Consider the following 72,089-nt stretch of genomic DNA (forward strand, 5'->3'; position numbering starts at 1 on the left):
ATAAAAGTACCCTTGCCATGCCCTTTGAAAGTGGGGATATCAAAACATTGTAGCGGGTCCCTGAGTGTCATGGCCAGCGAAAGATCAAAATTATTCATCAAATCATTACATAATTCCCCCTCCTTGGTATGTTCCATATGGAGACCACCCATGCGTTCACAATATAATTCTGATAAGCATTTCTTCAGCGGATCTCCACAAGGGTGCACATTAAAATCCCCCATAATCATGAGGTTATGGCCCAAGTCTTTCAGAAAGCTTGAGACAAAAGAATTTAATATTAAAATTTGATTCATGCCTACACTATCATGGTTAGCATTATAAAAATTCACCATGCCAACCCGGCAGTTACCTCCGGATAAAACTAAACCCATCACACCTGTATGCTGTGATTCAATTCTTCGAACTTCACATGATATTAAAATAGACACAAAGATTACAAGTCCCCCCTTAGGCCTGCCCCTTATTGATGGTAATGCTGGCACATAGAAGGCCTTGTACCCTTCCAAAAAAATATCACACCCCACCACCCATGTTTCTTGTAGGCAGATGATCATAAATTGTTTTATTTAGGTCACCCAGTTTTCATCAGACATTTTAGCAGCTAGTCCTGCAATGTTCCAAGAGACAATATGGCATCCAGACGCTATAACCTGAGGGTTTTCTATGTTTACAGATTCACCTGTAGCCACAGTGCCCTGAACCACAGGTGCCTCCCGTCAATCACACAGTTCAAGACCGGATAACACTTCGTACCTGTTTTGTGTGTTAACGTTAGACCCATGTTGATAGCGACCAGCACTATTAGTCCTATTATAGGTTTCGTTCAAACCACCAACACCATGGGGGTTTGTGATGTTGTATATAAATTGCAAGTCCTGGTCTGGTGTATGTGGTTCAAACACCCGCCTGATTAGACTTTGTTGGGGTGTGGGTTTGCACAAATGTGCGTAGAAATATCCCAATGGGCGCACGCATACACTATTCTCATTATAAACTAATGAGGAAGCTCTCAAAAGGACAGTTGCCACATGCTGGGGATGTTTAAAGTTTATAACTATGCAATCCCCAGTGCCTATCTTTTTGGAGGGACCCACCCAATTTACACGCCTTACTGCCATTATCTGTTCTGAGTATGAAGTGGGAAAGCCACAGTTTTTGTTAAGCCACGCCACTACCTTATTTTTCAATGAGGCGTGGGATTCATCATAAGGAGAGGTGGGATGGGTACCACAAGATGGGACATTGGTCAATACTGCCACAAACGGAGCACAATCCGGTGGTAAATTTAGGTACCGATTATACCTGGGGGATCTAAGGGCTCTGCTACTTTGAGGGGCTAAATTAGGTTGTGTCCGCGGAACAGTTGCCGCAAGGGCAGCCGATGGATTAGATGTTTCAGTCCCAGTGGCAGCGGTTGCAACAATATTCCCCTTCCCCTTGTTCAGCTGATCATTAGCTTTCCCAACTTCCTTCCCTTTTCCACCGGATTGTACATTACCATTAATTGGTGCAATCTGATGTGTAGATAACAAACCACCCAACCTCGCCACTTCCATTACCAGAGTTTCAATCTTAACGGATAATGGTTTAATTAGCTCCTCTATCTTCGCTGTTAGTGTTGCTTCTAGATTTTTAATGAGAGAAGCAAACTGATCCGAGTTCAGATTAGAACCATTGCCATTATTTCCTGTAAATACAAAAGGGGTTATGGCAGGGCTATGTGGTACCTTACCATCCTTTTTTTTAGCTTTAGTATTATTGTGCTTCCCCCCCCTCCTTTTGGAGGGCTGTCCTACAGGTTCTCATCGGCCTACTTTCAGGCTGGGCCTCATGTGGCACACCAGTGTCTTCACTTAACAGGGCGTGTTGAACTGAGTGGACCTCAACATTCACTGTATTGGGCAATGGTGCTTCTACTATAGTAGCACCACTCGTGTTTGCCTCAGTGTCTAGGGTCATGCTAGTGGGAAATAATTCTGGTAGGTCCACTATGACAGTCCCCCTCCCTAAAGAGGCACGTCTTTCATTATTTATCTGGTTTACTTTCTTAACCAAATAGTTATCCAAGGAAGCGGAACCCACTGCAACTTTATCCGTTCTGGATTTTGACATTTTAAACAGTATTGGCACACAGGTTACACACTAATAACCACTACTCACTCATAAGAAATATCAGAAATATATGAAATAAAGTCTCACGTGCTTGCAGCACAATGAAAGTCCGATTAAAATAGTGTAGAGTCCCTGGCCCAGTCCAGTCTCTTTAGGCCTCTGAGGGCCACAGAGGGCCCGCCCTTTGCTCGGGCTTCGCCCGGGCGCTCCCACGCGCGACTCGCGGGGCAAGAGGCGCTCCTCTCTTTTGTGGCGCCTCCGGGCGCAGAGGTGGCGTCAGGGACGTGATTCCGCCACTGGGGCACCTGGAAGGTGTAGTTCCTGGGGCCCCCGGTGGCTGTAGTCAGGGTTCCAGCGTGGGCGCACCGGCCGTTCCCCTCACGGTGTTGCCCTCGCGCTGGTAGAGCGACGGGAAGAAGCAGCCGTTCCCCTCACGGCAGGTAAGTAAAGTTAACAGCGTCCTACAGAGCGCTCGGCGCTCCTCTCTTTTGTGGTGCCTCCGGGCGCAGAGGTGGCGTCAGGGACGTGATTCCGCCGCTGGGGCACCTGGAAGGTGTAGTTCCTGGGGCCCCCGGTGGCTGTAGTCAGGGTTGCAGTGTGGGCGCACCGGCCGTTCCCCTCACGGCGTTGCCCTCGCGCTGGTAGAGCGACGGGAAGAAGCAGCCGTTCCCCTCACGGCAGGTAAGTAAAGTTAACAGCGTCCCACAGAGCGCTCGGCGCTCCTCTTTTTTATGGCACCTCCGGGCGCAGAGGTGGCGTCAGGGACGTCATTCCGCCGCTGGGGCACCTGGGAGGTGTAGTTCCTGGGGCCCCCGGTGGCTGTAGTCAGGGTTGCAGCGTGGGCGCACCGGCCGTTCCCCTCACGGCGCTGCCCTCCCGCTGGTAGAGCGACGGGAAGAAGCAGCCGTTCCCCTCACGGCAGGTAAGTAAAGTTAACAGCGTTAACAGTAAATCAATTTCTCACACACAGCTTGTGGATGAGAACTATGAACACATCCTTTATTGCTGGTGCACTCATTTGTTGGTTAATGGGGAACCTCTTGGGTATACTTGCAGATGAGCCTAGTGAGCCTAGAGTCACATGAGAAAGCATCACATGACCTCACCACCAGTCTTTCCAAAACCTCCTCCCAGGTTGTCTTAGCCTGGGTGTTGGAGCTAAGGCAACTTGCCTGCTTGGGTTTTGAAGGGCCAGAAATACCACCCTTTTTCTAGCTACAGATCTTCACCAAGGCCCATCCACAAACATGACCATATATACTTAGAAAGAACACGCACCTATCACCCAGAACAAATCAAATTCATGCAACACCACTCCCCACGAACCTCTATAAAACACTCCAACATACCATTCTATCCCTACATCCACACAAGAACCCCTTCACTCCTACACAAAACACAATGTTTCTAAATTACATTAAAAAACACATAGCACTAATACACCACTAACTCACGAAGCGGATATCAATAATCCCGGAAAACACCCTCTCCTTTTTTATTTAAAATACTTCCATTACACTTTGATTAATTCAAACACTGCCCATGCCAGCCCCTTCAATCCTTATTCAGTCCTCTATCAGACCATCACACTACACCAACCCCCCACTTCTTTTCAATCAATCAATCAATCAATCAATCAAAGACATTTGTAGAGCGCACTTCTTACCCGGAGGGTCTCAAGGCGCTTGGGGGGGGGGTGGGCGCTGCTACTGCTCGAACAGCCAGGTCTTGAGCTTCTTCCTGAAGGAGAGGTGGTCTTGGGTCAGGCGCAGGTCGGTCGGGAGGGAGTTCCAGGTCTTGGCGGCCAGGTAGGAGAAGGACCTTCCTCCAGTTGTCGCTCTTCGGATGCGGGGGACAGCGGCGAGGGTGTGGTTGGTCGATCGGAGGTGGCGTTTGGGGGCGTAGAAGTTGAGGCGGTTGTTGAGGTAGCTCGGGCCTTGGTCGTGTAGGGCTTTGTGTGCGTGGGTGAGGAGACGGAAGGTGATTCTCTTGTTGACGGGGAGCCAGTGCAGGTCTCTTAGATGTCCTGAGATGTGGCTGCGTCGGGGGATGTCGAGGATCAGTCTGGCTGAGGCGTTCTGGATCCGCTGGAGTCTCTTCTGGAGCTTGGCGGTGGTTCCGGCGTAGAGGGCGCTGCCGTAGTCCAGTCGGCTGGTGACGAGGGCCTGGGTGACCGTCTTCCTGGTCTCGGTGGGGATCCACCGGAAGATCTTCCGTAGCATGCGCAGGATGTTAAAGCAGGATGCGGAGACGGCGTTGACTTGTCTGGTCATGGAGAGGGAGGAGTCCAGGATGAAGCCCAGGTTGCGTGCGTGGTCTGTCGGTTTGGGTGCGGTGCCCAGGGCGGGTGGCCACCAGGAGTCGTCCCAGGCGGAGGGCGAGGAGCCCAGGATGAGGACTTCCGTCTTGTCTGAGTTGAGTTTTAGGCGGCTGGTCGTCATCCACTCGGCTACTTCTTTCATCCCTTCGTGCAGGTTGGCTCTGGCGGCGGCGGGGTCGTTGGTCAGGGAGAGGATCAGCTGGGTGTCGTCGGCGTAGGAGATGATGTTGAGGTTGTGTTGGCGTGCGATGGCCGTGAGGGGGCTCATGTAGACGTTGAAGAGGGTGGGGCTCAGCGAGGATCCTTGAGGGACGCCGCAGATGACTTCGGTGGCCTCTGACTTGTACGGTGGTAGACAGACTCTCTTTGTTCTTCCGTCGAGGAAGGAGATGATCCATTCCAGTGCCTTCTCCTGGATTCCGACGTTGCTGAGGCGCTGCACTAGGGTGCGGTGGCAGACGGTGTCGAATGCCGCGGAGAGGTCTAGGAGGATGAGGGCCGCTGTTTCTCCGTTGTCCATCAGGGTTCGGATGTCATCGGTGGCGGCGATGAGGGCGGTCTCGGTGCTGTGGTTGGCACGGAAGCCAGACTGTGAGGGGTCGAGGGATCCATTCGTCTCGAGGAAGGCGGCCAGCTGTTTGTTGACGGTCTTCTCGATGACTTTGGCTGGAAACGGGAGGAGCGAGATGGGGCGGTAATTCTTGAGTTCGGTGGGGTCCGCTGTAGGTTTCTTGAGTAGGGCGCTGAGTTCGGCGTGCTTCCAGCTCTCCGGGAAGGTGGCGGTGTCGAAGGATGTGTTGATGATGTCCCGCAGGTGGGGTGCGATGACAGCGTCGGCCTTGTTGAAGACGTGGTGAGGGCAGGGGTCGGATGGGGATCCGGAGTGGATGGAGTTCATCATGCGCACGGTGTCTTCGGTGCAGATCGGAGTACAGGCGCGGAGGGTGGTGGTGGGGGGCGGTGGTTCGGTCGTGGCGTGCGTCGGTTGAGTGCTGAAGCTGTTGTGTATGTCCGCGATCTTGTTGTGAAAGTAGGAGGCGAGGGAGTTGCAGAGGTCTTGCGACGGGGTGATGTTGTTGTTTCCGGCGTTGGGGCTGGAGAGCTCTTTCACGATGTTGAAGAGTTCCTTGCAGTTGTGTGCGTTGATGTCCAGCCGGTCCTTGAATGCAGTTTTCTTGGTGGCGCGGATCAGTTGGTGGTGCTTCCGGGTGGCAAGCTTGAGGGTGGTCATGTTGTCCGGTGTTGGTCCCCTTCTCCAGGCTTTCTCGAGGGCTCTGCAGTTCTTCTTGGAGCTCTTGAGTTCGTCGGTGAACCATGGGGCCTTCTTGCTGCCGGGTCTGCTGGGCGGGGTCCTCAGTGGGGCGAGTTCGTCCGCGCAGTTGGTGATCCACTTCGTGAGGTTGTCGGCGGCCTGGCTGGGGTTCGCTGAGCTGGCGGGAGGGTGCTGGCTCAGGGAAGCGGCAAGCTGGTCGGCTGTGATCTTGTTCCAGCTTCTTCGCGCAACCTGTTGCTGGTGGTGGTGGATCGTCGTTCTTTTGAAGGTGAAGTTGACGCAGCTGTGGTCCGTCCAGTGGAGTCCGGTGGCGTGGTTGAAGGTGATGTCTTTGCTGGATGAGAAGACGGCGTCGAGTGTGTGTCCGGCGAGGTGGGTGGGGGTGGACACCAGCTGCTTGAGACCGAGGTTGGCGAGGTTGTCCAGCAGGGTGATGGTGTTGCGGTCTTTGTTGTTCTCCAGGTGGAAGTTGATGTCCCCCAGGAGGATGTAGTCAGCGGAGGGGAGGGCATGCGGGCTGATGAAGTCGGCGATGTCCTCGCTGAATTGTGTGCGTGGTCCCGGGGGTCGGTAGATGAGGGTGCCTCTGAGGGTGGTCTTGGGGTCCGTGTGGATCTGGAAGTGCAGGTGTTCGGCCGTTGTCAGGGTGTCGTCGGTGTCGGTCTTGATGCGGATGGTGTCCCTGTAGATGATGGCGATGCCTCCTCCTGTGTTGTTGATGCGGTCCCTTCGGATGCTTTTGTAGCCCTCTGGGATGGCGATGGCGATGTCGGGCGCTGAGGAGTCGTTCATCCAGGTTTCCGTGAGGAAGGCGACGTCAGGGGCTATGGTGTCGAGGAGGTTCCAGAGTTCGATGGCGTGTCTGTGGACGGAGCGGGTGTTGAGGAGGATGCACTTCAGGTGGTTGCTGCTGGTGTTAGGCTTGGCGGGTGTTGGTGCGGGGTTGGTCCGGATGCAGGTGAACTTGCAGGCGTGGCAGCTGAAGGGTCCGTGGGTTCGTCTCGGGGTGGCTCGGTAGCAGCCCGGGATTCGGCCGGTGTTGAGTGCGTTGAGTTCGGTGGCGTTGTAGGTCCGTCGGGTCGGCTTCCGTCGGTGGGGGCCAGGGATCCTGGCACTGGGCGCGGTCCAGGCGCGGACGGGCTTACCTTTGGCGCACCTTCGGCGCTCATTCGGTGCTCCCGCTGCGCGCGTCCGCTGCGCGGTCGCTCGGGGGGTGACATAAATCTGTAGCCGGGAGGGCGGGTCAGCTGGGAGGCGGGAGCGGGGCGGCCAATGGGATGGAGGTGGGCGGGGCCGCAGGGAGGCAGCGGCGGGAATCGGCGATCGGCGATCATGGGCGGCTCAGCGGCGGCTGGGTCGCTCTGGCGGCAGGCAGGCAGACAGAAAGGCGAGTGGCAGCAGGGGGGGTGACCAGGCCTCGTGGAAGGCACTGTGGTCACTCAATCAATCAATCAAAACACAGAACAAGATATGTTCTGCACTTCCCTCGACCACCAAGGCCACCTTTTCCCCCTACTCAATCTATAAGCAACCATCCCCTTTTTATCCCCTCTTATGCTCCACAGAGACTTCTCTAACACACATTATCACCCCCTCTCCTTCAGTATCTACATCTCTCTAGTTCTTTACAGTCAAAACCTACACATGGAGTCATTGCACCAATATCAGATACCATCATCAAGTCAATATCAGATATCATCATCAAGTCATCTGTATTCAGAGTTACAAGAACTTCAATTTGCATAGTAATAAAATTACGTTCAACTCATACTCACAATACATTTTATTTGCTATACCAGCCACTAAAATATATAAAACTACATGAAACCTCTGTGTCCACTGCGAGGGGGCAGTGTTTGCTGCTTTATGTTCAAAAGCTTCTCGCAAGAGCATACGTGTATAATGGAATTTGCATTTTCACTGAACATATCCTATTGTAATAGATATCATTTATATGGACCAGATGTTCGCTACCCCTTTTTTTGGTACAATCATGCAAAATTCTCGAAAGATAGTAAAATTACTTTAGAGGACGAATTTACATTTCCTTTCATTACAATACTTGACTCTTACAATCCCCACAACTAGACTATATGGATAGTCTGGCCTCACCACTGACACCTTGCATGAAGGTAACCAGTGTGCAGAGTAGTGTGTAAAGAGACACAGCCTGTACAATCACACCTCTCCCCAGGCTCAGTACTAGGCATAGTAGGGAGGGTATTGTACTCACTCACATGTAAGATGTCACTATTCCATTGTAAGTATAACAAGTACTATCCTCCCACTGAGCACTCTCCCCAGGGAAATAGCCATATATATTAGCATGAGGGAATAGATTTCCCTGTCCACTCACAGCTCTCCCCACCATGACAGACATGTACGTTAGTGAGTAGGGAAACATTGTTCTCTCCATTGACACGTCTCCAGGACAACATGAATGACCAGAACAATGTGGGCAAGCAGTGACCTCTCTGCAGACACCTCTCTCTAGAGCAACAGGGATATGCAGTGGTGTCTGGGAAGGGAGTGACCCATGTGCTAATACATTTTACCGGGGTGGGAGGTGTCTGTAATAGGCTTGCATAAAAATGTATCTCTCTGCTCATACCTCTTCCTATGCTGACATGTAAACATAGTAGGCTGTGGGGAGGAACTGTCCTTTTCCTGACACTTTTGTCTTGCATGATAAGGTATTCAGACAAAATATTGAGTTGAAAATATCGATGCACAAGAATATCGGGTCTAAATTACCATAACATGGAAATATCAATGTCAAGAATAACAATGTCAAGAATATCGATTTTAAGGTAAGTAATACCTATTTTTTTAAATATAGAAATCATTAATATTGTTCGCAAAATATAGTTGTTCAAAAAATCTTTTTTTAATTTACTGTTGTGTATTTTAGTTTATTTCCCTAGACCATGTTGGAACCTATCTGCCCGACTCGGTCAGAATCAATTCCGACCTATAATTACAATGTTTGTAGTAAGAAAGGAAACCGTTCGGTCAATCCGAATCGGTTCCAACAGACATTCGGAGAATCCGAGTCGGTTGGAGCCGAATCATAGAGTTCTATGGACAGCGTTTCCCAGCGACAGATTAGGATGTCAGATTCGGACAGCCTTTTTGACTCGGTTTGTCCAACACGGAATGGCTGTTGGAAACTGTCTTTGGAGGCCCCTTTCATCCTGAGGCCTCCGGTTGGGGGCCGTGGGAGTACCCAAGGAACCCTCCCTTAAAAACCATCCACAATGTGGCTGTCACCATGGGGCGCAAACAACAGGGTGCAAGGTTTTCCGCAACCACCCGTTTTCCCAAAAGGAGCCTGTGTTGTTCGTCCTTACAAGGGCTTCCATTGAAGTCAATAGGAGACCTTCCGAACGGTGTTCGGAAGCACCGTAATGGGTCATGAGGAACCACTGACCACGAGTCGGTCGTAATCGATTCCGAGAAAGAGTCCGGTGGACGACATTGTACTTGGCCCCTAAGTGTTGTTTAGATCTGTAGTGGGTTGTTGGTTTTATAGCAGTAAAGGGTGGGAAGTAATTTAATTATATCAATTTTATGATCATTTTTTATTTAAAATTATTGTGGGGTATAAGGGTAAAGGGTGAGAAGTAATTTATTTTTAATTAATTCATAATTTGTAATTAAAATTAATTCATTAATTGATAATGATGTTTATTTGTTTTAGGTGTGGGTTGTGGGATTTATTGGGGTAACGGGTGGGGAGTAAATTCATTTTGAATAATTAATGATTAATCCTTAAATACAATAAATTATTTAATTGACAATTAATTGTTTTAATTATGTAATTCATTTTTTTGTTTGATTTCAGGTGTGGGTTATGGGGTTTATAGGGGTAAATGGTGGGAAGTTATTAAATTGTAATGAATTTATATTCAGTTTTTATAATGAAATATTATTTGATTGAGTGATAATTTATTATGTTAATGGTGTTACTCAATTATTTGTTTTCGATTGTATATGTCGGTTGTGGGTTTTGTAGAGGTATGGGGTGGGAAGTAAATTAAATTAAAGTAATTAATCATTTTCACTATTATTAATGAATAATTTGATGAGTAATTATGTTAGTTGTGTAAATTATCTTAGATACATTTTTCAAGTGTTTTATACATTTTGTGGGGGTACATTGTGGGCAGTACATTAATTATAAATATTAATGAATATTTAAATAATGATGATTGGTTTGTTGTTAAAATATTTGTATGAATATTGTAAATATATATTTTTTAAAGTACAAGCTGTTGCAGGTTGATAGTTTTGTGAGGTTATATGGTGGTAAGTAGATAAATTAAATGTATGCAATAATTCTTTTTTTGTTAAATAATCATTTCTAAATAAAAAAGTTTCTTTGTATGAAAATTATTTTTGAATTTTATTTAGAATATTATTTGCAGGAATTTGTGTTATGTATTTAACACTAATTTGTTTTTATTTTTATTATTTTTTAAATTGGATTTTTTTTGAGGTAATTATATTTTGTTTAAGATATTTTGTTGCTTTTTGTTGTTGTACTAATTGGAGTGGGAATAGTATGTGTCACCCCTCCGCAATCGAACACTTTCCCTTTTAGTGAACTTGCTGGAGTGCGAACAGTACATTTTACCCCTCCACTATACAACACTTTCCCTACTATTGTACTGATGCAGTGGGATTAGTAAATTTTACGCCTTCACTATCCAACACTTTCCCTACCGTTGCACTTACTGGAGTGGGAATAGTAAATGTTACCCCTCTGCTATCCAACACTTTCCCTACCACTGTACTGGCTGGAGTGGAAATAGTAAATTTAACCCCTCCATAATCCAACACATTCCCTACTGTTGACGTGGGTGGAGAGGAAATAGTAAATTTTACCCCTCTGCTATCCAGCACTATCCCTAATATAGTCCTTAGTGGAGTGTGAATCATAAATTTTACTGTTCCGCAATCCAACACTTTCCCTACTGTTGCTTTGATTGGAGTGGGAGTAGTAAATGTTACCCTTCAGTTCTACAACAGTGGTTATAGTAAATAAAACCAATCAGTAATTAAATATTTTTACTACTATTGTATTTATTGGAGGGAGATTTGTACGCTTTTTGATATTTGCATTGCTTGAAGTGGGAATTGTACGTTTTTTAGTATATTTATTATAATATTTTAGGTAGTTTTAAATAAATTGTTGTAGGAATAGTATATGTATTGAATGTTATATTTTATTTTTTATTTGATATTGATATAATTCATATATTTCTATTTAAAATTATATTTTTAATTATTGATGTCTTTCTATGTGGGAATATTTTTACCCTGTTTTAAGAATTTGAAGTTGTTTAGCATTTTAATTTAATTAGAATGGCTTGCTTAAAAAACATTTTGCATTACTATATGTGTGTGTGTATATATATATATATTCACTGAAAAAACCATAGGTTTCAGGCCTTATATAGTTAGGAATTAGCATTTAAAAAACCTTTAAAATTCACTCAAAAAACTATAAGTTTTAGGGGTGTTATAGTTAGCTGGACATTTCACTCATACAAAACCATTGAAATTGCTCCTATATAGTTAGTTGTACTAACTATATTTCACGCACCCGCAATCCACTGCTGATGATGTCACATATTACATCATTCATGACATGGTCAGTGACATCACTGATGACATCTCAAATGACATCACTGATGACATCACTGATGACATAATCCAGTGAATGTGGTTTGCTTCGTTATTTAAATATGCATTATATATATAGCAATTTGCATTGAAGAATGAGTGGATATATAAAAATAAATATTTGGATGGAGGATTTAGTATCAGTGTAATTGACTGTTTACTTGACCAATTTATAGTGTCTCACTAAATATAGTGGATAGTGACTAAACTGTTTGAATATCTGTATCACTTTGTCAGTTGTTGTGTAAACTGGTTCTCCAGTTGGTTACTAGCTATGTGAAAGTCTATATTAGTTATTAATTAGTTAACTGATTATTTGTATGGGACAGTGAATGTGTGTGTGGTTCGGTGGGGGGTGTGTGACTGCCCAAAGATGTGTGAATAGTTGATTCACTAGATATATGAAGTTAAAACTACATGTTCTAACAGTTGTTTGGGTGAGTGAATATCTTTATGGGTGTGGTGATGAGCAAATATATTTCTCAATGGTACATGTCCAATAAACTAGAAAAATAAAAGGCAGTGTATGTGTCAGTTGTTGTATATAAATAAGTATACATAAGACTCAATGATTGTGTGAGTGACTGTATGGATAACTTTATACTTGTAATAATGATTTTATAATTCACTAAGTATGACTTACTATCTAAATGAATAGATGAAGTTGTGTTTGTATAAGTGTCTAGCTAAGTAAATATGTAAGTATGATCCATTGTTTGCATAAGTGAGTAGGATGACTTCATATGTGAATAGGATGTGTGCTGGTGTGTAATGTCGATTTAGGTGTATAAGTATTTTTGATAGTGTTCTATTGTTCATTGACAGCATGTATGAGTGAATCTACAGGTAAGTGATATGATGTGTGTATACATCTATGAATCACAGAGTGGGTTTTTAGATACTTGTATTGCTGTAACAATGGATTCAAATATGATACTCTGTATTTTACTAAGAGTGATGAAAGATTTTACTAGTGTATGAAAAGGTGTATGTGATTGTCACGTGGATGATGTCATCAGTGATGTCATTTGAGATGTCATCAGTGATGTCACTGACCATGTCATGAATGATGTAATATGTGACATCATCAGCAGTGGATTGCTGGTGCGCGAAATATAGTTAGTACAACTAACTATATAGGAGCAATTTCAATGGTTTTGTATGAGTGAAATGTCCAGCTAACTATAACACCCCTAAAACCTAGAGTTTTTTGAGTGAATTTTAAAGGTTTTTTAAATGCTAATTCCTAACTATATAAGGCCTGAAACCTATGGTTTTTTCAGTGAATTGCAAAGGTTTTTTAAATGCTAATTCCTAACTATATAAGGCCTGAAACCTATGGTTTTTTCAGTGAATTGCAAAGGTTTTTTAAATGCTAGTTCCTAACTATATAAGGCCTGAAACCTATGGCTTTTTCAGTGAATTTGCAAGATTCTTTTAATGCTAATTCCTAACTATATAAGACCTGAAAGTTCACCAGGAATCTCCAGTATGCGCCAGGGGACTGCATTGCAGAGAGGTGTAATGAAGCCACGCCTCTTTTTACACCTCTCTGCAACGCAGCCCAGGTGCATGTTTGAAGAGGGGGAACTAATTCCCCTTGCATACTGGGGGCCCCTGGGGGCCAACAAGCCCACCTGGAACCTCCAGTATGCGCCAAGGGGCTGCATTGCAGAGGTGTAATGAGGCTATGCCCCTTTTTACACCTCTCTGCAACGCAGGCCACTGGCGCGTTTGCATAGGGGGGACTAATTCCCCTTGCATACTGGGGGTCCCTGGGTCACATCTGCCCAAACGCCGATATTCCGAATGATTGAAAATGACTTTTCTTGAGAAACATTTGGATTTGGATTATTACGTCCTATTCTTTGGAAGTTTTGAAAGACTGACTTTGAGGATGCTATAAATTACTCTAGTCTGCCCGAATTGTGTGGGTAAAATTGAAACCTAGTCACTTTGAATAAGAATGTACTTACGTCTTGTCTAACATTTGGAAGAAATATCTAGTTATATGACAACAGGATACCGACATAACTTGAAGGAAATAAGAACGCCCTGAAGAAGTTCTGTTGTACAGAACGAAACGTGTCGGCTGGCTGTGGTACATAAACTTAAGGAAAATAAAAGCATTTAAATATACACCAAGATTCAGCGCTTCAATAAGGACTCTAAGTGATATGATTTGATTGGACTTATTGTGCAAGTGGTGCTGCGCCAAACTTTGGAATATTCTCCACTACTCTCTACTATTTACTCTCTCCTACTCCACTACTCTCTAATACTCACTCTCTACAACTCATTCACTACTACTCTACTACTCTCTACTACTCTCTCTCTACTACTCACTCCCTACTACTCACTATCTACTACTCTCTACTACTCACTCTCTACTACTCTCTACTCTCTACTACTCACTCTCTACTACCCTCTCTCTACTACTCACTCTTTACTACTCTCTACTACTCACTCTCTACTTCTCACTCTCTACTACTCTCTACTACTCACTCTCTACTACTCTCTCTCTACTACTCTCTACTACTCACTCTACTACTCACTCTACTACTCACTCTCTACTACTCTCTACTACTCACTATCTACTACTCTCTCTCTACTAGTCTCTACTACTCACTCTACTACTCACTCTCTACTACTCTCTACTATTTTCTCTCTCTGCTACTCACTCTCTACTATTCTCTACTACTCACTCTCTACTACTCACTCTCTACTACTCTCTACTACTCACTCTTTACTACTCTCTACTACTCACTCTCTACTGCTCTCTACTACTCACTCTACTACTTACTCTCTACTACTCTCTACTACTCACTCTCTACTACTCACTCTCTACTACTCCCAGCTACTCACTCTACTATTCACTCGACTACTCTCTAGTACTCACTCTCTGCTACTCTCTCTACTGCTCTCTACTACTCTCTACTACTCACTCTCTACTACTCACTCTCTACTCTCTACCTCTCTACCTCTCTCTACTTCTCTCTCTACTAGTCTCTACCTCTCTACCTCTACCTCTCTACCTCTACCTCTCTACCTCTACAACTCTACCTCTCTACCTCTCTCTACACGCACACATATACACATATATATATGCATATATATGCATATGCATTTATATATATGTATGTGTATATATATATATATATATATATATATATACATACATATTTAAACATATATAATCTGTATATCTATATATATACAAATATAAATGCATGCATACATATATGCATACATATGCATGTTATTTACATGAAAGTTTAAAAAACACTAATAAAAGCAAAGCTAAAAAGCCACCTCATTACAAACAGAATGGCTTTAACTTAAACGAGGGCGAAATCTATTGCATTTTAAATGCTTGTTTACTTTGGTTCCATCAAGAAGGCATTCAGATGTGTCACACATTTGCCATAAATTCTGAATGTTAGTACTCTAGTTGCTCATTAGATCACTGTAGTAAAGCTACTGCTCACCAGGGAAGTCTGCTGCTGGTATTCAAAGTGCATGTTTCAGTCTGCATGTCAGAATTTTTTTAATGAAATTGAAGAGGATTTGAGAAGTCACTCAAAATGTGCCCTAATTTTTCTTTCTGAAGCACTAATCATACTTTCTATGGCAAATTAACCCCCTCATTTTGTTCCTTTTTAAATTAAATGTTTTCAGACTTACCACTTCATTCCAATCAAGATGGCTTCTGGTGTGCCATACTTTTGTCATAAGTAGGACTGTTAGTGCTCCAGTTGTTGTTTAGAACACTCTGGGACATTCTGTCATTGGGCTATACTTGGGCTACATCTGGGTGATATTTGGGCTACATTTGGGCTCTTTTGTCTCTGGTGGCCATCTTGGGAGACTGCATGTCAGAATTTTTAAATGAAATAGAAGAGGATTTGAGAAGTCACTCAAAATGTGCCCTAATTTTTCTTTCTGCAGCACTAATCATACTTTCTATGGCAAAATATACCCCCTCAGTTTGCTCCTTTTTAAATTAAATGTTTTAAGAGTTACCACTTTATTTCAATCAAGATGGCTTCAGGTGTGCCATACCTTTGTAATAAGTAGGACTGTTAGTGCTCTAGTTGTTCTTTAGAACACTCTAGGAGGCTGCAGTAGAACACAAAGGAATCAACTGACAGTCTCTGTCCTTGTTGGATGTACATGTTTTACTGAGAATGTCAGACTTCATTCTCACATGACTGAGAAAGATAATGTGAATTTACAGAAAATGTGCTTTCAGTTTAGCTTATAGATCCCCTTCCAAACCACTGTGGGAAAAGCATGAGATAATAGTTTTCTTTCAAACATGATTCATGATATCCCAGCAGAAGACTTTTTCACATGGTAAAATCACCTTAGAACACACCACAATTCCTAAAATGAGTATGGTACCATCAACAAATGATTTATAATGTAACTAAAGTCCTAAAACCCTCTATTACATGGATTTATTTCAATAAATGTGGCCTCTTTGTGGAACTCGTTGCCCCTACAACTGCGCTCGGAAGCTAGCCTTCTTCGGTTTCGAAAACTTTTAAAAACTTTTTTGTTTTCGGTTTAATCCCTTCATTTTCTAGTAGTGTTATGTTCTGGTAAGCGCTGGGATGCCTATAGGTAACCAGGCGCTATACAAAACTCAGAATAATAATAATAATATTAACTACAATGCTTTTTAATGAGGTGCTATCATGTATATTGGTCCCAAAATGGCTGCCAACACTTCTTGGATGAAGTGCTGACAGCCAATCAGATCAGATGTATGGTTAGGCTCCGCCCAGATATATATGTGTTTTTGAAGTTAATTTTCATAAAAACCACTGGAGCAATTTTCACCAAATATAGCAAAGGCACTTCTGCGTACCAGTCCCTACACTTTTGCCAAGTTTGGTGTAATTTCGTTCAGCGGTTCGGGCTGTAGACTTGTCAGAACGTCCTATGGAAATTAACATAGGGAAAACATGTTTTGGGACCCCCTTTTTTCTCAGCCCCCACTACACGAATCCCCCCAAAACTTTCAGGGAAGGAGCGCAGCGGAGCTGGCCAAAATTTTGGAAAATTACACGTAAATTCCTCAACCGGCGCCAAAGTTATTCCCAATAGAATGTTGCGGATTTCCTATGGTAGCCAATCCTAACTATATATACCTACTGGCTATTGCCAGTAGGTAATATATATATATATATATATATATTCACTGGAAAAAACATAGATTTCAGGCATGTTATAGTTAAGAATTAGCATTTCAAAAACCTTAGAAATTCACTGAAAAAACCATAGGTTTTAGGGGCGTTATTGTCAGCTGGATACACTTAACCACTCAGTTATACAATCAATTTTACAAAAAAAAATCATCCATTTAGACACTTATATACCCATTTAGTCTTCCATCGACCTTGAGATATACAAATATAAAACATAGTTAATTTTCAGAAAAACACACATCTACTGGATGATGTAATCAGTGATGTCATTTTAGATGTCATCAGTGATGTCATGAATGATGTCACTGACCATGTCATGAGCGATGTAATATGTGACGTCATCAGCAGTGCATTGCGGGTGCGCATGTAATAGTTAGCTGAACTACTTATAATGGGGGAATTTCACTGGTTTTGTACGAGTGAAATGTCCAGCTAACTATAACGCCCCTGAAACCTATGGTTTTTTCAGTGAATTTCGCAGGTCTTTTAAATGCTAATTTCTAACTAGAAGGTGCCTGAAACCTATGGTTTTTTTCAGTGAATTTCAAAGGTTTTTCAAATGCTAATTTGTAACTATAACGTGCCTGAAAGCTATGTTTTTTTCTGTGAATCTCTAAGGTTTTTTAAATGCTAGCCTACAGAGGTACGACATGTGAAGAAAGAAGAGAAAACACACAGAAAGAAACTAAAGAAATGCAGAAAGAAGCGACAGAAGTCCTCAAAGACGAAGAAAAGTGCAGGAAGAAGGAAGACGTGCAGAAAGAACAAACAGAGGAGCAGAAAGAGGCCTTGTTGCAAAATCATCCTGTACCCTCCCTCAACTTTTTCAGATGGGTACTGGTGGTAACTGACTCTGACTAACCAGTCCTATAGCTAGTGCTATGCTAAAAGAAACCTAGAATACCATTAAAACACCTACGTACACTAGGGAACACTATGCATTGGGGTACCCCTGTAATTAACTGTCCTCCTCTGTAAGCCCCTAGTACATAATAGGGCAGAGGGATTAAAACTACCTCTTAAAGCGTGCCACAGGGCGCCTTTGAAGACTGGTGAAGGAAGGGGGGAAGAGAGATGACATGTGTGCAAACACACCTTGTGGCCGTGGTAATTTGGAGGATAAAGTCCCCTTGAATCCTGAGTGCCCCTCGGGTACAAATAGCCAACCAGGTATCTTCAGGTAGCGCCACAGAGCTGCGTTGCACTGAGGTGTAAAAGGGGGCACGGCCTGGACCACCTCTCTGCAACACAGCGCAGCGCAGTGGCGATTACTGGAAGCACCTGGTAGGCTAGTTAGCCCCTAGGGGCCCTCAGAATTGAAGGGGAATTATTTCCCCAACTCAAAACGCGCCACAGGGCGTGTTTGCACACGTCACCTCAGGCCCAACCCCCTCCCTTCCCCACTGTGTAAAAATGGTCTGTGGCTATTTTAAGTTGGGAGATTAAGTCCTCTTGAATCCTGATGGTCCCTAGGGTCAAACTAGCCCACTAGGTACCTCCAGTAAGCGCCATTGAAGAGAGGTGTAAAAAGGGGCACGGCCTGCACCACCTCTCTTCAACGGAGCACAGTGGCACTTACTGGAAGCACCTGGTGGGCTAGTTGGCCCCTTGGGTCCCTCAGGTTTGAAGGGGAATTATTTTCCCAACTTAAAACGTGTCACAGGGCGTGTTTGCACATGTCACCTCAGGCCCGTCCCCTCCCTTCACCACTGTGTAAACGCACCCTGTGGCCAGTCTAAGTTGAGAGATTAAGTCCCCTTGAATCCTAAGGGTCCCTACGGTCAAACTAGGTACCTCCAGTAAGCGCCATAGAGCTGTGTTGCAGAGAGGTGTAAAAAGGGGCATGGCCTCTGAACATCTGTGTGCAATGCAGCTCCCTGGCGCATACTGGAGATACCTATTGGTTTAGTTGGCCCTCAGGGACCCTCAGTATTGAAAGCAAATTAATTCCCCAACTTAAAACTCGCCACGGGGTGTGTTTGCACAATGGTAAACCAAGGGGGGTGTGGCCTGAGGTGACATGTGTGCAAACACCCCTATTGGTTCATTTTAAGTTGGAGAATGTATTCCTCCTCAATCCTGAGGGTCCCTGGGGGCCAACTAGCCCACCAGGTGCCTCCTGTATACACCAGAGAGCTGCGTTCCAGAGAAGTGCTCTGAGGCCAAGCCCCTTTTTACAACATTCTGCAACGCAGCCCAGTGGCGCTTACTGGAGGTACCACCCACCGCATTAAGATGCGACTGAACACTGTTTGGTTGGATTCCCATTGTTTCCTATAGAAGCTCATGTTATGCCCTTCAACCTGTCGTAGCACAGGCTCCTATGGCGAAATGGGGTGTGTTTGGAAAATCTTGCACCCTGTCGTTGGCACCCCACTGGGCCTGCCACATAGTGTAGGGTTTTACAGGATGCAGGGGGCCCTGCTGGTGTCCCCAAAGTCACATTTCCAACAGCCTTTTCGTGTCGGACAGGCCACGCAGAAAGGCTGTTGGAAATCAACTTAGTAGTACCGAGGATGGAAACGCTGTCCATAGGGATATACAATGCGGTTCCAATCGATAAGAATAGTCCGCAAGTCACTCTGAACCGATTTGAAATGACCATGCGGTTTACATTCCGACCGTAAACATCAGAATTGGGCGGTCGGAATCTAAACCGACCAAGTTGGTTGGAAGGGTTCCGACGCGGTTGAGTGGATTCTGACTGCCTGGAGGAGGCTTTCAGTCCAACAACGGAATGGGCCCCATAGTGTAGAATAAGTATACCAATAGTTGTACACTTACTGACACTTCACAACAAAGTTAACAAAATTATTATTAAATGCCTGAGCTTGGAGTTCTTTCTTAAATTCAGATAAACAAGCCAGGCTCTTTCAGCTCCACATAAATTCCCTTCTGCAGATCACAACTCAAACAGACTCCCTTCTCCTCCAAAGCAACAAGGACAAACTGAGCTACCTCTGGTTGTCCTTCCAATCACATCGTAGCATTTCTTCAACCAAGTAATAAAAATGGTAACTATTGGCTGAGCCATGGCTTTTTTTGGGATAGAGCCTGCAAAAGCATGCGCTAGCGCATGCGTCTCGCTTGCGAGACACTGTTGTTAACAAAGAAGGGCTAGGAGCCCGCTGGTTGCTAACTAATTGTTGGCTTGTGCGGCACTCTTCTTTAAAGCCTCTTAATTCATCACTGTAGGCCTAACACTTCCATTCCTCTTCGTGGAGCAGGGACCAGTCACTGATTGATTCAACTTGATCAGTGCCAGTCCGCTGATCCCGATGTGATTGAGGTACTATTTTGCTCTGTTTAACTTGTAATGCTCTGCAAACAGAAGACATATGACTGGTAAACACGTGTCCAGCAGGACAAACAAAATTGCTAAAATTTATTTTCTATAATAAACTATCTTTTATTTTGTCAAGACTTCTTTTCTCACTCATGTTGTTTTTTGTTTTTGTGACAATGTTTCTTTCTGATGTGTCATTTCTGAAATGATGCCTTAGAAGCTAACCGTGCAGTACACCCCAATCCATCGCACTCTAATCTACCCCACCTCACCCAACACCAATCTTCCCCACTCAATCCAATCCATCCCACCCCACCCCACTCCAATCCAAACCACTCACCACAATCCAATCCACTTAATCCACCACACTCCAATCCTCTCAACCCACCCCAATCCAATCTTCTCCACTCCAATCCATAACTATATGCCCCACTCCAATATTCTGCACTTCAATCCAAAACAATCTACCCCACTCCAATCTAAAACAATCTGCCCCACTCCAATCCAAAACAATCTACTCCACTCCAATCTAAAATGATCGACCCCACAGCAATCGAAAACAATCTTCTCCACATCAGTCTGCCTCACTCCAATCTGCCCCACTCCAATCTAAAACAATCTGCCCCACTCCAAACTACCCGACTTCAATCCAAAACAATCTACCCCACGCAATCCAAAACAATCTACCCCACTCTAATCCAAAACAATCTGTCCCACTCCAATTCAAAACAATCTACCCCGCTACCATCTGCCCCACTCCAATCTGTCTTTCTCCCCATTTGAATTCACAAGATTCCATCAGGATCGTAAAGTACATTGTGGAAGGCCTAGTAATTTTCCATAGGAATCATGTGAGAGGAGCACGGGATCGCAAACACCTTGTGGCAGGCTTTCCTATCTTGTAGGATGCTCATGAGATCTTATGAACACCATAAAAAATAACCTTCTACGCATCACAGTACTTATCTCTTACACACTTTCTTTCAAAAACAAGCACCACAATATTAATTTCTACTATTGGAGTGTATTGAAAACTCATCTAATCCTTTTTAATATTCACGATCCCACGAGAGTGCCACAAGATTGTAAAAATTAGTTAAAAACAATATACATTTCTTTTGTTCACAGTAGTTCACAGTAGTTATCCCTTAGACACCTCCTTTCTAAACATAGGGGGACAGCATGAATCACTGACAGAATATCGACATCGAAAATATCGATGAGAAAAATATCGGAGGTGGAATATCGACGTCAAAAATATCGAAGACCTATCGACATTAAGGTAAGTGCAAAAATATCATAAAAAAATATCTTTGTAAAAATATTGTTTTTTTAATGTTTAAAAATTATATAAAATTAAATAAATAATTCATATAATTAAAATAAACATGCTTAATAATATATTTAGCATTATAAGTAATACATATAATATAAAAAATAAAGAAACATATATATAATATAATATATATACTTAATAATATTTACAATTAATTACTCTAATAACTTATACATACATACATACACATCCACAATAATATAAATAAAAATATCAAAACTATATATAACAAAGTTTACAAAATAATTTTTAATAAATTATACACTACATTAACCAAAACAATAAATATTGTATATCGTATGGGTATAAATTACTATTCCAACTCCAGAGGGTGCAACAGTAGGGAAAGTGTTGGATAGCCTAGGGTTTAAAATTACTATTACAACTCCAGAGGATGCAACAGTAGGGAAAGTATTGGATAGCGTAGGGTTTAAAATTACTATTCCAACTCCAGAGGGTGAAAAAGTAGGGAAAGTGTTTGATAGCGTAGGGGTAAAAATTACTATTGCAACTCCAGAGGGTGCAACAGTAGGGAAAGTGTTGGATGGCATAGGGGCAAAAATTACTATTCCAACTCCAGAGGGTGCAACAGTAGGGAAATTATTGGATAGCTTAGGGGTAAAAATTACTATTCCAACTCTAGAGGGTGCAACAGTAGGGAAAGTGTTGGATAGCGTAGGGGTTAAAATTACTATTCCAATTTCAAAGGGTGCAACAGTAGGGAAAGTGTTGGATAGCATAGGGGTCAAAACAACTTACTAATAATTAAAATAATATTTTTTTGTAAGAAATAACAATTTAATTATTAATTTACAACAAATTAATTAACAATTCCAAGAAATAATAAAAAAAATCCAGTTAATAATTCATTAACAATTAAAATACATAACATTCAATAATAATTATTAAAAAATTATAAAAAATAGCAAAAAACAATAATTATTAAAAAAATTAGCAATTAATAATTAATTAACAATAATTTATTGAATAACACAAATACATTTAAAAAAATCAAATGTAATTACCAATTGATAATTAATAACCAATTCATTAAAACAATTGAATAATTATTAAACATTTATTACCAAATAATAATTGATTAACAATCATTTAATTATCAATACTCAACACTGAAACTGCGGTTTACGACTCTGCTTAAAGAGTACAAAGCAGCGGTCTTACAAGCTAAGACCTCTTATTTTTCAAAAAAGATTGTTGACTCCGCCACCAAAACCAAAGATATCTTTTCCATTGTGGAGAAGCTGTCAAACCCAGACAGGGTTACTATTAAACCTCTCCCTTCCCGCGCACTTTGTGACTCCTTAAATCAGTTCTTTGTGGAAAAAATTGCCAATATTAAAAACAGTATCTTGTCCTCTGCCCCGCTCCATCCCCCTGGGTCTGACTCCTCCCCGCCCTCCCCCAACCCTCAGCGGCTGACTCAGATTCCTCCAATTTCGGAGATGGAGTTTCTAGCTCTTTTAAATAAGGTTGCCTCTGGATCCCCTACCGATTGTTGCCCTCCATTGATCCTCCGTGAGGCTTTCACAGCCTGCCCTACCCCCCTTCTGGCGCTACTGAACAATTCTTTTTCCTCTGGCCTAGTTCCTAGCTCATTCAAAATCGCCGAGGTTGTGACCATCCTTAAAAAACCTACGGCAGATCCCACGGTCATGAGTAATTTCTGTCCCATTTCCCTCCTCCCCTACCTCAGTAAAGTTCTTGAGTCTCACGTTACTGACATCTTGAGCACTTTTATCGAAAACTCCCATTTTCTCGACTCCCAACAGGCCGGCTTCAGACCCGCTCATTCCACGGAGTCTGTTATACTCTCAGTTATGGAGGAACTGCGGAGAGGGGCGGACTCTAACATCAGTCAGGTTCTGGTGCTCCTGGATTTGTCGGCCGCCTTCGACGCGGTCGACCATGATATCTTGGTCGACCGTGTCAAGGAGGCTGGTATCCGGGGCACCGTCCTTGACTGGGTTCGCTCCTTTCTGAGCAACCGCCGCCAGGCGGTCCGGCTCTCTCAGTTTTCTGCTGACGGGGTCAGGCTGACTTGCGGCGTCCCGCAGGGCTCCTCCCTATCTCCTCTTCTTTTTAATTTATACCTGACCTCCCTTATTAGATCCTTACGAGGTAGCAGTGTCACCGCGTTCTATTACGCGGATGACATCCAGCTGGTCTTCGATATTAACTCCTCGGACCAGTCCATCGACAACTTTCAGTCTACCCTCTGCCACATCAGCGACTGGATGGGGGTGAATCACCTGAAACTCAACCCCCGACAAGACAGAGCTGGTGCTTGTCGGGGGGGGCTGCCAATCCATGGAAATCCACCTTTTGGTCCGCGAGGTTGGGTCCTCCCCCCAGTCCTGTCAATTCAGTAAAAAGCTTTGGGGTTATCATCAGTAATGACCTTACGATGAAGCCCCAGATCAATGCGGTAGTTTCCTCCAGTTTTTTTCAGTTAAGGAAAATCCGAAAGATTGCTTGCTTCCTGACCACTGAGGCCCTTACCCTGGTCTTGTTGGCTTTAGTCATCTATAGGATAGACTACGCCAACTCCCTTTATGTTGGTATACCGGCATACCAACTGAAGAGGCTGCAACTTGTCCAGAATCAGGCCGCACGTCTCATTTATCATCAGCCCAAACACCAACACGTCCGTCCTTTGTTAAAATCCCTCCACTGGCTCCCTGTCTCTGAGCGCTGCAAATTCAAATTAGGTTACATTATTTTTAAGTCCCTGGCTAGTATGGGCCCTTCTTTTATTTCTTCACTATTGCACCCATATGTTCCCTCCCGCAATCTCCGTTCCTCCCATCTGGCCTTACTCAAGGTTCCGACCTTTAAACGCAAGAAACAGGGAGAACTGAGGTTCTCATTCCTTGCCCCGCTTCTTTGGAATGCACTCCCTTTAGGTTTAAGACTTGCCTCTCCTTATACCCTTTTTAGGTCCCTTCTTAAAACCCACTTGTTCTGTAATGCCTACAATTAACGCTCTTCGCCCTGCGGAATGTCTGTCTCCTTATGCTTGAGCGCCAAGAAACCGCTGGGTGTTAGTTGCGCTTTATAAATTTCTTTTACATTACATTACATTACATTACATTACTAACTTTTTTTTAAATTTAATTACAATTAAATTACTTCCCACCCTATTACCCTTTAACCTCACAACACACTTCATTAATAAATAATACCCTTAATATAATTACCAATTAATCAATTAATAAAAATGAATTACCAATTAATACAAATGAATTACCAATTAATAAAAATTAATTACCAATTAATAAAAATTAATTACAATTTATAATTAATTACCCTAAAAATATTTATCAATACCAATAAATAAAAATTACATATTTAATTAATTACAATTAAAATACTTCCCACCCTATTCCCCTATAAACCCACAACCCTCTGCAGAGCTAAAACGCAAAATGTAATTTAAAATATGTATTAATTATTAACAAATATTTAATTAATTTACTGTAATTAAATTACTTCCCACCCTATTCCCCTACAAACCCACAACTCGCTACAGAACTAAAACACAAAATGTAATTAAAAATATTTAATAAGTCCTAAAAAATAAATAATTAATTTACTATAATTAAATTGCTTCCCACTCTATTTCCCTATAAAACCACAACCCACTACGGTACTAAACCACATAATTTACTCAAATAAATTGTTACTAACTTCTAAAAATATAATACATATATTTTGAAATTGGTACAATATTTAACATAAATTATAAAAACAAACATATAAAATAAAATACAGAACACTAATATTAATGTTGATATTAGTAACATCGATATTTTTGCTATCGATATTACTAACTTTGATATTAACAAAAACGATATTTCTTACCTTCAGGTCGATATTCTGGTTGTCGATATTCTTGGTGTCGATATTCTGTACCTCCGAGATTATTGACTCAATATTTTTGCTTGTCGATATAAACAAATCAATATTTAGACTGTTTACCGGACAGCATGCCTTTCTACTACCCACTTATATAGCTTTTTCATTTTATTTCCTCTACTCCTGCCTATTTTCAAAGAAAAACAGTAATGGCGGCCATTTCATTACTAACATTCCAACAGCCAGCCAATTGAGCCCAATCCAATCTACCCACCCCATTCCACTCCAATCCGATACACCCAACTCCACTGAGAGATCGAGCAGGGCGAGGGCAGTGGTTTCCCCCTAGTCAGTACACTGCGGATCTCGTCTGTGGCAGGATAGGAGCAGTGGCGTCTCCCCAGTCCAGTATGGTGAGTTTCTTGCCTGAGTGCTGTTTCTATGCTGTGGTTGCTTCGCAAAACCTGACTGGGTGTTTTGTGTTTTTTTATATGCTAATATATTTATATTGCAGTATGTTAATATGATTATAAGGTGGGCATGGATAAATGTTTAACATTTTATTTAGGTTAAAAAAATATTTATCAACAGCACACATTGGAATGTCTGAGCATGCAAGTATTACTACATGTATTTACTTATGGAATGTGTGCCTTGTAGATAAAAATGCATAATTATAATGTGTTGTGTGTATTTATGTATACATGTTGCTATATATTTACCTATGTTTTTGGGTCTCTCTATATTTACACATTAGTCTTTACTTACTGGGCTAAAAGATAAAAAAAGAAATTCTCCTTCAACCTCTGCCCATACTTCCACTTTCTGAACCAACCCTGCTCAAAAAGCAAAAGATGGTAAACAAAAAGTGAATCCTTCCCTAGTTGCAAAGGTACAGAGCCAATGGCCAATAAAATTATAACCTAGCAATGGTATTAGAGGGCGGTATGTGCTTTCTTTCTTGCTCAGACGAGCTCTGCCAGATAGGCAAATCTGTCTATAGGTAAACCTAAAAAGTTACGCCTAAAAATGCATCCTGGGGTCCATGTAAAAAATCCCAACCATGGAATACAGGAACCAAATTAAACCAAGAAGAATGTAACCAAGCAAGCCCATTGTTAAAGTCCATATAAAATGCCACCTGTTAGATGTCAATGCCTGTGCAGGCTGTAGGAATGGTGAACACACCTTTAGTTATCTTCTGACAGGATATACCACTTAGGTAGGATATTTTACTTTTGTTTTGTTGCCGCTGGTTAGGGTGGGACCGTCAACAACCATCGAGGCCTGCCGTGGTTTGTGCACAAACATTGGTTCAGTGTAGTGTTGTCTCTTTAAGAGAACACAGGACCAGTTTGAAAAACACTTTTTTTTCATAAGTCATAATTAAGGATTTCCTAGTTACGAAATAATATTGAGTAGTGCGAAGATTTATGGAAAGGAGAGTTGATCATGTGTTATGCATATGCAGGTCTAATCAGGCTAGCCAGTGACTGCCATCCTGTGCAGGAGCATAACAAGGCCTCCTTCGAATTCTAGTCCAACATCTAGGGCCATATTTATTTAGAGCTTGCGTTGCTCTTGCATCACAGAAGCCCTTAATTGGGATTTACTACATCACAAAAACCCATCTTGCTTGGCTCTGCATGGTTTAGTAAATCAAAAGTAATGCAAGGCAGCACATTTTGCTGCCTTGCATTACCTTGCAGGAGAGAGGTGGTCGATGGGTGGAGTGTGAGCCTTCCCACACATCCACCAATTGATGTTTGTACATTCCCAGATTTACGAAGAATTGTAAACTTGGAAATTCGTCTAAACTGTGCACTTCCCAGACCCAGGTGCAATAAGGAGAAATATGTATTTCTCCTTGTATTACTTCCCTTTTCTATGTGTGATGCATTTTTCCTCACACATAGGGCCTCATAAGGATGGCGGCAGAAAACGGGACCGCCCGCGTTAAGGGCGGGGGTCCCGGGGGTGCCATTAGGATGTGCCCGCCACAGTGGAGGGCACATCCTGCATTCTCAGCATTGTGGCGGGCTGTGCTCTCTGCACCGCCCGCCACAATGCTGACAATACATCACAGCATTTTCATTTCCAAAGCGGCAGGCACCGCGCGGTGCCTGCCGCTTTGGAAATGAAAATGAAGGGGGGTACCACAGGTACCCCCCCGTGTGCACCCCCCACTCACATTCACTCTGGGGGCCCGCAGGGGGCCCCCAGAGTGAAGACCGCCTTCCTTTCCATGGCGGCATTGCCGCCACGGAAAGGCATTGCACTTTTGCCATTGTAATATGGCTGGCGGTGTCTCATAGACACCCCCACCATATTCAACATTTTCCGTCCCCGGCCGCAAGGCGACCGGGGCGGAAAAGTGGCGGGCGGTGTTTTCTTCCGCCGTGGTCCCACCCGCCATACTAATATGGAGGGGGGAGGGGATTCAGGGAAGGATGTCGGGCGGATTGCCTCTGCCAGGCTAGCGGACACACCGCCAGCCTGGCGAGGCAATCCGCCCGACATCCTAATGACCCCCCTAGTTAGGGGAAAATGCCTTCAAGGATTGTGTTTGCTCAGGAAGGTGTCCCTTTCTTCCCAAAAACAGTCCTGCTTGTAACGTGCTAGCATCACACAGTGCGCCAGCAGAGGCAGCAGTAATGTGTCATATCTTTGTAAATATGAAGCATTTCTGATCATGTCTCCCTCTCATGCAACGCAGATCAGCAAGTTGCCTTGCAACACTGCGTTGTGTGAAAGGCTAGTAAATTTGGCCCCTAGTCTAGTTTTCTAGTCAGACATTGCACTCTCTGGGTACCCGGTCAACATCAGGAAAGTGTCAGAGCCCAGCTCGGGCTTTGGAGGCTCTTACCGCCCATCGGGGGCGTGAGACAGGCAAGTGGCTCAAATCCCTGCTCGAAATTGCCGTATCCCTGGCAACAGGTGCACCCAGAGGCCATGTACTGTATCGGCCACACTCTGCTTCCTGTGACGTCGGTAGCTCCGTGTGTGGTGTGAAACATACGTACCATGGTCTGTTGCCGATGTCTGAAATTCCTGGACGAATAATTTGATCTCGAAGAGGCACAAGATTGGGAGGGGGAGAGGACCTGCGTGTATCCAGCATCCACTGAGGAGGTGCCCGAATGATTATGTCCTTAATCTGACTGGATATCTGGAAATCGTGGCTCGCGCGGGGAAACAGCGATATGAAGGGGATTCAATGTGACTTTGAAATGACACATGCTTGTAAGAGGGCGGGCTTTCTAAAATTATACCTTCGGCAAGGCATGTCCTTGGGAATCTGTCAGTGTAAAATAACAGACAGGGCCAAGAAACCTTATGAGGAAACCTTATATCACCCGGCTCGCGGGAATCAAAGACATTGTTTTATGTGTGGCCGCTGTGCGGGGACAAGCGGGGCTTACACAGAAATAATTGCTCATTTGCTCTTCATTTTCACGCCCTCTGTGTTGTAACTATCGTTGAGATAGGCTGGCTATGTGCCTTCAGCGGTACTTGTGCAAAGTAAACAATAGAGACTTTATGATGCTCATAAACTGGCGTCAGTGGAGAGAGAAATTCCTGTAAAAAACAATCACCTAGTCATAATTGACAATAGTTATTCTATATACATAAATATATTCCACTTCCAAACTTGAACTGTATCTTCTCATCATTTTACTCTTCTTGGTTACACAGATTAATGTGCAATTACTGTGCCAGTAGTTCTCGAAAATTCTGTTTCCAGCACCAGTAAATCACACCATGAAAATCCCTGTCACTGGAAACTTCAACAGCATGAAGCGAAGAGATGGATTCCAAAAATATAGCCTACCTGTTTTTTGTGAATCGCTAGTTGGTTGGTATAGGATGAACAGGAGGGCGGTGCGGCTGAGGGCATTAGGAAGGGGTGGTGGACAGCAGCATTTTACATCCAACAAGTATAGTACCATTTAATGACTGGCACCTGTATCAGAATAATGTCAAGGGCTGGACACTGAGGTCTGTTAAGGGTTTTCTTGATTGCTGGCAAGGGAGTACCCAGAGAAATGAAACACCCCCCACTTAGAACAATATATTGAGCTAAATATTTGAGCAAAGTGAGCGATCCCAACCCTTACGATGAAGTGCCATAGGAACTGTACCCCTGGAGAACAAATGCAGAAAAGTCTGCACAATTATGGATATTATTGCTGGATTTTAAAGGGCTTTAGCCTCAAACTACACATCTACCAATATGGAAGTATTTATCTAATGTATTCCTTCCTATAATGCTTCCTTCTTTCTTTCCATCATCTTTCTTTTCTTTTTGTCTTCCATGCTTTCTTTCATTCGGTCAATTCTTCTCTACTCCATCTGTCCATTTTTTAGCTTTCTATTATTCTTATTCCTTTATTCCCATCGTGCTCCTGACCTTGTTTCACCCCTTCTTTCCATCTTTCCCTTTTGCATCCTTTCATTCATTTCTTTCTTTCTCTTCTTTCCTTCCATAGCCCTTCCTTTCAGCTCACATTTCTTTTTTCTGTTATTTCATTATATTTTCTGCCTTCCTGGCTTCTTTCTCTTCTTCCATTTACGTTTTTCTACTTATTTTCTTTCCACCCTTCATGCTTTTTCTTCATTCTTCCTTTACATTTTTTTGCTTATTTCCTATTTTTTGCACTCGCTTTCTTCATGCTTCTTTTTGTTTCATTCCTTCATTACTTGCATTCAACTTTGTTCCCTTTGCATTTAACCTATTTTTTCTTTGCCATTTTAATAATTTTTCTTTCTTTCTGTCACTGTGTGAGGCTTTTTTGCATCTTTTGGTTCCCACCTCAAAACTGTGTTATTGAAGTCTACTAATGCACATTTATTAGTTTTTGACTTGAGATGGCTTCTGAGCCAGAAATGAAAGTTATGAAGGGCTGTAAAACAATTTGGTTTGCCACAACAGAAGCCCTGCTTACGCTGGAACGCAGGTGCTTCACTATGCCCTTGATTGCTGGGGTAAGGGCAACTCTTCCTGTAGCTAAGGAGCTACCCAAAATATGTGAAAGGTGCAAAGTGTCTCTGTAAGAGGGTCCCAGTTAGGAGGAAAAAACCCAATTATTTAAAAAAAAAACTTGCCAATAATATAGCTCGTGATTGAAGATGAACAATAATGCAGAAGTAGATATGCTAAGCTCCAGGCTCTCCCTGTCCTCAGGAAAGAGGAGAGGGCTAAACTAGGAATCCAGTAGAAATTCCAAAGAGTAATCCAGCTGCAAAGGAGGAAAAATATGGACAAAATAGTGGCTAGTGGACAGTGAATATGATAAAAAGCAGGCGGAAGTATACATTGCAACACATCCATCACTTGTTAATGCCTCTTTTATTTATATATTACTCAAACACGAACTGACATCACAGGAAAAGATTCCATTTTCAGTCATGGAGAATCCCTCTAAGTAACTGCACATGGAGAAGGGCCACCATGGTCCAGGCCAAGCCGAAGCCTAGCCACCGGCTGAGTAACACATCCTCTACATGCCAGCTGACTGCACTAAGTGCAAAGTCTTCTTCTGCGCCCTCATAACCTTTCGTAAACTCTTATGGTGAATGTGACAGGCAGTGCGATATTTTTATTTGAGTTGTATTGGTGGTAGAAAATCCCTAGAAGATGAGCAGGACGGATTTAAGGGGTGGAGTGGAGAGGGCACTAGTGCAATTGTGAGTAAGCGAGTTTTAATTTTGATACAGAAAGATAGGTCAGGCTTACGTCTGATAGTTTCAGAAACCTTATTTCTTATTTTGTAGGATACGCAAGAGAATGCCTGTTTCAAAGTCTTGCTTTTCTTTTTTCTTTTTTCTTTTGGCTTTTCTTTTGTTTCTTTTAAAATCACCAGAAAGTGGTGTTATTTCTCTCTTTTCAACCTCTCCTCCAGCAGAGTGCAGCTTGTCATTGAGGTATGAAAGAACACCTGAGCATTATGTCTAATGCAAGGTATTTTGAAGGTGATACATGCTTCCAATGGTAGTTGGTGGAGATGTTTTGGGACAGTATGTGATAAGACATTTTTAGCATTGAAAAGTAGGTAGGATGGCCTTAAGGGCAAGACTGAGGTTTTGGGGTTTATTTCTATTGTGATAGGAAAGCATACAGTTTTGGGCTGCTGTCTTTATGTCCACGGGAAGGATTTTGCACTTAATGTTCCTTAGAATATGTAGTTAGCCGGAGGAAACGTTTGCTTGTCTCTTGGTATGTTCACTTAGATTGTAGTTTGAGACGATGAATAATAGAGATTTGATGTTAAAGTGCTAAAGATAGTGTGATGCCAAGTGGAGTGAGGGCATTTTGAAATGTGTGTACTGTTGGGGGAGAAGTAAGAATTCACTATAGGTAGGGCTCAGTTTTACATTTCTGGGAAGATTTTCAGAGTTATGACACTTGTTGGGTTGGAGACTTTGAAACACATATGAGAGTCATGAGCATTCTGATATAGAGAAATGTCTTTGTTTCGTAACTTCACACAAAGAGGTTCCAAGTAAAAGTTAAATAGGTGAAGTGAGTTAATTGAACTGTGAAAATGTCCACATTTTATAGGGTAATTGGATAGTTTGAATAAGTCAGGTTTCCCAAAATGCTTTATTTTTTTGCATAGAAAAATTAAAACTGGTTCACAACTTTACCCTCTTATCCTATTGCGGAAGATAGGATGCTGAGAAGGGAGTGTAATGAATGATGTTGAATGCTGCTGCATGTCAGATAACACTAAAATGCAAGTTTGTCCTTGATCCATAATTCTTATGATGTCATCCAGCATGATGTGTGGCTGTCTCAGTGCTGTGTTTTAACATTTATTTTTATTTATTTACTTATGTTGTAGCCATTTTATTGTTCAAACTAGACCCAAGGGGTACATAGTGAGTAAGACAATAGGTTGCAGGAGTTACAGTAATGAGGGCAGAGATAGTGAAGTAGAAGTCGAAAAGTGTTCTTAATGGTAGTAACTCAAACAATGGGTAGTTTATATGCCAAAATCTACACATAAGCGTTTCAGTCTATGAAGTTTCTCTTAATTAGTAGGTTAGGGAAATCGAGGTAGCATATTTCAAAATAGGATTTAACATGACCTCATTGAGGTCAGAGTTCAGGTTTCTTTTCATGAATGAGGCCTGACTTATGGAATCCTCTCGTGGCGAGCAAGGGACAATTCTGGGGCTAAGATAAATCAAGGCAGAGATGGTGATTGAATAGTGGAGTAGCCTAATTTTGGCTCCACCCGTTTATGTTTGATTGGGCCACATATATATTTATGTATGACCTAATATATTTGTGTGACTTAATATTATTAATGCAATGTATTGCACTTAAAGTGATACATAATTTGCATTTACTGTGTAATCTTGACATTTATATGAGAGTGCATATTAAAGTTTTATCGAACACTAACAACGAATTGTACCTCTCACATATATCTGCATTTGTGTGGTTTGAATGATATTATTAATTCTTATATATTCACATGCTCACCTGAATAATACTTTGCATTTTTTATAACTGAAAATGTATTCATTTGAATAGTATCCTACAATCACATTGTAACTGTATGTGTATCTGTAATCATGCATTTAAAACGTGATTTGAAATGCTTACCACACTAACTTGACCAAAAGCTTCAAGCATTTGGATTTCACAATGTTTAACTTTCAATGTGAACGTTTGCTTTGGATGCAATATATTCAATCCTCTGCAGGTGCAGTAGTGTGATCTAATGAATAGAGAAGGTACATTGTGTGATAGATATAATGGGTGTCAGGAGGAGTGCCTTTGGCAAGGGTCAGCAGCATTAACAAACTAAGGGAAACTGGGGAGATGGGAGGAATCCAAAGTTGTTCTGATGTTTGGACCAAAGGAAAGAAGTCTTGAGTATAGTTGCCTACGTTTATTGCTTAAAGGTGGAAATAATGAGACGCAATACGGAATTCTCTAAAGTTATTTTGTGGGTATAATTGATAATCACACTCAGCTCTATTCAGATTCCTTTTAGACTTTGAGAGGTACTGACCTCTTTGCGACATCTCTGTTGTGTGGCTTCATGCTATACAATATTATTTCTCTTTTGAGAACTTCTCCAGAGGTTCTGCCATGCTGACACCTTTCTTACTTGCCTCATTTAAATTTTGTTTACCTGAACCTTGTTTCGAATGGAGCTTAATAGATTTTCTTAGACAACCTTATATATAGGTGTTGGACTTGGCCCTTTTTGCAGGGTCATCCCAGAACTTTTTGTCTTCCTCCTGTATTTTTTCTGACCTATTGTTGGTGGTTTTAGGACTCTGGGCACTTTATCGCTGCTGAAAAGTTCTAAAGTGCATGCGCTCTCTATGGTAAACTTGGTAAGATTGGTCTACACCTGTTTTACATATTTAATTTACCTTATTAGTCCCTTGTACAGTGGTATCCGATATACCCAGGGCCAGTAAATTAAATGCTACTGGTGGGCTTGCAGCGCTGCTTGCTCCACCCACCAAAGTAGCCTTTCAAACCTGTCTCAGACCTCTGCCACTGCAGGGCCTGCACACACAGTTTATTGCCGCTGTGATGTGGTACATAAAGTGGATGCCACATCTGTGATTCAGCTTTTACTACATATCAGTCACCCCTAAGGTAGGCCCTAGCTAGCTCTATGGGCAGGGTGCAATGTAGGTAAAAGGTAGGACATGTGCCTTAACTGTGTGGGGCATGCCCTGGTAGTGACAAACTGTCTATTTAGTTTCTCACTGCTGTGAGGTTGCCCTCTCATAGGGATGCATTGGGGATTCCCGATACATGCTTCAGTGGTAATTCCTGACATGAGAGCTGCATCGTGATCAAGTTTGGTATGTTTGGAATAGTGGTAATAAAGGCTGCGTATTGGTGTTTCATGGATTTATTACTACTATTTTAGAAATGCCACTTTGAGAAGTAGGCATTTCTGTGTGCTATGTGTCTTTGTGCCTGCCTGTTGTGTATTGACTGTCTGGCCTTGGTGTGACAAGGGGCTGGGGAGGTGCAGTGGCTTCAGAGAGTCTGGATGAGTCAGCACTAGGCTGAATAGGCCTGGTCTGAATTCGGAGTGGTGGGAGGAGTAGCACCTGCACCTGAATAGGGCTGTCCCTGCCTTCAACAATGATAGCTCCACCCACTGTGGTGTGTCTGGTGCCAGGGCTTACACTTACAATATGGAGTGTTGTGTTCTTTTTAAATGCCCTCAAAACTGGTTTAAACTCGGTCAAGGGCCCTGTACCAGAGCAGAACAAAGACTTTGTGCACTATAAATATTGGGGCTGTGACCCCATGACTTTACAGCTGGTTTGGGGAAAAGGACACTGCGTGGACTACTGTATGCCAGGATCAACTGTGATCTGCTGCCTGCTGGGCAGCGGAAGAGACTGCTGCTCTCCTGAGGGACCCTGTGTGCTGGACTGCCTGTGCCCAGTTCTGCTCTTGGCAATCCCTGGAAGAGAGTGCTGCCTGTCCCCTGTTTGTTTCAGGTGGGAGATAGGCTGAGCGCTTTATTTTCTTTTTATGCTCCCTCTAAAAGACCATTGTGTGGTGAGCGCTCTAGTACAGGTGGGCCCTGGAACCCCTGTGGGGGCGCACTGTGCCATGTGTATTTGAGCCCCTGGTGTGGTATAGTGCCGCCGAGAGGCTCCTGGTGAAGCGCTGCCCCCGCAAAACATGCAAAGAATGTTTAGTTCATTTGAATTCTTGGCCGTGCCCCCCACCTGCAGCTGTCTGGGCCATATGCGTGAGGGGATAAATGACCCCATACTGCTGCACCCGACGAAAACGCTGCTGAGAGGACTGCCCGGAGACTGGAAGCTAGGCAGAGGTTGAGCCTGGGCCTGGTAGTGGGTGGGGCCCACTGCCGGGGGAAGTCGAGCAGGAGGAAGCCGAGCCTCGTGGCATCCTATTAGCTGGGGGCCAACAGAGGTCCCTAGAGAGCATAGTCGATAGAGGCTCCGCTCCGTGTGGTGCTGGCCATCGTTCCCCCTTTCTGACCTACTGCGGCAGCCGAGTTTTGGCACCAGCCACGGGAGGGCTGTGTGTCGCAGTGAGGAGGCGACTGCAGGGCTGGTTCAGGTACGGGCCGGTTGCCCTGGCACGCTGATGAGCATGAGCGCACCGGAACAGTTTAGGCAGGCTTGTCCGACTGGGGTGAACATTTTCTTTTGGCAGCACCAAATCCCCACATGGGCTTGAGGGGAACACCGCTTTTGGTTCAGCAGCATGTGTTGCACGTCGCAGGTGGTTGCCTTTTGAGGCATACTTGTGTGGGATAACTGTGAGGCAGAACCTCAATGGAGGCCCCTGATCCCTGGATGACAGGGAGGGCCTGGGAACTACAGAATTCCCTTGTGTAGGCGGGCAGGTGGCCCAGGAACCTACCGGGGAGAAGCAAGGTTGCCATGTACTGTGTAATAAGAGCGCAGGTGAACTCAGGGTGTGGTAAAGTGTTCCTTCCCCACTCTAATTGCCTCACTTTGTGTCCTGATATTAGGATGTGTTGCTGCTGCTCATACCTTGTAATTACCAGGAAGGCGCCCCCATGGGTGCAGTGATAATGATATATTCCCTGCTACAAATGTAGCCGACAGCAAAGTAGGTGAAACTTCTTGGTGTAGTGGAGCTGCATTGGTGATAGAGCAGTTAATTTTAAATCTGTGACTGAGATTCTCAAGGAATGGTAGAAACCATAGAAGAACCATCTAATTTTGTTCATTCCCTCTTTGAGGATTCTCAGGAGCAAGAAGGGATTTACCCACCAGTAAAAGCTCCAGGAAAGAGAGCAGGCATGAGTCCACTTTCTCTAGAATTATTTTCAGTGTTCTGTTTTTGGTTCTACATCTTGCTCTAATGACATACTGTAGATCATCTAAAAATTGACTCATTCACAATGCGCTTTAAGTCTGAACCTTTCACCTCTTTCTGTAGGACCTGAGCTGTTAGAAATTTGAACCAACCTTCTGCCGTAAAGGATAGTGGGACACTGTAGCTCTGCAAGTGGAATTTTATAACCACTTAATAAGATTTGTCTAAATGTTTGGTGCTTTAATGCAAGCTGTGATATTCTTGACCGAAGTCCTTAAGAAATAGCTTATTTTAATGAATTTTGATTCTTTATTACAAATTAATCTAAATCTGTCAGAGCATACTGCTGATTCTTCCATTTATACTGTGCTGCTGTACTGATGTTTAAAATGTGTTTCTAGGGAGAATCAACAAGCTCTATCAGAACATCAGGTTTTACTTCTTTTACTGTGTGTTGTTATTGCAGAGTTTTTGGTTTGCATACTCCTCACACAACTTAACTTCTTTAGAAGTTTGGGTCTCCCAGTTGCTATTCAATCAAATCAATCAAAACCAACTTTATTCGGTTTTTCATAATTATAGAAATACCATAGAAATTCATAAAATACACAATTTTCTCAATTATTAAAACAATTAAAAAGATTTTAAAATTTAGTTACTACTATACAGTGAGAACCAAGTTGTACAAAAGTCACAGTTCAGGAAGTTATTACCTTTACATGCAATTTTTACAGTCTTTAGAAGGTTGGGTCTCCTAGTTGCTATTCTTTATTTCTACAGTATGGTCTTAAAAGTGGTGTATCTAAATCTGATTTCAAATTATTTGTGAGTTGCCAGTCAATTAACCACATTAGTGCTAAGGCAATTCCCTCTCTGTGCTGCAACCCCTTGATTACCATTGTTCATGACAAGGTCAGCTCGTCATCAGCACAGGAGCAGTGTACTGCATGACGAGCTGAGCTCGTCATGAGCATGGAAGGGGTTAATCATCCTCATTGCACAGCTAACATGAAGTTTGGTCACCCTAATTTCCACCCCTCCTATCGGCAGAGATCGATTTATCAGAGGATCATTGCATCTGTGGTAATCTGGGTAATCTTGAAAATGGTAGGACGCTAATACCCACCCCGGATCTTGGGGAAGCAAGCACAGCAAAAGAGTCCAACTTCTTTTAGGAAATTGCTATTTGTCCCTTTTAACAGTTCCAAGAATAGGGCTAAATGGTTTCGTATACAGCACAATTTCCACAAGAATTTAAAAATAAATTCAGATTTTCTAAAGGGGCTCTAATGAAACTTTCCAGTGATGCCATGGTGTGCCCTAATAAGTGTGAAACTGGTCCTGGGTTGCTTGTGTTCTGGTTCAGGCAGGATCTAGCCTGGCAGTTCGAGCTGGACTGTTCCATTTTGAGTTTGGTCAAGACTGATTTGCCTATGGCTGGGTCCAAACTGAGGAGGCATGATGTGTAAAATAACCATGGACAGGGATGCGGCCCAAGAAATTACCAGTGGCTCTTCATTACATTTTTACATTTACATTGTTTTGAATACTTCACTATGGTGTTCGAGACACAAGTAACTATCCCCTTGGGTGTATGTGGGGAGCGAAATAATATAGTTTTCTGTATAATTTCCAGAGCATTTGCTGGAATGCTATTATCAATACTAGCAGTTCCAAAATGCCCAAATGCAATTTGACAAAGCCTATAATTTTTCAAAAGCCATATACAGTTTTTTCACTTCTACATTACATATCAATTTTCCATTCATTTCACCTCCGAGCAGATTCCTATTATGAAATGAATGAGTATCTATTTGGAGTGGGCAGCGAGGAAAAATCAGAAGTTCTACAAATGCCATTATTATACATCATAGAGAACAGAACTTGATAAACATCGTATTCTTACACAGCAGTGCTAACATTCAGTTTACTGACCTTGCAGGATCATACAGCCGACAGATTACTAATCTTAGAATTTCAGGCCACACATTGAATTTGGTATCAGAATCTTCTACAGTGATAAGCTTTATCATAGAAGATTAAATGAAAGCATAGCAGTTATGACATCAAAGTGTCCTTTGGTATGAAGGGAAAAGATCAACAGAAAGCCTCTCAAACTCAGTAAGAATTATCTCTCCATATCTTTTTTGAAATAGCAATTGGACATGAAATACATTTGTTTCTAACTACAACTTGAACATTTCTGAAGATACAAAGATTTAGTTAGTATAAATGTTTCTACTTTTATACATAACCTAAATTAAACATTTTAAAATTTCTGAGGAAACCCAATTTTTCTCCCAAATACAAACATTTTAGTTTTAATAAATACATGCTTGGTCCCCTGACATCAGCTGTATCAATAGCTCACATATACTATTGCCACGCATAGACAGATTCAGCCTTCTATCCTCATGCACCAGGGCACAATGCAGTGATTTTCACCACTATAGTAATGGTTAGTTTTATTTTAAATTAGAAGCTAAGCTCGTGGGTAGAGTTTAGAACTGTGATTGTTCTAGGTATATATATATGAGGTAATGGAACCTTGGTAGCAGACTGTAGTATTGTAGCAGATATGTAATATTTTGTATTATTATTGTTTGTATTATGTTACTTATATTGTAAAATGTATTGTAGTATGTTTTCCTTATAACTGTCATTATATTCCGTGCATTCCATGTTGTATTTGCCTTTAAACAACATGTACTCTTTTGAATAGATCTCTTTGTTCCATGTTCTGTTATGTACTTACTGTGGTCAGTTCCTCCTTGACCATTGAGATGTACGGATGTGCTCATTTAATGGAATAAACCTTTTCCTTCTAAAACTTATATTTGAATTATTTGCCATCGAAATTACTAAAAATAATTGGCGACGAGGATGGGATTCAAGAACCTTTTGTCCGGATTTGGATTTGTTTTTTTCATAATAAAATATTTTTTTTCTTCTTTTTCTTGGACTATTATTGTGGTTTTCTATCTATTCATTGACTCAAGCGGATGATGAACAGTGGATCAAATTCCTTTTTGTTTCAACTAGTTTCAACTTTTCTAGTTTCCACCCAACCGTGAGTAGATCGAGTGGTGTTAACCAGTCTCTCTCTCATCGCGTTACTACGTGTTGTTCATTTCTACTTCTGCACTATATTCTATGCGCGAATTGTTTATAATATGGACATAATTTGATGTGTTTACCTGTGGTTGCTGACTGCACGGTTTTCATCGTGCTCGTGTTCTGAAGCAGCGCGCACTCGTTGGTGACTGTGCATAGCAGCAGCTGACGTGCTTCACGCGTTCAGCATATGCGTTTAGATTTACACGTCGGAGGTCACGTTGCGCAACCTCACGCATTAACGTGCCTCCATTTTGGATTTTTATTGTTTTCACGAACAAAATACATATCTGCACGAAACTTTGAGCACGTCTGTTTCTTCTTCAATTCATCAGAGTCCATGCATCGCTTGTAAGTCGGTCTATTTTCCTTTGTTTTTGAAGATTATTTAGACTTATTTTATTTATTTATTCTCTTTATTTTTCAACATGAGTAACAATAATCCTAATGACAATTCTGCTTCTACTAGTTGTTAGACCTGACATCTTTGGCGTGGTTTCCCCTATCTTTTTGCCTCTACCTCCTGTATTTTTGATGCTGTGCTGGATTTCGTTTTTGCTGGTTTAGATGCTTGGGACACTCTGCAACTGCTGATCAGTGCCAGAGTGTAAGTGCTCCCTGTGTAAATTGTTATTCTGATTGAATATACATGTTTGGCATATTTGTATCACCATAAAGTCCCTAGTAAAGTGCACTGGGTGTGCCAGGGCTGGTGATGACATATGCTACTCGTGGGCCTGCAGCACTGATTGTGCCACCCACAGGAGTAGCTCTAAAATGGTGTCTCAGGCCTGCCACTGCAGTGCCTATGGGCAGTTTAGAAACTGCCATGTCCTCCTGGTCAGTGTCCCCACTGACCGGGTCTAACCCTTCCCTTTTCGTGCACATCAGTCACCCCTATGGAAGGCCCAAGGTACCCCTCTGGGCAGGGTGCAGTGTATGTGAAAGGTAGAGCATGTACTGGTGCAGGTAACATGTTCTGGTAGTGAATGGCAGCCATTTTCGTTTTTCACTACTGTAAGGCTATCTTGCTCCATAGGTTAACATGGGGGATGCTGGATACAGTGGTTAACAGCATTTCTTCCCATAGGAACAAGATAGGACATAAGTATCTAGTATCCCTGAACTCAGAATTTAATAACACATCTTTTAGGAAAGGTTGTTTTTAAATCCTGTGTTTTTTTAGAAAGTTGCTGTTCTCTTGTCTGACCCTTCTGTGTGCCTGGGCCTGTTTGTGTATTGACTGTCTGGTTTGAGAGTGAGAGGGGCTGGGGGATTCCCCAGGAGGCTGGATGAGTCAGCACTAGGCTGAATGACTGCAATTGCAACTGGAGTGGTGGGAGGAGTTAGCACCTGGGCTGAATAGGGCTGTGCCTGCCTTCCACAATGCTGGCTCCACCCCCCTGCTGGGCGGCTGAGGACCCTGCCCCTCACTCTGAAAGGAAAGATGCAGCCAGCAAAACAAAGTGCTCAGGATCCACCCAGAACTGGTTTAGACCGGGCTCAGGGCCCACATGCACCAAGAGAACAAAGACTTAAGGGGTATAAGTACAGGACCCCTGACAACAGAAAATTAGATCATCCTGGAACCAAGAAGGAACCTCTGCCAAGGAGAAAGCTGAAACTGAAGAAGGAAGACTGTCCTGCTGTTACTCTGCTGGACTGACCTGTTGCTTTGCTGCCAAGGAGAGGGGAAGGACGTTGCTGCTGAGCTGTGTCCCCTGTCTTGAAGGAATCTCCAAGGGCCTGAGTAGAGCTGGCTCCCTGTTCTGAAGTCCCAGGACAAAAGGACTTCACCCCCAGCTTCCCTGAACTCTGCTGAGACCGTTCTGTCCTTCCTAGAGTACTTGATCCAGTTGTGGGGCCTCTGGAAGATGTACCTGTGCTGGGAAGCTTGAATCTAAGCTTGAGTGACTTTTTGAAACTGAAAAGTGTTGCATCGCTCGCTTGCGGAGCGCATCCCCGACAGTGCTAGAAGTTTCCCGCCGCTACGGAGGTCGAGATCGTCGCAGCGCCTCACGCCGCTGCCAGAGACGTCGCATCCTTCGTTTGCGGGACGCACCAGACCGGTGCGGGAGAATCGAACATCGCTGCGAGTATCGTCGCAGAGCCTGTCGTCGCTGGGTGAGATCGCAGCACCGCTTGCTTGCGGACCGCATCACGTCGCTGCAAGCATCGTCGCAGAACCATCGCATTGAGGAGCTGCGAGAGAGAGGATCACCGCTGGACCGCGCATCTTCGCCCCGGAGATCGTCGCAGCCCCTACGAGATCGTCGCATCGTGCCTTTGCGAGAACAGACTTCCTACGGAACCTACGCACCGGAATCCATACAAGTGGCCTTCCTCCCCTTACAGACCGGATTCGTCGCATCACGCCCGCTGCTGCAGCGGGACTGTCGCATCGCCTCCCCAGGGTCTCAGGAGCAACGCATCGCTTGTTTTCCACCGCACCAGCTTCTGCTTTTTGGAACTTTGTTGCAACTAAAAGGTACTGTGAGTAAACGTGACGCAACTGTGAACTTTTCATGCAACGTAGAGAATTCTATCGCAACCTAAAGAACTCTTTTTGAAACCATATTCTTGAACTGTGTATGTTGGATTTTTGTCGTTTTGGTCTTGTGTAGTTTAGATTAAAATACGTTTATTTTTCTAAACTGTTGTGGAGTGAGTTTGTGGTGTTTTCACTGTGTTACTGTGAGTGTTGGTACAAATACTTTACGCATTGCCTCTGGTTAGCCTAGACTGCTCGTGCCAAGCTACCTAGAGGGTGAGCAGGGGTTATCTCAGAGGGTTATCTCCTTGCCCTGACTAGAAGCAAGGGTCCCTATTTGGACAGTGGTACCTACCTCTGCCAACTAGAGACCCCCAGATCATAACTAGTGCTTCTTCAAATAGTTCAGCTTCTTCTTCATGTGTTAACATAAATATCAGTACTCCCAAAGAATTCTTAACTGCTCCTGGCGAACCCATTATTAAATGGAATGAATGGAAGGATTATTTTTTGAATTATATAGCCACTTTAGAAGATAATGTTAGACCTTTATCTCCTGAAAGGAAAATGAGAATGTTATTGCATAGTCTCGGTCCAGAGGGATTTAGAGTATATAATCAGATGCAAAAACCAGAAAGATCAGGTGACTTTGATATTTTTAAAGCTGCCATTTTGGATTTAACTGAACAATATTTGCCCACTGTTTGCATTGGGGTCACAAGACGTGCTTTCTTCAAAAGAAAACAACTTCAGCACGAATCTGTTGAGGAGTATGTTTCCCAATTAAAATTGTTAGCTGCGCATTGTAAATTTGGTGTTTTACATGATGAGCTCATTCGAGACCAAGTTGTTGTTTGTTCGAAAAATAGGAGTATCCAAAATAGACTATGGATTGAAGGAGAGTCTAGTCTCAAGGATGTAATTACCTTAATAAAAAAATCTGAGCTCTCAGATAGGAGTTCCAAGGCTTTTTCTGAACAATCTGAATTTACTTCTACTCCTACTGTCAACAAAATTTCTGTTAATAAGAATGATAAGGATGCTGCTAAAAAGAAGAATAACAAGAACTTTCAATCTAACTTCCAAAAGAGATCTTCTAATCACAAATCATTTAACAAACCTAAATCCAACAAGAATGATTCCTTCACCTTTGCTTGTTATCATTGTGGAGATAAAAATCACAATGACGGTTTTGACAAATGTCCAGCCAGATCTGTAAAATGTACCAATTGTGGTGATTTGGGACATTATGCTAAAGTCTGTAACAAGAATTCATCACACCACACTAAAGTGACTTGCATTAATGACACTGATTCTTCTGATTACGATTCTGATTTTAATAGTTCTTCACCTAACCCTGCAGAAAAGTTTCAATGCAATATTGTTTTGAATGTTGATGAAAATGTCAAAACCTTTATGCATTGTAAAATTTGGTGGAATTCCTTTACAGGTTGCAGCGGATTCTGGTTCTCCATTTACTATCATTATAAGGAAATGTGGGAAAAGGAGCTAGTTAATGATTTAGGTCCTCATCTTGAACCTCCTGATGTTTCACCAGAAAGTTTTACTGGTGACAAAATTGATATGTTAGGTTTCCGTCCTTTAATCTTTGAGTTTAAAAATCGTACTGCTTTTTGTAAATTGTATGTTGCTATTGATGGTCCTCCTGTATTAGGCTGGAAAGATCAAAGATCTTTACATATTATTCTTGATCCTAACAGCCCTGAACAAGTCCTGGTTACGGGAGTGAGTGAAGACACAACAAATTGGGGACTCAATGAATTTCCTAATGTATTTTCAGGTAAGATTGGTAAATTTAAAGGATTTTCTCATCACATTAAATTGAAAACTGATGCTATTCCTAAGATACATAAAGTGCGCAATATTCCCATGATTGTTAGAGATGAGGTCAAGAGTGAGTTTTGAAATTACAAAAAAATGGTATTATACAACCAATTGAATCTGTTGAGTGGATTTCCCCACTGGTTGTCGCAAGACGTTCCAACGGAAACATCCGCTTATGTGTAGATTTAAGAAATTTGAACAAAAATATAATAGTTGATCAGTATCCCTTACCAAGGATAGACTAAATGTTATCGTTAACTCGTGGTGCGAAATATTTTTCTACTCTGGATCTGTCTTCAGCGCACCACCAGATTTCTCTACATCATGCTTGTAGAGATTTGACTGCATCGTTTCCGAAGAATGCCTTTTGGGCTAGCATCTGCTGCTGCAGTCTTGCAAAGGCTCATGACACAGCTTTTTGGGGATTTGCATGGCATTATTTTCTTCCAGGATGATATTCTTATCATGGGAAAAAATATGAGTCAGCATGATTCTAGATTGAGAAACGTTTTGAGTATTCTTAATGATAGGGGACTCACTTCAGAAATATCGAAATGTAAGTTCTCAGAAAACAGTGTGGTATATTTAGGTCATGAGATTGGTGAATAAGGAATGAGACCTAAGACCAAATTGGTAAGAGCCATTTTGGATGCCCCTTCTCCTAAATCTAAAGATGAGTTGAGATCATTCTTGGGTTTAGCTGAATTTTGTTCTAAGTTTGTGCTCAACTTTTCTGAAAAAACTTATCCCATGAGAAATTTGTTGAAGAACAAGGTTTCTTTTACATGGTCACAAGAATGTCAGCAAGCTTTTGAGTGTATTAAAAAAGCTATTTGTTGTGCTCCAAATTTGCAAGGGTTTGACCCTTTTGCTACTACATTTGTTACAACGGATGCTAGTGCTAGAGGACTAGGTGCCGTTTTAACTCAAATTTCTGAGTGCAATCAAGAAGTGGTGATTGCCTTTGCATCTAGATCCTTAACACCTACAGAGGAAAAGTATTCCGTAATTGAGAGAGAAACACTTGCTATTGTGTGGGGTTTAGAGCATTTCAGGACGTTTTTTTGGGGCAAGAACCTTTGTGTAAGAACAGATCATAAACCCCTTCCCATATTGTTGACTACGGATGGTCTGTGTAAAGCTACTGCAAGAATAGCAAGACTGTCAATGCGTTTACAAGGTTTCCTCTTTGAAATTGAATACGTTCCAGGCTCTAAAAATGTAATTGATGATTTTTTGAGTAGATTTCCTTTACCTACTATTGAATCTGCCAGGAATTCTGGAACGATGTTTCTGTTGCTAATGTAGTTTGTAATGACAAAATTTTTGACAGTATTTCTGTTGAACAATGGCGCGAAGCTGATTCAGAAGACATCACTTTAAGTGATGTTAAGTCTAGAGTTTTAACTGGATGGAATGAATTTAAAAAAAAAACATGGATGATAATTTGAGAGGTTTCTAGGAGGTCAGAGATGAACTGTCTTTATATGACCAATTCCTTGTTAGAGGAAATAAAGTAATACTCCCCGGTCTTTAAGAGACAGGATAATACAATTATCTCATGAAGGGCAGCCCGGTATTTCTAGCACAATAGAGTGAGAGATCAGTACTGGTGGCCTGGAATGGATAACAACATTGAGAGAATTGTTAGACCTTGTATAAATTGTGAAACATCAGACAAATCTAAGAAGACTTTTAATCCACCACTTGGTGAAGTTACTTCTCCAAATCTTCCTTGGGAAGATTTAGCCAAGGATACAATGGGTCCAATTAATTGGTTTGATGAAACTGTGAAATACATCATTGTTACATTGTTATTGTTTATCTGTTCTCTAGATGGTTTAAAGTGGAAGTGGCGGACAAAAGCCAATTCCATTAATTTGATAAGGTTCATGGAAATAATTTTTATTCAAGAAGGGTGTCCTGCATCCATCCTTATGGATAATGATGTACAGTTTAGAGCAAAGGAAATGCAGTTGTTCTTTACTTCTAATAGTATTAAACATAAATTGTCTCCATTGTATCATCCATCTTCAAACAGTGGTGTCGAGAGACTTAATAGAGTCATCAAGAGTACGTTACAGTTGTGTACTAAATCTAAACTTGTTTGGGAAAGTGATCGTAACAAAATGTTGTGGGCTTATCGTGTTACACCTCACCCATCTTTAGGTAAAAGTCAATTTTCTCTTATGCGCTGTAGAATTCCTTTATCTAAAACAAATCCTAGTTGGATGAAAAGGAATTAAATATGTTTCTATGATATTTGCGACATTAAATCCAACCTTACTTCATCACAGGTGAAGAACAAAATTTATCATGACACTAAACATGGATCTAAGCAAGTTAAGTTACAAATCGGACAATGGATTTGTATCAAAAATCCTAGGAAAATTTCTAAAGGTCAGAGCAAATTTAGTAGCCCAAAGAAAAAAACGCAAATTCATCAAAATTCTGTAACATTGGATAATGGAGAGAAATGGCACTTAAGTCATTTGGCTCCCGCTCTACCCAGGAATGTAAGTAAGTCTAATGGTAATGATTACACTCCTGTATCTAAATCTCATGGGCATTTCTGGTGTTTTGACAATGATAAAAATGATCATTTTACTCAAGATTTACCATCGTCTTCTTACGATAGTAACCCTATCGTTGAAGATGGTTGTGTTAATGTTGAGAAGCAGGTATTTGTACCTGTCATTCGCAAATCTTCTTATGGAAGATCTGTTAAGAGACCTATCAAATTTAAGGAATTTATTGTTTATAAGTATGCTCTTATTTTTTTTTATTTATTGTTTATTTTTGTTTTGTGAAAAAGGGGAAGATATTTAGTATTGTAGCAAATATGTAGTATTTTGTATTATTATTGTGCATTCCATGTTGTATTTGCCTTTAAAAAACATGTACTCTTTTGAATAGATCTCTTAGTTCCCTGTTCTGTTATGTACTTACTGTGGTCAGTTCATCCTTGACCATTGAGATGTACGGACGTGCTCATTTAATGGAATAAAACTTTTTCTTCTAAAACTTATATTTGAATTATTTGCCATCAAAATTACTACACAGACACAAGAGGCACTGACTGCTGAACCCTTGCGAAGAGCATACTTAAATAAACGACAACTCTGCTTGCAAATATTGCGTGGTGGATTCATATTTGTGTGTGAAGGAGGTCACTACACAAATTTGGTGACAAGCAGGAGTGTTTCTACGCGTACCACTCCAGTTCTTGGAGCAAATCGGCTAAAGGCAGACGTTCTACATGACCTCTGCATAGTTACCTTGCCACAGGGCATGTTGTACGTGCACTTTTCAGAAAGTACCCTGTCGGATACCGATATATGCTGCTAAGTGTAAAATGGAGAGGGACACAAGTGAATTGGATAGTAGCTTTATTTAAGGTAGAAACACTGGTATAGCAAAGAGCCTCTGTTCCTCACCCAGCTCCATTGTCCACTGACAGCAATCTAGAACCTAAGGCTGACGTGGAAAGAACTAAGCAAGACAGAGAATAGAATGAACATATATAGTAAATGATACTTAAAAAATAAAGAGACACTTACAAAAGAAAGTGAAACACAACACATCTTCCCCCCCTTGAAAATAAAAAAAAGATTATTTACACATCATCACAAACAAAATCTTACATCCATTTAGGCTTTATGCAGACACGTTTATCAAAGCATACTAAACCACTGCCTTCATTGCAAACTCCTACATCTGGTACAACAACACCACTACTAACACTACTTTCCTCAATGGTCAACGTAGTACTTCTGCTGGTGTCATCCACAGAGTTAGACAAACCAGCATCATCAACACTTATGTTCTATTCAGAATGAGTATTAGGAGTTTCCAACAACTTCTCTGAATGAGCATCAGCAGAGACTGAAGGCTGCCAGGTGGAATTAGAACTATGCCGAAAAATAGCCACACGTCTTAGATTCCAGACCTTACCATCACTTAATTACACTGCATTTCTTAGGACTTTAGTAACTCCAAAAGGCTCAGAGAACTGGCTCTCACACTTCCTCACTTTCCTGTTTTTTTAAAACCTTTTACCCAGCAACCCAGCTTGATGCAAACATCCTTTGGATTCCGCTTAAGATCATGCATTTCTTTATACTTGTTGTGTTTCGGGACATTTCTAGATCTAACAACATCCACAGACACAGTGCTGGTTGCAGCCTGCAAAATCCCTTCAGGGTAACATTTAATTCTGGCACCACGACCTCTCATAACTTCAAAAGGGGACACTTCTAAAGCATCATGAGGAGTAGTTCCAATACATCCACATAGCCTTAAAAACTTGAACCTCCCAATCACAACCATTCTGAACAGCCATTTGAACAGAGTTCTTCAAAACTTTGTTGAACCTCTCGATCATGCCATTACCAGAAGGGTTGTATAAAGAAGTCACCCTAAGTTTGATTCCAGTTCTGTTGAAGTATTCTTTATCAATGTTAGATAGACATTGGACACCATTGTCCGAAATAACATGAACAGGCAAACCTTCCTCAATAAAGGTCCTATCTAGGTATTTAAAAACTTCATCATAAGTAATCTTATTCACAATTTTGATAATAGGCCATCTAGAAAAAACATCAATGAGAGCTATGATATATTTCGCCTCAAGCCCAAAAGGTCCCATTATATCAACAGCAATGGTATGCCAGAGATTTGTCAGAATTGGTGCACCACAAATAATCCCGCACAATTCATTCAATGAGTACATCAATTCCAGACCACCAGAACCATTGTTTTATCCTATTTTTGGTCTTAACAATACCACTATGTTCTTCATGACACAGTTTGACAATATCAGGCCTTAAAGAAAGAGGAGGGACAATTCTGTCTCCTCTGTAAATGGACCCCTTGATAACGGAGAGTTCATGACTAATTTTCCAAAAGGGTTTAAAAACATCAGGTACACTAGTTTTCCTTGGCCAAGCAGACTTGAAAAGTCCAGATAAATTTTTTAAATCTTTGTCTACACTGTAACGTTCCAACCATATCTTGGTGTATTGCATCAAATCAGATGTATTCGTTTTCGTCTCAGCATGGTTGTCCGTGAGGTTTGAAACGGAATAATAAAACATAATGAAATTGGACTAATATTGTGTTTGAAAGTATTTACAATCAAGTAGATATATTGGTTTCATTTTGAGTAATTTTGTTTGAACAATTAAGTAATCTGTGTGGCCAGGTGTTTAGTGGAGTGCTACACTTGCAATACAGTCATTCATTTACATGAGGCAGGCAACCTCATCCTTGACCTTCATGCTAAACATACAGTAGTATTGACAAGTATCTGAGCAAAAGCAATATTGTGTAGAAATCCAAGAGTGCGTAACAACTTCATTTTACCAAGACGTGTCTCCCAGAAAGTTGCCCTAAGCTTGTACCGAGAGGTCCTCAAATACCTTATGTCCCCCGTATGTGTTTGTAGAATCCTGTGGCAGAATTTTGTAAGATTGTTACTGGGGAAGTTGGGGCTTGAGAAATTTTGGGCTTCACCAAAAGAGATGTGTTCAATTTCTAAAGTAAGGTAAAATAAATGTAAAATAAATGTATTGGGAATCTGTTACTATCGAAGAAATAGTAGATTGTAGAGTCTCCATGATGAATTTCTTGATGTAAAACCGTTCCCAGGCTAAGGGGCTCATTATGATGGCAGATGGTCAGACCGACGACTGCCATCATTTTGGGCAGAAACAATGAGTCCTTCCCAATTATGACATGAGCGCCATGCAGGTGGTGGTCAAATGCTTTTTTCTACTGTGGCTTGTGTTGCGGCCCAGGAAAAGTGCTGCACCACAAGCCGCAGTAGAAAAAGGCACTTGGTGCACATTCATCTATCGTGTGCCAGGCACCATGTGCTGCTTGCCACGGGGGTGCATGGACGTGTAAGGGGCATGACATGTGTCCCCCAGTTCACTTAGCCGTGACCCTTAGGGAATGGGACCCCTGCTTGGGGTCCCCAAAGTCCCTTTCCATCTGCCTATTCGCCATGAAGAGACAGTCGGAAAGTGATATCCTAATCCCTACCTACCTTCCTGCACAGGCACCACCTCCATTTCAGGGTTAGAAATTCAATCACTGTCGGATGCGGCAGTCTTTATATCAGACAGTATTGCTCCAACTGCCTGCATCGCACTGAGACGGTTGGACCAATGCCACTGAAGGCCTGTCGGTGGTGGTCCGCCAGACATCATAATGAGAGCCTATGAGTCTACCATAGATTAATAACAAGAACAAAACCTCTCACTAGTATTCAATTCTATCTAGGTAATACATCCTACATCAATTCAAATAATAACATTGTCCCAGAACAGATGTCCCATAGATTAAATCACCCCTCCCCTGTGGCTCACAAACTCTTTCTTCAGTTTAGGTATAAGATTCTACCGACCAAAAAAATCGGAAGTAAATGGTCGAGAGCCGTACCTGGGGGGGAATGTTTGCCTGTCAGTGTAGAGGCTATGGAATCACTAATGCATATTTTATTTTTTTTGTCCAGCATACCGTAGCCCCTCTTTGCAGGAAGCTAGGCACTTGTCGATTAAGGAGGCCTATGGAATCCTTGCATGGGCACAAGCAGATTGGTGGTCTACTGATTCGCCAGATTCTTAATGTCAGTCTTGATTGTGGCGAAGTAATTGTATCCAAGCAAGTGAACATCAGGGGTAATTGGTTATCACATGAGGGCGATGTGTGAATAGATATCTCAGACTCTCCTATGTGACATGCAACTCTGTATTTTCTGATGGTCAGTTTTCTTTTTTAATGCAGACTTGAGCAGTCCCTCTCATGGTTTAATCCATTTTTATCTATTTTGCAGCATTTGACATTTTTTTCACCCCAGTGTGAATACTGAAATCTGTGATTTTATGTGGGATATTTGCCATAGTACTTTAATGTTACTTCGCTCATCCTGTAATTGGGAGATGGAACCCAGAGCTATATAAGCCTTTGAGCTTGAATGATATAAACGCAGCTCCCCAAAATTTTACATTTGACACTGGTGATCCTAATTTTTTAATTTTCATACATTGTGTAGCCTATTGTTGACTTCACCTGGTACCATGTTTTTTTTTGCTATTTTGACTATCTGCCTTATGATAATGAATCTCTTAAGTTGTTTCTTTAAATTTGCACTCTGTAATGATGTCATCATGCTTTTAACTTGTATGATCATGTGTATTTTTCATTTGGCTTTTATGATAATTAATTTCGCATCTATGTACGACTGACCTTTGGTCTTTAGTGATATTTATTGGCAAAGCTTCTGTGATGTTTTTATGTATGTTTGTACTTTTATGATCCTGGAGAGAGAAATAAAGTTATTATGATGATGACTAAATTCAGTAATACACACATTATCTACTTTCATTGGCATAACTTCGTTATTTTGTGACCAAATTGTGGTTGTATGATGTTCTCTTTTGAGAAGATTACTTTTCTTAATTATATTTTCTTTAACAAAGGAATTTGTTACTTTGGAAATCCCTTATTGCAGTCTTCCTTTAGCCAAGGCTCTCCAGTGTTTAAAAGAAAGCCCTGTGAATGCTATCTTTTTTTATTTTTTATTTAGTGTACCGGGCTTGCTGAGAGGTGTGACCGAGTGCTTTGTGTCATTTATACAGATAACATTAAATTCAAGTGAAAGGTGAGGTCGACATAATACAGCTCTATTAACAATATAGATTTTTATGGTGAGAAAGTGAGGGGCGAATCAATGAGAGCTCCCAGGAGCAAGAACCACAGGGGAAAGGCATAATTCAGTACACCCATAATAATAGTTGGGATCAGATACAAAGAGAAGTGACAAAAAGTAGATCTCACGTAGAGATTATCCAGGTTGTTGAAAAGGCCTTCTGGAACTCAATGAACCCAATGAAAGCAAGGAAATGAATGTTCTTGTCTGTCGATTGTCAGAATTATACCTTTGCAGCCAACTAGGAATAACTGTGCCTATGATACTATGTCCTCAATGTGAATAGTCCACTCTGAAGGCATTCTTAATTCACTTCTTTTAAGTTTGATGATTTTATCCTTCGTTTAATCTATGGATAGGGTTTTTGAATTGTTCTTACAAAATGTAATGGTTTTAATTACCTGATATAAAATAAACCACTGCTAACGCAATAAAAGTAGATAAAAAATAGGGATATAGATCCAAAACAAGCATGATTCCTACTCGTTTCAGATATTTTTAGCTTTTGAGAAATGTATTTCAAGGCTTACATGCACAGTGCTTTGTAAGAGATAAAGGCCTATTTTGTGGATATGGCATAATTCATGAGGCAATGGGTTGTAAAACTGCGAGCTCCGATTCTCGACCCAGGTTAAAAAACTGGCAGGGACTTGCTTCGGTCTCTTAAAGGCCCTCAGGAAGTTTCTTCCCATTCTTCCTCAGGCTGCTAAGGGGTCAGTGATGTGAGCCCTTATTCTTTCTCAGCTAGATTATGCCAATGCTCTTTATGCTGGCCTCCCGAGCTACCTATTAAATAAATTGCAAGTGGTGCAGAATGCGGTGCCAGGCTGCTCGAGAACGTTTCCGCCAGATGCAGCGTGAGACAACACTAGCTGCCCATGGCAGAGAGGGTCAGATTTAGGATCCTTGTTATCGCCTTGTTATTGTGCTTTGGTGCATTAAGGACCTGAATCTATTCAAAAAGAAGCTGAAACTCATATATTTCCCTAAGCTTGGCTCTTGGCTCCTCTCCACTCTCACAAGGTTCATGCCGGGACACTCTTGTAGTAGCTGTGCGTGTTAGAAATAATAAATAACATAACATAGCATAACATAAGTGGGGAGTGCTTGGTGGATGTTTGTGAGGCCAGTGAAAGGTGTTGCTGGGGGTAATAATGGTGCTGTAGTGTAGTTCCTATTATCCCAATAGGCTCTGCGCATTGGAATAATACCTCCAATAGTACAGACCTAGACCAGACGTTAACTAGGTCTTCTACTGTCGATATTAGACTTAAAGTTTTGGGTTTGCCAGCTAGCTCAGAGTTCACTAGAAACTTTCTCGAATAGACAAGGAGGAGTTGAACCTCCCTGGATAGACAAGAAGGGATTTAGTTTCTGACAACCATAGAACATGACAACTTTGCTCTCCCCTAATCAAGAGTATATCTCTAGAGTCGTGTGAAAACAAAAGACAACTTATTTTACTCAGTCAGTACGTGCATTCTTAGTTTCACCAGATTGTAGAGAAAAGGAAGAGACGGGCGTGTTCAATAAAAGATGTTATTTATTGATCAGTCTCTTTTCTCGTACAAGAGAAATGAATCGATATTATTGCAATACTTATGGTTAAGTAAAGTGCATACAATAAAAGCAGAATTATAAAATAATACTGTAAAAACATTTATATGGTTTCTAAGCCATATGGTGTTTAAAATGGATAAAATAGATACATACATATAAACATTTGACTAATCGTACTCAACTGGTGCTTCTAACCACGCCTACCCCGGTGTACCTGACCTAAGCCTAATACGTGGGTGGGGATAGAAAGTAGCAGTTTAAGTTAAGTTTGTTTTGCCAAGTGACTGACTCAAGAATTCTCTGCAAGGGGTGATTCAGCTCTGTACCTGAGTTCTAGGATGGTTGAGGGATAGTATCTCTCGTCTGAGGTCTCGATATTCCAAGATGCCTGCGAGGGCTGCTCGGAAGCGCCGGAGCTGGATTTCTCGGCAGGAGAAGGGCAGCTTCGCGTTCTCAGCGCGTCAGGAAGGCGGGGCAGCGCCAGTGGGCTTCGCTTCTGCTGGGCTTCGGCAAGTCTCGCTGCTCCGATCTCATCACCACCGCGTGTGTTTGCTTAAGGCAATATCGGTAATATTTATACCTGTAAGGTGCCGAGATTGACGTAAGGATGGACATAGATACGTCAATAAGGATGTCATACGAGCTGGTCGTTAGCACATTCTTTTACTGAAGTTCTCGGGGAAATCAAAACAATGGCCGCAGGGTTTTTCCCAGGTTGTCATAGGTTTGATTTGTTTTGAGAACTCCGTATGCCTTACCAGGGTGGAGGAATATTGCTTTGCCTAATTAGATGGCAAGCGTTATGACCTAATCAGATAACGCGCTCCTGTGTCGTGGTCTGGCGTAATCAGATAACGGTTTCTGCATCATGGGATGGCTGCTAGTTTAGCTTGTTAACCAGAATAGGGTCAGGAATAGGGGGATCGATACAGAACCTATAGGAATACATCACAGTGCACAGCAAATTTGCCTATCCTTACACGTCACAAATAGGTCACAGTTTCATAACAGATACATGACATGACTGAGAACTTTACAATATTAAAATAAGTGTTGCACTTGACATTATTTAGAAAGTGCATTTACATTAGGATTAGTGAATTTACTCATATTGTTCGCTATAACATACCAATAGGGATTTCCCTTAAAGTCTTTCTGGATAAACCTTTCTTACGTAGTAGACATGTACTCACTATTAAGTTAATTTGCCCTACGTGATCTCTGCCTTGATACATTATTTGACATTTACTATTTAACAAAACCATCCTCACATTATGAAATCTCATTTATGGTAAAACGGATTAGGTTTATATAATGCACACTAATTGTTCAAATAATTCATTAAAAATGTCGCCCATATATATACTTACACAAATACATTTAAAATGTTACTGTTTGCCACATGTAATATGAATCTAATGCAACTAGAGACTAATATTCCTTGGTGTTCAAATGTGCACATGCATATTAAATGGTTGTATGATGGAACCCTGCATGCCTTTACAAAGCAGTCACTACCGCGAAAGTGATGTTACCACATACTACTTTACCACGCATGCCATTACAACAACATGCTTTAGGGGGCGTTGGACTTTGAATAGTATGAGTTACTTTTCCAACACCAGTCAACTCAATAACGCGCCCCCCTAAAAAAAGTCATTGTAATGACTTCAGGTTAAAGAAATGCTTGGTAACGTCACAGTCGGGGCAGTGAATGCGTTGTAAAGTCAAGCCATTGTTGTGACTGAGGAGTAAAGGATTTTTGTCATATTAAATGTGCACCATTAATTTAATACTTTAAGTTGTTCTTAGTAGACCTGCTTGTTGTGCTGCCTAAAATATTATTTTTTCAATTTTTGCTAACATGACATTTCTTGGAGGTATTCACATGGATTGTTAGTTTGAGAATAGATACATTACTGTACTAGTGATAGAAGAAGAGAGTCTAAAGAAGAAGACCTTGACGAAAGAACTTGGAGAGCCAGAGCATTAACTGATAGGCCTATTCAGCAATGTTGCAACCGATCCTGTGTGTGAGAAGATGATGTTGTTCCCATGTCCAGCATGGGATACTTTGCAAATGTTTCAGTGTGCAACGTGAGGCTAGAAGAGTACCATGGACCCCTGATAATGCGTACAGAGGGATGTTGCCCAAGAGACTCTTGTGTGTTATAAATTAGTGTTCACACTGTCTGAGATCATATCTCTCTTCAGAACAACACCAGAACGCTTTCAGAACTTGTCTTGGCCCTTTATTGCATTTTTACTTTGGTCTCTTAGAGGTTTAGACCTCTATGATTCCTTTTGAATCTTTGTGGGGTTGGCAATATATCATGGCAAATGAGAAAAATATGCCCTGAAATAAAATGTTAAAGCCAAGTGTACGTCATACGAGAGGATCAGTTGTCATGCAGCAGGATCAGTTGTTATGGAACAGGATCAGTTGTCATGCAACAGGATCAGTTGTCATGTAACTTGAGCAATTTTCATGCAGCAGGATCCGTTGTCATACAACAGGATCAGTTGTCATGCAGCAGGATCAGTTGTCATGATCAGATAGAACAGTCTGTCTCGTCAAAATGTAGAGCCACTAACAATGATTACAATGAACAAGAATTTCATCTTTAAAATTATGAGGCTCAACAGTGGAGAAAGAAGAAGTTAATTAATCAGACATTTTGTTGACTTATCCTTCTGAAAAAGGCTGATTCAATTGAACATGACTCATTTGCAAGATGTTTTATGACACAAGAGATATAAGGAAACAGTGTAATGTGCTCAGTGTGCAAGGCACACGCAGATATTCAAAAACAGCCATTTTGACCTAGTGAAAAGCACAGATTGCAAATTCAACAGTATGGTCAAGCACAGCCTTGGCAATGAACAACAGCCTCTCCCATGGACAACCTGAGAGATCTGCAGGCCACATCTCTAACCTTGAATTTCCATGGGCGGCTTTCATTGAAGATTGTGAACAGTAGACTGCTTGTGTGACTGTTAGGGAAAAAGAGATGCATAAATATCACCCTTGATTGGAAAAGAAATACATTTGAAACAAGTAATGAATGCTAAATGATTAATGAGGTGGGCTTAGCTAAACGTGCTTTTTAAAAAGTTTCTGAGATCGTTCTTGGTACACACGTCCGTGTATCTCTCATACTTGATTGGTCTTTGGTAAACTGCTCAACGGTGGATGTTTCTCATCTCTTGGTTCTTCACCAAACTCTCAGTTTGACTTGCCTCACATCTTGCTCTTTCCCATTCAATGTGACAGCCTCATATTGGGCACAAATAATCCGCACATCCCGTTCACAGCAACCAAGAAGAGAACCTATATATGGCTACCTACCTGTTCTATTGAGGAAACAGAGGCACACTCACCATAATTGGAAAAAGATTATTCATTATTTTAATGATTAGTGGCTCGAGTGGCAGATGCAAAGTAAATAATGTGGTAGAAGTAAGGAGCTTAGCTAAACGTTTTACATGTATCAGTCATTTAGGCTTTATGCTGCTAAATGTCTGGAAGTGGTACTAGATTAGCCCTTAGGTATCAGTACCATGTATCATGAGTGAGTTTGCCTGAGTATGCCATTCCTTTCCTACTTCTAGGACCTCACAGACACATTTACATTGACTCTCAAACATAGTCTTTTCCCTTGTATCATTTAACAGGTCTCTTGCAAAGAATTCTCCATGGTGCATCTGCTTTGTTATTCATCCCTACTCCCAAGAAGGGCAATACCAGAATGCAGTTGTACCATTCTTTATCCAGTAAGGTGTTTCTTTGTCATGAATAATTGTGAACTGCTTGTGTGCCCTCCCGAATTTGCATTCTTTGTAAACAATTTGGGGAATCTCTGAGCTGCTAAGAAATGTTTTATTTGTGTTACCTGTCATATTTATTCTATGACAGATGCGTGTGCCCATGGAAGTGGCTGAATGCTGATATCCGAGTTGGTAATGAACACAAAACAAACATTTGCAATGCAATCAGTCTGGCTTAAGGGCCCTTATACGTTTTTAGATATGCAGCACACTAGCCTGAGTGTTAAGAAACGTAAGAAAGACATCTTCAGTACTAGAGTCTACTAAGACTGCAACTGCAGAACACACAGTTTGAGAACATTCCCAGTTGGATCACTAAAGTCTGTCTTTCCAAAGAAAAGAAACATTCAATTACATTTAATTATTGCTCTGTCATGTTCTGATTTTTATTTGAAACAAACGTGCCTACTGCTAGCAGATGCTTGCAGAAAGAAACTTTGAAATGTAACTCTTTGCTGTGCCCACGACATGATTCGCTGCACACTTGTCTGTTTTTTTGCCAAGTATGCACTCGCAGAGCAGGTAATCTGACGGGCATTCTGTACATTTCAGAATTATGGAATACGAATCGCTCTGATCGCTGTCCATAACAATAATCTTCTGAAATAAATGCCTGCTCCGCAAATAAAGCCCCTGCTGTGTTTGCCTCTGGGAAAACATTTATTTCGTTCTCTACAGAATCATTACCAGCGTCGCTTCAACTGAGGTGACGGTTCATTCTCAGGAGATGCCCATACCATATCAGTAAGGAGGACATAAGAAGGACAAAGCAGCAATCTCGGAGGGGTGGTGGGGGAGGGCAAGCAGTGTTGTGGCAGGGGTGTTGAGGTGGGGGAAACAGCTTAGGAAGATGCAGAAAGAGGCATGCATGTTCCTTTTTACCTGTTTAACAATGCTAGCAAAGACGTGGTAACGGGTGCAAGGAACATCTTTCTTGTTTATTTTTTCGAACATATTCTTTTGATGGAATGTTAACATGTCATTCCTTACACCTGCTACCACGTTTTTGCTTGCACTACTATGTCAACAAAAGGAGACTCGAAGATGAATCCCCAGAGGGTGAGAATATGGCGCACTCGTCAGAGCTGGGGATCCGTATTCGAGTCTAGGCGTGAGCTCAACATCCTGTGATTCTGGTCCAAATCATTTAATTTCCCCCGAGCGCCGGATATCTACTAATGTAATTTGAATTAAGCAGAAGAAAAACAAGCATTTGCAATGCAATAGCTCTTACATTTGCAAGATTTTTAGCTATTAGCATTGTAAATGACAATGCTTATTCTTTATGTGTTTTGAAAACCTGCAAGCAATGACTATGAGCACAAACTGCACATAAATAAAAGGCATTGTCATTTACAACACCAATAGGTCAAAGTTTCGAAAATGCGAGACCTATAGCATTATAAAATGCTTGTTTAACTTTAGCCACCTTGCACAGGATCGGGGATTCTTTGCAGCGTGTTTAGAATCCATTGGCAAAGTCAGTTGGTCAAAAAGGCGAGACCTATTGACTTTGCCAATGCTTATTAAGGAATGCATCTTCTATTATATCCTTCTGTTACGACCTTGTGAATGAAATGAAATTAAATTGATTTTTGTAAAGCGCACGTAGCTGCCCTGAGGCGTCCAAGCGCTAAGACTGAGAGTGCTATTTAGAGGAGACATAAGGGCCGAGGGGAAGCTCTACTTATTAAACAGGAATGTTTTCAGTTGTTTACGAAAGGAGGTCAGTCCAGATTGGACCTTAGGTAAAGGGGGAGAGCATTCCACAGCTCGGCCACATTAAAGGAGAAAGAGCGACCTCCTGCTCTTGTTCTCCTGATCTTGGGCACCGTAGCCAAAAAGGCATGGGCTGAACGCAGTTGTCTGCTGGGGTGATACGGAGTGGTTAGAGATAGGTTGATCGCTAGGCCAGTTGCCCAGAATGCCTGATGGGCGATACAAAGGGACTTAAAGCTAATTCTCTCCCTAACAGGAAGCCAGTGTAGGCTTTTCAGCCCGGGCTTAGCAGATAGCCTGCAAGGAATTTGCAATAGCGTACGGGCAGCACAGTTTTGGATTACTTGCAATTTACGCAAGGTAAAGGCTCCTAAATACAGAGCTTTACCGAAGTCCAAACGAGATTGGATCAGGCCCTGTATCACAGTTTGTTTGGCTTCAAAAGGTAACAAGGGGAGAATCTTCCTGAGGATTCTGAGGAGACCGAAGCAGGTGGCAGACAGTCTGGTTGCCTGACAGTCAAACGTCAGAGACCTATCTAGCCATATTCCAAAGCTCTTTATGGTGTCCTTGGGTGCCGGTGGCGGGCCCAGACAGGGGGACCAGATCGAGTTGATAGAGGCTGGAACAGATCGGCCCAGCAACATAAGCTCTGTCTTGTCTCCATTGAGCTTGAGACAAGACTTAATCATCCAGCTTTTGACTTTCTCTAGACAACCTGCCAGATCCACCCTGGCTGAGGAGTTGTCTTTCTGTGCCAGAGAGACCACCAGCTGAGTATCGTCCGCGTAGGTAACGATCTTGATCCCATATGGACGGACGATCTCAGCCAGCGGTCTCATGTAGACGTTAAATAACATCAGACTCAGAGATGAGCCCTGTGGGACTCCACAGCCCAAAGTTTTACTGGAGGAGATGGTATTTTCTTCATATACCTGAAAGGTTCTGTTACTCAAAAAAGATTTGAACCACTCTAGAGCTCTGCCTGATATTTCTATGTCTAGGAGACGCTGCACTAAAATTTTATGGTTTACCGTGTCAAATGCAGTGCTTAGATCGAGGAGGACGACTGCCACCGATCCTCCTCGATCTAAGATTTCTCTAGTTTCCTCCATAACCACCAGCAGAGCGGTCGCCATTCCATGTTTGGGGTGGAAGCCCGTCTGTGAGGGGTCAAGCAGCTGATTACTCTCCAGAAAGAGTGTTAAAAGACCATTTATGTATTTCTCTAGGATTTTGCTGGCCTAGGGAAGCAGGGAGATGGGACGGTAATTATTAAGGTTGTTAGTGTCCATATTGGTTTTTTTCACAAGTGCCCGCACCATGGCCTGTTTCCACGCAGGTGGAACAGTACTTGTGGAAATTGAGGCATTAAGTACTTCCAGCATAGTGGGGAGAATGGTGCGAGTGACGGCAACCAATGTGCGGGGGGGACAGGGTCACTAGGAGAACCTGATTTCACTAGCGCCATTAGAGTGGCAAGTAGTTCCGAGCTTAACAGAGGAAGCTCATCTAGCAAGGGCGGCAGACTGCACATAGCTTCCTGCGAAGAGGGCGATGGTGAATCTACAGGGGCAATCAGATCCGTGGCCGGGAATGATGAGTAGATAAAATCGATTTTACGGAAGAAGAACTCCGCCAGATCCTCGCACCGAGATTGCGAGTTATAGTTGGTTGAATGAGGTTGAGGAAGCTTAGTGAGGCTTTACACAATCTGATAGATCTCTTTGGAGTTGGAGCTAACTTCAGAGATTTTTTGTGTATAATATGTAGGTTGGGCAATCTATATCTCTTTTTTATAGGCTCTAATAGCCTCTCTATAGGTGGTTTTATCCAACTCGGCGTACCCCAGACGCCATTTCCTTTCCAGTCTTTTGCACTGACATTTTTTCTCCCGGAGCTCAGCCGAGTACCAGGGGGCAGTCTTCTTGGATCTTTTTAAGGTAGTTTTCTTGGTAGGAAGTACAGCGTTAAGCGAGTTCTTTATCAAGTTGTTAAACATGTCATTAGCTACCAAAGGATCCTGATTAATTGATGGTTTTGATGTCTCTAACTCATGGACCTATTGATCCAGCGGGAGTTCGGACCATTCCGTGCTTCCCGAAATCCCGGTGTTAAGGCGGGGGTTTTATGAGTCTCCCAAACGAGGGGGATTAGCAAATGATCCGTCCAGGGAAGAACGATTGGAAAATCTGCCTTCAGATTGGGGCAGTTGCTGAACACTGGGTCTAATAAATGGCCTTTAGTCTGCGTGGGAGATGGAACAAGCTGGCCCATCTGTAGAGCGGAGAGATCTCCAATTAGCTCTCGGGCGATGTGGTCAGTTTTGTCATCAAAGTGAATGTTCAAATCGCCTAGCAGTGTAAAGTTGGAGGGGGAGGAAGCTAAGTCCGCAACAGCCGAAGGTAGTGATACATAGAACTGTTTTACAGGGCCTGGTGGGCGATAGATAAGTGCCCCAGAAAAACTAATGTTCGGGGAGAACTCAAGACAAAAAGGCATGCTTTCGTAGTCAGTGAAGGGATTAGGGGAGCATCGGCAGGCATAGTGGTCTCTAAATATAATTGCCAGGCCGCCTCCCTTCCCATAGGGCCAGTCGATCCTTACTATTTGATAGCCCTGCGACAGGGCTTGTACTAAATCAGGTTCCGAATACGGGGTTAACCACGTTTCGGTAAGAAAGACTGCATCCGGCTTAAGTTCCTCAAGCAGTAAAGATATTTCTATGTAATGTTTAGGTAAGGACCTACAATTAAGAAGGTACATTTTATATGCCTGTTGCTTATCGGTAGGGGGTGCAGATTTGAGCTGTGCGTTGCATTGCGAACAATGCGTAGGCATATCTAAAGGATAATAAAGATGATGACATGTCGCTTTAGCTTCAATCAATCAATCAATCAATCATGGGCATTTATATAGCGCACTACTTACCCGGAGGGTCTCAAGGCGCTTGGGGGGGGGGGGGGGTGCTGCTACTGCTCGAACAGCCAGGTCTTGAGCTTCTTCCTGAAGGAGAGGTGGTCTTGGGTCAGGCGCAGGTCGGTCGGGAGGGAGTTCCAGGTCTTGGCGGCCAGGTGGGAGAAGGACCTTCCTCCTGTTGTCGATCTTCGGATGCGGGGGACGGCGGCGAGGGCGTGACTGGCTGATCGGAGGTGGCGTTTGGGAGCGTAGAAGTTGATGCGGTTGTTGAGGTAGCTCCGGCCTTGGTCGTGTAGGGCTTTGTGTGCGTGGGTGAGGAGACGGAAGGTGATTCTCTTGTTGACGGGGAGCCAGTGCAGGTCTCTCAGATGTCCGGAGATGTGGCTGCGTCGGGGGATGTCGAGGATGAGTCTGGCTGAGGCGTTCTGGATCCGCTGGAGTCTCTTCTGGAGCTTGGCGGTGGTTCCGGCGTAGAGGGCGTTGCCGTAGTCCAGTCGGCTGGTGACGAGGGCCTGGGTGACCGTCTTCCTGGTCTCGGTGGGGATCCACCGGAAGATCTTTCGTAGCATGCGCAGGATGTTGAAGCATGACGAGGAGACGGCGTTGACTTGTCTGGTCATGGAGAGGGAGGAGTCCAGGATGAAGCCCAGGTTGCGTGCGTGGTCTGTCGGTGTGGGTGCGGTGCCCAGGGCGGGGGGCCACCAGGAGTCGTCCCAGGCGGAGGGCGAGGAGCCCAGGATGAGGACTTCCGTCTTGTCTGAGTTCAGTTTCAGGCGGCTGGTCGTCATCCATTCGGCTACATCTTTCATCCCTTCGTAAAGGTTGGCTCTGGAAGCGGCGGGGTCGTTGGTCAGTGAGAGGATCAGCTGGGTGTCATCGGCGTAGGAGATGATGTTCAGGTTGTGTTGGCGTGCGATGGCCGCGAGGGGGCTCATGTAGACGTTGAAGAGGGTGGGGCTCAGCGAGGATCCTTGAGGGACGCCGCAGATGACTTCGGTGGCCTCTGACTTGTACGGTGGTAGGCGGACTCTCTGTGTTCTTCCGTCGAAGAAGGAGACGATCCATTCCAGTGCCTTCTCCTGAATTCCGACGTTGCTGAGGCGCTGCACTAGGGTGCGGTGGCAGACAGTGTCGAATGCCGCGGAGAGGTCTAGGAGGATGAGGGCCGCTGTTTCTCCGTTGTCCATCAGGGCTCGGATGTCATCGGTGGCAGCGATCAGGGCGGTCTCGGTGCTGTGGTTGGCTCGGAAGCCAGACTGTGAGGGGTCGAGGGATCCATTCGTCTCGAGGAAGGCGGCCAGCTGTTTGTTGACGGTCTTCTCGATGACTTTGGCTGGAAACGGGAGGAGCGAGATGGGGCGGTAGTTCTTGAGTTCGGTGGGGTCCGCTGTTGGTTTCTTAAGTAGAGCTTGTGTTCTTACTCTAGTCTAGTCAGTTCGATTGAGCTATAACTCTATTGTAGCTTGTTTGGTATCTGATGGAGGCCACAATAAATTGTGTGTGTTAAAGAATTGCTATTTCAAATAATTTGTGTTACCAATGCTCGTTGCCTGCACATTCGCTTTTCCTGAGCAGACTTCTCGTGCTAAATCTTTAAAAACATAATCTGTTGGCATCATGTTTTATGGCGCATGTTGTTAACGCACATGCTAGAATTACTTTTACATTCCATTAAAACCCTGTGTTATTCTGCAATTAATGGAAGAGCTGAACAGGCTGCTCCCAGGAGAGAGTGCGCCTGGAAATGGTTTCTCTTTTATTTGCAGATGTGCCCAGTAGAAGTGCTCTGGGGCAGCCGGGCTGAGCAGTGGGTGCTGAATGGAGGCTCTGTCCAGACTGGATAGCCTGAGCCATGCCACCGAGGGGCAGGCCTTATTAGCATACCATATGTTAGGCTGGGGGGAGGGAGTGCATTTAGGGAAGGGGTGAACAGTCCACTCACCGATGATTGGATTTCTGGGGTATATGAATCATTTTCAGAATATTAACCCCCTGCCCGTTGCTCAGTCAGTTCGAGACACACCATAACAGCCTCAAAGTGGACTGGCCATAGCGGGCACCAGGCAATCCCCCGGTGCACCGCAAGGGTGGGGGGCGGTTTTGAACCCCTGGGGGCCGATTTTGTGCAAGGGCCGTTTTTGTAAAATCGGCCCTGCAACAAAATCGACCGAAAACCGGCCCTAGTAAAGCGCTCGGCGGCGCCTCCACCTCCCCCCCCCCCCCGAGAGGGGAGGGGGGTCGGCCAAGCACTTTGCTAGGGCCGATTTTGGTTCCCAGTCTGGCCCTGGTGCGGAGACCCAAAGAATAAACGCGGGGGGGGGCAGGAGCAGAGGTGTGAAGGTTAGCAGGCAAGGAATGGAAGGGGGGACAGCCGAGAGGAGAAAGAAGGAATGGAGGGGGTGATGTAAGGAAGGGAGAAAGAGAAGAGAACGACGGAATGGAAGGGGAGAGGGGAGGGGAGGGCGCAATGAAGTGGGAGACAGAGGAGAATGGAAATAAGGAATGGAGGAGAAAACACTCAAGGAAAGAGAAAGCTGGAGAATGAAGGAAAGTAGAAGGACACAAGGAATAAAAAGGGGCAGATAGCAGAGAAGATAAAAAAGGAAAGGAGGAAGAGAAGGGCATGGAATAAAGAGGGCGAGACAGGAGATAATAGAAAGAACAGGGGAAAGAGGAAATACACATTGAATGGGAAATGAGAAGAGAGAATGGAGGGAAGAGGAAAAAAGTAAAGAATGAAAAGGAAGAGACAGAAGAGAAACAAGCGTCTGCCGCTGCTGGCACATGTGTAAAAGCAGCCAAGCTGCGCCTGAAAAGTCCCTTGTCTAAACCATAGCAGAGCAAACAACAACCTGGAGGAAGCCGGGCACTTACCTGAAACATCGGGGCAGCCATGTCTCTCCCTTTCTCCAACTTGTCTCGCCGGTTTCTTCCAGCGATCTGCTCTGCTCGCCACGCCAGGGAGAAATGCAAATGTTACTATATCACACATGCACACAACTGAAAGTGAATGATTAGAAAGAGGCCCGGCGTAGCGCTGGCTATTTAAAGCAGAAATGCGTCCGATTTCTACGGTATGTAACTCCCTGTCGTGTCCTGCATTCATCCGAATGGTTCTTAGAGTGTGGGCCGTCTCTCCTTTTATCAGGAAAATAAACATGAGCAGAATATTGTGTGCGCAATAAAAAAAAAAAACATCCGCCATTGTGCCGGCTGCTTTAAAAGTGAAAGTGAGCGTAGTGTGCTGAATTTAACCACAGAATGTCATTGTGCCTCATCTAAAAGAAACTCAAATGAGGCAAATAGTACACGTACCGTGTAACAACCAAGTAAAGGGGCCAGTAGTCATGGTAGGATAGAAATGAGACTTGGCTGTACTAAGGAGGGAATAACAAGCCTCATAATGAATCATTTACAAAGGACAAACACACAGGCCAATCAAAAATAAGGGCGTGTGAAGCTTCTCTCCGTACCGAACTACCACAGATTTTCGTAGAGCAGTGCTAGCGCGCTGACTCAGGCTTGACCTAAAAAACGAGCTTCTGAATTTTGTCTTGTGCCTGACATGATCACAAAGAAATCATCAGTGTGATGTAAGCAGAACCCAATGCTGTGAAAGAAAAGGCCATACGAATTGTTTTCTAAATTGTTCACGTAGAGCACTACTAAATTTGTAGCAAAAAAAGCTGCCATAGAGGTACCCCTAATCTGTAAATAAAATGTACACAACGATTAGCAATGCCAATGGATTTCTTTGAGGCTAAAAGAAAGGAGTGTTGGTCTAATACGATAAGCATACAAATATATCCAGATTGACAGTTGCCCTTCCGAACAATGTAAATGTACCAACAGTAACTTTTTATTTAGCACTTCACACACTGCAAATATTAGATGTTATTATTTCACGTGTTGCCAGTAGGGAATTATATTTAGGACCTAGTATCCATAGGAAAAGCGTTTTTTGATTTGCCGATAACTTTAGCGCTGTTTAACTAATCTTCGCAACACTTTCAGAATAAATGGATCAGGCACATCAGCTGCTGTATTTAAAATTTTGGAGTGATCTGTCAAGCAGGTGCAGAGAAAAAGGGGGATCCCAAAATGCTTTTTCTCCAAGTTAATTTCTATGGGAAACATTTGTCGCGGCTGCAGCCCAAATTGCTGAACGGAATTACACCAAATTTGGCAGAAAGATATCTCTTTGTTCAGAAAGCACTCTTTTTGTTCAATGGCGGAAATCCATTCAGGAGTTCCTGAAAAATGTAAAGATTTCTCAGATATACAACTATGGCCGCAGTGGATCCACAAGCCCTCCTGATCTTGTCCCTGAGATCTGATTGGCTGCCAACCCTTCAAAACAGGTGTTAGCAGCCATCTTGTGACTTGGTTAAACGGAATCACAAGCAAAAATGTAAAAAAAGAAAGAAAAGAGGGCAGGGTAGAAAGACCCTGACCCCCTAGGCCTGTTCAGGGGGTCCCCAGGGCCAAAATAAAACATTTTTGAAAAAGGTTTTTGGCAGGGTGGATCAGCAGTTTTAAAACTTAAGTGCCGGCTCCCATGCTTCATTTACTTTAGGCTCCCGGATGGGCCAGGTCCCAGGGGAATTCAAAATAACGATGCAGGGGACTACGTGGCCTCCTGCAGCCTCCCTGGGGCTCTCTTTTATTATATTGCTTTGGGGGGGCTCCAGCCCCCCGCAGCCTGGGACCGCCACCTACCCGGGGCTATATTCAAATATGATGCAAGAGGGGTAGCCGCCCCTCCCAAGCAGCTGCGGGGAGCGCCACCTCCACGGGGCTACTACACTTAAATGAGGGGGCACATGCTCCCGATGCCCTGGGGAATACCACCTTCCCTGGGTTATTTTGAAAATGGAATAAAGGCCTAGCCCCGGGGAATGTGCTCCCCGGGGCTGAAATCGTCCTCCAGAGGGGGCCGTGCTGCACTCCTCCTGTTTTAATGTATTTGAATGCAAAAAAAAAGAAAGGTGAGACGCTTCGAGCCAGTAGTGGGGCATTGTAACGGACTGCGAGCCCCAGGAGACAGCGGGGCAGGAAGCCGACCCGCAGCCCCTCCCTCACCAGCACCGGGAGCACGTAAATACCTCTCGCGCCTCCCGAATCCGCGGGGGATGCTTCGAGCCAATAGTGGGGGCATTGTAACGGACTGCGAGCCCCAGGAGACAGCGGGCAGGAAGCTGACCCACAGCCCCTCCCTCACCAGCACCGCGAGCCCGTAAATACCTCTCGCGCCTCCCGAATCCGCGGGGGATGCTTCGAGCCAATAGTGGGGGCATTGTAACGGACTGCGAGCCCCAGGAGACAGCGGGCAGGAAGCTGACCCACAGCCCCTCCCTCACCAGCACCGCGAGCCCGTAAATACCTCTCGCGCCTCCCGCTCCGCAGGGAGACGCTTCGAGCCAATAGTGGGGGCATTGTAATGGACTGCGAGCCCCAGGAGACAGCGGGGCAGGAAACCGACCCGCAGCCCCTTCCTCACTAGCACCGGGAGCATGTAAATACCTCTCGCGCCTCCCGCTCCGCGGGAGATGCTTCGAGCCAATAGTGGGGGCATTGTAACGGACTGCGAGCCCCAGGAGACAGCGGGGCAGGAAGTCGACCCGCAGCCCCTCCCTCACCAGCACCGGGAGCATATAAATACCTCTCATGCCTCCCGCTCTGCAGGAGACGCTTCGAGCCAATAGTGGGGGCATTGTAACGGACTGCGAGCCCCAGGAGACAGCGGGGCAGGAAGCCGACCCGCAGCCCCTCCCTCACCAGCACCGGGAGCACGTAAATACCTCTCGCTCCTCCCGCTCCGTGGGAGACGCTTCGAGCCAATAGTGGGGGCATTGTAACGGACTGCGAACCCCAGGAGATAGCGGGGCAGGAAGTCGACTCGCAGCCCCTCCCTCACCAGCACCGGGAGCATGTAAATACCTCTTGCGCCTCCCGCTCTGCTTGATACTTATCTTGTGAAGGCAGTGAGTGCTATAAATGTTGAAATTGATAGGGCCGAACGCCGACTTTCATTAGGTTTAGGTAGTCTGCCAGCCCCTGTAATTCTGATTGAACCCTCTGTAGAGCTTAGTCATCCCTCTAGTCCAGGCTCTATACATTTTGAGGATTGTGCCGAGGTAGCGCCAATATCATTATCTCTAGAGCAAGGAGATACCCCCTGTTTGCCGATTGCCAGTGAGGTGCCTACCCCAAGGAAGAAAAGGGGTTGTAGGAAGCCCCAGGTTAAACAGGGAACGACCAGCATTGGTAAACGACTTCAATCTACTCCTACCACTAGTGCAAAAGAGCAATCAGCTGGCTCTGGGGCATTAAATGATGTACAGGTCAACCAGATTATTAACGCCCTGGTTGACAAAATTAAAATATATCTAAAACCGTTGCACGATAAAATTGACATACTTAATGGGGAAGTTACTAGACTAGGTGGGGAATTGATACTCCATAATGAGTTACTCAAATCAATGAGTGATAGATCTATCGAATGCTCCGTAATTATTAGTAACCCTCGAATAGTAGTAATACCGGAAGAGGTACTTGGTACCATTAGGCGGCCGATGACCATTTCCAATGCTCACGATTTGGATACAGGGGATAGTCTAATCCCTACAGGCCCTACTAAACCTGTGGTAGGGAATAATCATACAAGGGCTGACAGTAATTCAAATATTGGTAAAAAGGAGAGCACCCAGGAGATTAAAACCCGGGGAGAGAGTGTACTAGTGGAGGGAAAACGTTGCAGTACAATTAATCTTCCCCCCGACTGCTCACCGTATGTGGCATTCTTGGTAAATGTCCCCGCCCTTAATCCGACATCAACGGAAAGCCATGAATCACTTAAAAACAAAACGGTGCACTGGCTTAGTCGCCACTGTGGGTTCCCAGTGAACCATGCTGAACAGATCCTTACCACAAGAAGGGTCAATTGGATAGGCCCACTAAAAAACATATACAGGGTGACTGTGTTATTATTAATTTTAAAAGCCCACACTATGCTAGGACCTCCTTGAATAGAGCAGCTGTTCTACCAATAAACAAACAGGGTGCCTCTTTATTCCCACTTGGTTTCTTTTATAGCCAACTACAGCAGGTACTCCCTAGAGGGACTTCCCAGGACCAACAAACAACTTGTAGGTCTCTACCGTTCCAGCCTCTGTCGATTTCAACCCCTTAGTGCCCTTGACGAGAATGATTGACTGGACCAGGATAGCCATATAACCAATACGGTGGATAACCGGGGGAATGATGCACTGGGGGGGGGGATATAGTGGGACAGGAATCTGTGGTTTTGGACAGCTTACAGAATGTTACACATTCATTTGGCAAAAAACATTTTAGCCAAGAGAAAGGGGTGATCCCTGAAGGTAACACCACCCAACCCAGTTGGGGGATTGATGCACTAGGGAGCGAAAATTTAATGGGACAGGAATCCGTGGTTTTGGCTAATTCACAGAATGCTACACTTTCGTCTGGCGAAAGACATCTTAGCCAAGAGGAAGGGGTATTCCCTGAAGGTAACACTGCCCAACCCACGGAACCAGAAATTATATGTCATGTCAAAGGGCTCTCTATAGCTAGTTGGAATATAGCTGGGCTGGCTCAAAAGAGGGAAATGCTGGGCTGGACGGATTTTCTTAGATCCCATGATATCATCTGTCTCCAAGAGACCTGGTGCCCGGAGTTCTGTGGCTGGTAGAGCAAAGGGGGCCTTCTAATTCTTTTATTAGTTAGCTTGCCAATAGAAGTGAAAAGGCACATGAATATCGGGTCTCATTCGCAGATTCTTTGGCTTTGTCAAAAACATGCCCAGGATGTCCTTTTAATTCATTTCTATAAAAACATCTTTGATAGCTCATGGTCAAAAGTTATCACAGACCTAGAGAATGCTATAGATAAGTTAAGCTCATAGGAGGGTGTTATTTTGGGTTGGCGAATTTAATATACCTATATGCCCTATGTCTACCACAAGGGTTTGTGGGGTAATAAGTGATACAGGAGAGGAGGATATCCACTTCCCCCACAAGTCATATGGCGAGTCATTGAACACATTTATGGCAGACTATGATCTGGAAATAATGCAATGTGCAAGAGATGGTATGGGGACCCTGATCTCCACCTTTACAGGCAGGACTACGAATTCAATTATGGATCATGTCCTGGTATCCTCCAATATCATCCCTATGTGTACCACTCCTAGGATCGAAGAATCCCAACTTAGCGATCATAACTGTATTATTTTGACAGTTGAAATCTGGGAACATAGGCCTGTAAATCCAACAGTACATGTGGGCAATATTGAACCGCATAGACCCAATGGTACTTGATTAAAATGGAAAGGGGTGAATGCGGATAAGGTGTTAAAAAAATATTATTAATGAGTGTTCTGTGGAGATATATGAGAACCTGAATGTTAACTGTGAGCCCACTTTGATCTTAATGAATTTTAGTAAAATTAATAAATCCATTGATTCTATTTTTACTAAGACTAATAATAGGGAATTTACTCAAAATAAGGGTTGGTTTGACCATGCGTGCACTTCTTGTCTTTCCCAGTTAAAACAGGCATTGATGAGCAAACCTAGGGACCTGATGCTTGTAACAAAATTAAGAGCAGATTATAAACTCACACTTAAACAGAGGAAAATAGAGCTGCAACATGAGGCCTGGGATAAACTTACACAGGCTGCCGAGACCTCAGACTGTCAACTGTTTTTGGCGACAGTTAATTCCCCTTTTTTAAAAGTCCCTGAACTAATGTCCCATGTCAGTAGTGAGGCCTGGGTAACCCATTTTTCTGGTATTTTTAAATATAGTAATTATACAAGCGATGGCCCTAGCACTTGGGCTATAGTTCCGCTAAATATAACCCTAGATGAGGTGGAACACGGTATTGAAACTAGCAAGGGAGGTAAGGCCCAGGGCCCGGACGGGGTCTCAATTGATGTTTATAAAGCTGTACCAGCTTTATGGGGTCCTCTCCTAACTATTGTTTTTAATTCTGCAGTAATTGAGGGAGTTTCTCCCACATGAGGAGAATCTACTATTATCCCCATTTTTAAGAAGGGGGATAAATCGCCGGCAAAAAATTACCGCCCAATTTCCCTTCTAGACTCATCCATTAAAATCATGAGCAGGATTTTACTTGTTAGACTAGAGGAGTGAGCGGAGGATAATGGGATTTTAACTAATACTCAATACGGTTTCAGGAAAGGGCGAGGAACGATGGAACAGTGTATTAATCTAGATTTATTAGTCAGGAAATACACTTATGCTAAGCAAGTTTCCCTCTACCTATACTTCGCCGTTCTAAGTAGCGCGTTTGATTTAGTGGACGATTCCATTTTATGGAAAATTTTACTAGAGCTTGGGGCCCCTGAGTCAATAATTTATTTTTTGGCAGGACTCTATGAAAGATTACAAACTTCTGTACGGTATGGGACTAGGGGGAAATGTACCCCTAAATTTAATGTTAGATGTGGTATGCGACAGGGCTGCGTCCTTGCCCCTTTGCTTTTTACCCTTTTTGTATTAATGAGGTGGACGCAGCACTCAAATTAGTAAAATCTGATGTTCCCCAGGCAAATGGCGTTGAAGTGCCGGTACTGCTATACGCAGACGACGCCATGCTGCTATCCAGGACACCAATAGGCCTTCAGCGGCTGATGGATAGTTTAGCTGATTTTATAACTAAAAGGAAGTTGCAGATTAATAAAAGTAAAACTTACACCATGGTGTGTGGCAGTGGTCGTAAAAAATCGAACTCTTTTTTCATAGACGAGCAGAAAGTTCAGTCGGTGGACACATTTTTTTATTAAGGGATTACTTCTGCCAGAGACAGAACATGGTAACATGAGATGCAGAATGTCCGGGGAAAAATGGCAAAAAGTGTCCACGGTGTTTTTAGATTCAAAGCCGAGCTGGGGGATAGACATATCAGTGATATGACTCACATCTTCCAGTCTAGATGCACCTCTATCGCACTTTACGGAGCGGGGGTGTGGGGTCAGTATCCTGATAAAAGTCTACAAATGGTGAAGAATAAGTTCCTTAAAAAATTGCTCTGTTTACCATCTTCAGCGCCAACAGAGTTAATCCATAGGGAAGTTGGGATCAGCTACTTGTTGAACCTAATAGCTTTTAGACCCTTACTGACCTGGAAATCCCTATGGCAAAAAGGAGAGAGACTGCTTTTAATAGAATAATAATCAAAGATTGCCTCCAATTGGATAACTGTCTTATCATTCCCTGGCTAAAGTATATTAAACATCGTTTTAAAGAAGTCTTTGACTTAAACATTCTGGATGACCCTAATGCCATAGCAGAGATGCCCAAAGCAGTTATGAGGAATAAGTTTCTGTTTCTGTTACACAGAATAAAGAGGCGCATGAGTTACAACGGGCAATTAACAACTTGCATGTTTTATAATAGCTACTCAGTCTATGAAGGCATCCAGACATACGTAAGCCAGGTAACAAGAATTTCACATAGATATGTTTTAACAAGATTAATGTTCGGGTTGGCCCACCATTTGGTAGCTTTCTCCCGATTCAAACAGCATTCGGCTTGTCCATGCCCCTGTGACGGCCACACTAAACAAAGCACCCTGCACTTTCTTCTTATATGTGACCTTTATATGAATTTTCGTATTGCATTTTTAAAACCACTGTTTTTAAAATATGGTACCTTCACCACGGACGCTGCGATGAGGTTGCTTTTTATAATGCAGGAACCAGATATATGTTTCTTTACTGCAACTTTTATCCTTAAATCGATCAATGCAAGGAAGAGCATGATGTTTTAATTGTAATTTTTACTGGTTTTTAATCATTTATGCATAGTGATGTGTAAATATATACGATGATGTATTATTCTTATGTGCTTTTATGGTTGTTTTTCATACGAACCGAATAAAGCTTATTTGAATTGAATTGAATGCAAAAAAATGGGTCAGGCACTGA

The sequence above is a fragment of the Lissotriton helveticus genome, chromosome 7 (assembly GCF_964261635.1).
Source record: "Lissotriton helveticus chromosome 7, aLisHel1.1, whole genome shotgun sequence".
In the NCBI taxonomy this organism is placed as follows: domain Eukaryota; kingdom Metazoa; phylum Chordata; class Amphibia; order Caudata; family Salamandridae; genus Lissotriton; species Lissotriton helveticus.